Here is a 72,089-nt window from a genome sequence, read left to right as displayed (position 1 = left end):
GTGTCGTTTCCTCTATAACTTGTGTAACGTGATGTATGAAAAAGTGATAAATTATCAAAATAATACCTTATAACAACCTTATAACAATGTGATTAGAGTCTCCATTGTCTCCTCAATGTCTACGACTATCTCTACTACGACTTTGTCTAATAAGCTTATGCCGGTGACAGTGTTGGGGGTATATACCCTTTCTAACACTCCCACAATCCGCTGTGAATGACCTTTCCGTATTTCCTAAGTAAAGATTTCTGTCAGTCCCATTTGACCTAATATTTTATACAATGACTCTCACAGCTCGATGACTATAGAGATCAGTTCTTTTCCTATTTCAAGATATTTTTTCGCAGTATACTTGAGGCAAATGTTAATTTACTGGGGGGGGGGGTTATAATAAGTTATTAGAGAAGGAGAATTAATGGTGACTTATTGGAGAGCGATGGGGCGTAATAAGTCATTGGAGGCTAAGGGGCAACTATGGTGAGTTATTGGAGGACATGGGGGGGGGGGCTTTATGATAAGTTATTGGAGAGAAGGAGACTCCATGGTGAATTATTGGAGAGCAGGGGGCTTCATGATAAGTTATTGGAGAGCGGGGGGGGTTCACTATGATAAGTTATTAAAGGCTAAGGGACCGCTATGGTGAGTTCCTGGAGAGCTCAGGGGGGGCGTTATGGTAAGTTATCGGGGGCTCTATCATGAGTTCCTGGAGAGCGCAGGGGGAGGGGGGTGATAAGTTGGAGGCTAAGAGGCCGCTATGGTGAGTTAATGGAGAGTGTAGGGGGGCTTTAGGATGTTATTGTAGGCTAAGGGGGCTCTATGGTAAGTTGTTGGAGTCTAAAGGGGCCGCTGTGGTGAGTTACTGGAGAGTATCAGAATTAAATGATACGTTTTCAAAGGAAAAATGTTTCATGGGGGTTAGAAAAAAGGGGCCTAATATAATTTAGAGAGCAAGTGGCCCCTACTGTATATTGTTCTATCGCTTTGCTCTCTGCACCCTACATGTGATGGATGGATGTTTTTAGTCCTTTCTTTAATATTCCTAAATTTATCTTCCCCAACATGACCCTTTCATCTTACTTGTAGTTGATTCAAGAAGTAAAAAAGTTTTCCCAAAATTTTACCACCACAAATCCATGAGTATCTGAGCAGAAAGGAAGTAACAAATAAGGGTATGTTCACATCTCGTTTTTTGTCCTCACATCGGGCTACACGTCATGAACCAGTGAAAAAAGGATGCTGACGACCACATTGACTTAAATGAGCAGGACGGGTCATAATGTGACTATGTTCTGCTCATCTGCCGGACGTACACGGCTTTTGTGCAGGATCTGGTCGGCCACGCTTTTGAGTCCTGCACAACAGCCGTGTACGTCCGGCAAATGAGCAGAATGTAGTCACATAATGACTCCGTCCTGCTCATTTAAGTCAATGTGGCCGTCGGCCGCACGCCGGGCTGCTCGTCAGCATCCTTTTTTCACTGATTCATGACTTGTAGCCCGATGTGCGGCCAAAATCGAGATGTGAACATACCCTAAGAAATATAAGATATAATAACTGTGCATTGCTGCCATACTGTACTGCTGTAATAAATAACACAGACAGAGCCTACATGTGTATAGGACGTGTATACCGTACAGTATCTGCAACCTGCTACAGGGTTACTTACGGTCTTCTTCAGGAAATAAAAGGACGTCTTGTTTCGGCACCTGTTCTGTGTGCGACATTTAGCATTTTACATAGAATTAAAATCTCAGCCCTGTAAAGACATTGATTATTCAGCCTGCTTTCCGCAGAGTACAGTACATTACATGGCTCAGGTAATACCTGCCAAGAACATTACGGCTCCTGAGGAAACGCTTAATGTCCCACTAATCAAAATGATTGAGTCTTAGAGCCGAAATTACACATCACCTTAAAAACCGGCAGCCGTCCAACGTGAGTTCATCCTGACTAGCAACCAGGGAATATTGACGTGTAGTTAACAAAATGTAAAAATGCATTTCCTGTCTGTATCGGCGATGGCGTCGATATCAAATTAGGCGGCTGTCAATACCGCTTATTGTCACCTTGACTAAAAGCATTTTTTACATGTTGGGTAAAGAAAAGCAGTTCATGTTAAGAAAAAAAAAAAATTGACGTTTCCACTGTCAGAACGATAAACTATTTTAAAATTATTTAAAAAAAAAATTCAAAAACAGAATTAGAAGTTGGGATTTTGAGACCTTCTTTTGTAATGAGTGAAGAAATATCCCGGCACTCACCAAAGTTCATTTGTGCTTGTTTATTTAGTGTCACATCAAGCAGGTACATAGAGAAAGGACACAGTTCAGCCTCCATCACCTCTGCCGATGAACGCTATGGGCCGAAACATGGTCTTTTTCTATGTACCTTCTTAATGTCACAATAAATAAAGAAGCACAAATAAACTTTGGTGAGTGCCGGGATACTTCTTTACTAATTGCTGGAATTTCATGCATGAGCAGCCCCACCGTACAGAGTGCCGTCCTGCTCCTACATCACAGTGATGAAGCCGACTGTAATAAGAAGGAGCATGAACCCTTTACCAATACAGTCTACAGTAGGTGTCCATCATAGTTTTCATTTCCGAATGCACAGCTAAACTATTTTACTGAAAGGGCCCAAACTATGGGATCATTTTTTTTATTATTTATTTATTTTAGTATTATTTTTTCATGTTTTTTGCTTCTCAAAAGAGGAAATTAAATCAGCATCAAGTTTTTTTCTGTAGATTTGAGAGGGAAGCCACAACATCACAACCTTTACTCCCTACATTCACTGTGCTGGGTAATGTTCTCCCGCTCCAGCTGCTGAGTGTAATGTAGATGGGCAGTGTGCTCCCGGTCCTGTCACTGGGTGTAATGTAGAGGGGCAGTGTGCTCCCGCTCCTGTCACTGGGTGTAATGTAGATGGGCAGTGTGCTCCCGCTCCTGTCACTGGGTGTAATGTAGAGGGGCAGTGTGCTCCCGGTCCTGTCACTGAGTGTAATGTAGAGGGGCAGTGTGCTCCCGCTCCTGTCACTGGGTGTAATGTAGAGGGGCAGTGTGCTCCCGCTCCTGTCACTGGGTGTAATGTAGAGGGGCAGTGTGCTCCCGGTCCTGTCACTGGGTGTAATGTAGAGGGGCAGTGTGCTCCCGGTCCTGTCACTGGGTGTAATGTAGAGGGGCAGTGTGCTCCCGGTCCTGTCACTGGGTGTAATGTAGAGGGGCAGTGTGCTCCCGGTCCTGTCACTGGGTGTAATGTAGAGGGGCAGTGTGCTCCCGGTCCTGTCACTGGGTGTAATGTAGAGGGGCAGTGTGCTCCCGGTCCTGTCACTGGGTGTAATGTAGAGGGGCAGTGTGCTCCCGGTCCTGTCACTGGGTGTAATGTAGAGGGGCAGTGTGCTCCCGGTCCTGTCACTGGGTGTAATGTAGAGGGGCAGTGTGCTCCCGGTCCTGTCACTGGGTGTAATGTAGAGGGGCAGTGTGCTCCCAGTCCTGTCATTGAGTGTAATGTAGATGGGCAGTGTGCTCCCGGTCCTGTCACTGGGTGTAATGTAGATGGGCAGTGTGCTCCCGGTCCTGTCACTGGGTGTAATGTAGAGGGGCAGTGTGCTCCCGGTCCTGTCACTGGGTGTAATGTAGAGGGGCAGTGTGCTCCTGTTCCTGTCACTGGGTGTAATGTAGAGGGGCATATGAAAAGACTTTATGGGAGAAGGTCTTTAGACTATGGTCAAATATAGAAGTTTTGTGAAAAATATCATGGGGAGAATTTATCATCATGTCTTCACCAGATTTCAGGTATAAAGCACAGCATGCAGCACTATTATTTCAGGTAAAACAAATGGCAACACAACAGACCCAAAGAGGCTCCATTATATGTGAGTGTGGTCTGTCAGGTGCCGGTGGTCGTGTGACTCATCTGTCACAGCTTCAATTCCATTGTTCTGCTCATAGATAAATGTAATTCCCCAGGCAGATGTGAACAAAGTCATAGAATATTTCAGTATTATACTAAATGCCATAGACCAGGTCCTCCACCTATGGGCACAGTACCAGCAGCCGGTCCATGGCAGTGCTCTTCTGCTTTATCACAGGAACATAGGGTTGGTCTAAATCCCTATCAATATGCCAGGGCCGGCGTTCAGCTGGGATGGATGTGGATGGACGTCTGGATGCACTGGATGATAGGACGCACGTCGCCACTGCTATAATCCATCCATATAGGACTGGTGTTCGCCCTCCCTCTCGGATACAAGCTCACACAGAACCATAGATCATTGGAACGATTCGCTCTTGCCACCATTGTCTTCTCATATGGGTTTTCGTTTGGAATCACTTCTTTTTTAATCTTCTCACTTAACTTTTATTATGTCTTTTTGGAGTGTTCTCATTTGTGATCAATGAAGGAAACAGCTGTTGGTTTGTAGTGGAAGCCGCCTGCCAAAGAGGTAATTGGACTCTGCCGCTCCTCACTAGATGGATGTCTAAATGCCGAAACTTCCCAGAATGAATAAAAAGTTTACTTGAAATCTTAAGTGGCTTTTTTTTTTTTCTTAAAAGCTTACATTGCATTCTAGGGCCATGTTCACATGTTCCGGAACGGCCAGTGTCAGAGAAAATCAATACCGGCCGTATGATCTTTATTCCTGATTAATTGAGATGCGGGCCCAATTCACCGCTGCACAGAATGGAGAGTTACAATGGAGAATGCACGCTCCGTTATGTGCACTGACATGTCTCCTGCGGCCCCAAGTCAATGAATAGTGGCCCCAGAAAACTGACATGTCCGTTTTTGTGCCGCCACTAGGGATCCCAGACGGAGTGTATACCTAAGTTCCGTAGTGAATTGGCAACAACGGCCGTGATTATTCTGAAACGTAAGCAGTGGGAACATGGCCTAGATCTGTAGATCTGCACCACAAACAAGAAACAATAATGTGTCTGGAACCTAAGTGCCAAGTCGGGAGAGACCACAACATTCTCAGAATCCCACTGATCCCCCAGTGATGGGAGAACCTAGCAAAAGGCTATCTTTGCCATTGGGGTGAACACCCTCTAATAATAGAGAATTCAATGGCAATGCAAGGAATCATGATTAGAGATGAGCGAACCTCGAGCAGCTGGAGTCCATCCGAACCCGAATGTTCGGCATGTGATTAGTAGTGGCTGCAGAACTTGGATAAAGCTCTAAGGTTGTCTGGAAAACATGGATACAGCCAACGACTATATCCATGTTTTCCACATAGCCTTAGGGCTTTATCCAAGTTCAGCAGCCACCGCTAATCACATGCCGAACGATCGGGTTCGGATGGACTCCAGCTGCTCCAGGTTCGCTCATCTCTAGTCATGAGCTCCCAACCTTGTTGTCACCATCCAGAGGAGGCTTTTTCCTATTTTGGCCTACAAAAGTCCCGTAATGTCCCTAGAGATATTGTTTCCTTTGTAGCTATATTTACACCCAACTTGTTGGAGGTATATCCATATTATATCCATGTACTTCCATCTTACATCTCTAATTTGGCCAGTTTACAACTATTATGTTAAAAAAAAAAATCTGTTTTGTTTTTTTGTTTTGTTTTTGCATAAACACTTCAAAGCTGGGAGGTTTTATGCAAATCAGGTTTTAGCTTCCAAGCAAAAACCTGATTTGCATAAAACCTCCCAGAACCACGAAAAAAATGCACTAAAAACACTCCATAAAACAAAAACATGCATAGAGAAAATGTGCTTACAAATCGAGGCCCCTTTTGCTCAGTACTTGGCGCACAGTGCTTGTTTGGGGCCATTTTTGTGCCTTTTTCCCCACTTTTTTGTTGCTTTTAAGTGTTTTAAGTGGGAAAAAACCACATAAAACATGCATAAAAACACTCTAAAAAGATGCTTAAAAATGAGATGGATAGTAGATACCATCTACTAAGCCATAATGAGCTTGTGAATAGGTTTTCTATACCACCAACTGTTTGAGAGCCCCAAACGTTGGACTGAGATGCCGCTATAGGGATATGATGCTCTGATCACCTATTTTAGACATTAGAAATTGCTCAGTGGAAGTATCACAGCCAAGATGAGTGGATAAAACATTGCACGTAATATATAACTAAGTGGTTAAACAGGAGGCTCTATATATATCAGTAGAAGATTTCATGGGAACTAGTGAGAAGAGCTGGTGAGTTATGCAATGCATGTAATCTGCCTTTCTATTTATTGAGCACATCCTGTTTGTCTGGGGTCACTGTGACCGACTAGTACTGAGTAAATCACTTATCCGTCTTTCCATTTACCCAAATACTGGAGCTGAAGACAAAGATGTCTGTAACACAATAGTAGGACAATGCCCGGACTGCTTAATGCTGTTTAATGCCTTTAAGGCCATGTTCCCAAGTCTTTTTTCTATCATTTTATGGCCGTCTTCTTGGACGATTGTCGTTATTGCACAAAAACGTGTCCGTCTAATGCAGGTTATGTTCATAGTTCCCATAAAACGGCAGTGTTTACAACACTCCAAATGGTGGGTACACCATCACTTAGAGCCGGGTTACACATCTCCATTGCTCCACTGTAGTCTCATGTGGTGAGTTTTGCTCCATTTTCACTATAACCTTATCCAAAGATAAGATCTATTCACATTCAAAAGTATCCATGTGCCATGTGGTCGTCCATGCAACCTATGTACAGGAGCAGGGAGTGGACTCATCTGAGACTAAAGGCCCTATTCCACGGAACGATTATCGTCCGTATTCGGCCGATATGGGCCGCTATGGACGATAATCATCCCGTGGAATAGAATGCAACGATCAACCAACATCGTTCATGCTAAAAAGCGACTGATCTGCTGCCGTCCCTCCGTTGAATAGGAGCGTCGGCAGCAGAAGCTGCTGTATCCTATGGGCTGCCCGGACGATCAGCGATCACCCGGGCAGCCCCCCCCCCGCAGCTCCCCGCCGCCCCTCCCGCACTCACCCGCTCGCTGCAGCCGCGTTGAACAGTGGCGGCACCGAGCCGGGAACAACGAGCAAACGAGCGCTGAGAGCTCCTCTTAATGACCCGTGGAATAGGGGCTTAAGTATAAGAAGTTTGGATCCTACTTATTACCGTTTGTTTGTATATTGGTGACTAATTGATTTTCTTATCTCACGTCCAAGACTAACTTTGCGTCTAATGACCTGGACTAAAAATAATAGGGGGATCTATGATACGGCTAATTGGGGTCATACATTATAATTGGGCCAGGACTTGAGACCATCACATAGTCTCAGAAATGAGCCCATATTATGCTGATGGGAAGTTATCACATAATCCAGAACTGCTGGATAAATGGAACATAACGTGCCGTTCTGCTGAACATTAACCCTCTTTGTATTCTGATGTCTCAGCATGTTGGACGTGAGTAGGAGCAGGCTCAGGGGCCTATCCTCCACCATATGCAGCAGCTGTAGATTAGAGCTGGCACTCACCGCCAGCTTCTAGAATCACAGGTAGTTTGTCCCTCTACAGACATCGTAGTGGTACTGTGACGTCACACTCTATCTGAAACTTACAGAGCAAGTGGTGTGCCCACTACCGGCCGGAGCGTTCCCCTAGCAGAATAGGGAACACCCCCATCATCTAACTTAGGCCATCTGAACGTTTCCATCAACCACCTTGAGAAAGGAGAACGACGGCACGAACATTGCTTTATTCTGATCCAGGCAGTTTAGCCCACTAGATGCCACAGCTAATAGTGACCATGGCATCTAGGTGGTTAGATACTGGTTAAAGGGCATGTCTGGGCTCTGATCACCCGCACCTTCCTGAGAAGCAATTGAAGAATTCTCAGTGTTCTGAAAGCTTCTGTAGCTGTCTTGTTAGGATCTCAATAAATATGGGTACTGCTGTGTACCAAACAATCCCTCGATCAATCTCTTGTAGAGATCCCTTAGAACCGGGTTTCTCAAATATTTTTTACTGGTGCCTCTTACAACAGAATAAATAATCAGGAGTAAAAGGGACTCCATAAATCTTCAGCATCATCGCAGAAGATCAATTAGTCAAACTCATTGTAGAGTTGTCCCTGCAAATCAGCCCAGCTCCACCAGGTTACTGCAAGATGCAGACCCTTCAATACAGAGCAAGAGGATGCAGAGCCTCACGATACAGAGCAAGAGGAAGCAGAGCCTCACAATACAGACCAAGAGGAAGAAGAGCCTCACGATACAGACCAAGAGGATGCAGAGCCTCACGATACAGAACAAGAGGATGCAGAGCCCCACCAGACAGACCAAGAGGATGCAGAGCCTCATGATACAGACCAAGAGGATGCAGAGCCTCACGATACAGAACAAGAGGATGCAGAGCCCCACCAGACAGACCAAGAGGATGCAGAGCCTCACGATACAGAACAAGAGGATGCAGAGCCTCATGATACAGACCAAGAGGATGCAGAGCCCCACCAGACAGACCAAGAGGATGCAGAGCCTCAAGATACAGAACAAGAGGATGCAGAGCCCCACCAGACAGACCAAGAGGATGCAGAGCCCCACCAGACAGACCAAGAGGATGCAGAGCCTCACGATACAGACCAAGAGGATGCAGAGCCTTCAATACAGAGCAAGAGGAAGCAGAGCCTCACGATACAGACCAAGAGGATGCAGAGCCTCACGATACAGACCAAGAGGATGCAGAGCCTCACGATATAGACCAAGAGGATGCAGAGCCTCACGATACAGACCAAGAGGATGCAGAGCCTCACGATACAGACCAAGAGGATGCAGAGCCTCACAATACAGACCAAAAGGATGCCAGAGCCTCACGATACAGACCAAAAGGATGCCAGAGCCTCACGATACAGACCAAAAGGATGCAGAGCTTCATGATACAGACCAAGAGGATGCCAGAGCCTAAACAGACAGACCAAAAGTATACAGTGCATTCACCAGACTGATCAAGAGGATGCTGGGGCCTGACCATTTGTGGTGGAAATCCATGCAGAATAGGAACTATTGCTCAGTCTATATTTCATCTGTTTCCTAATCTTAGTATAACATAAAATAATTACAAAATGAGTCGATAATTTTCCTAAACCAGAGATTGTTGCAGCTAGAGAAAGGATTGTGCAGCTTATAGACACTTTTGTAAAACCACATATGTGCCTCACCAGCAAAAAACAAGCTCTAGTATGGCTGTCAGTGGAGAAAAGGAGAGTTACAGCTCTTGGAGGGGGGAGTAAACAGAAGATAAAATATTAGAATAGTTGTTAAGTAATTAAAGGAGAAGTGAATATTTTTATTAAAGTATTGTATTGCCCCCCAAAAGTTATACAAATCCCCAATATACACTTATTACGGGAAATGCTTATAAAGGGCTTTTTCCCTGCACTTACTACTGCATCAAGGCTTCACTTCCTGGATACATGGTGATGTCACTTCCTGGATAACATGGCGATGTCACTTCCTGGATAACATGGTGATGTCACTTCCTGGATAACATGGTGATGTCACTTCCTGGATAACATGGTGATGTCACTTCCTGGATAACATGGTGATGTCACTTCCTGGATAACATGGTGATGTCACTTCCTGAATAACATGGTGATGTCACTTCCTGAATAACATGGTGATGTCACTTTCTGAATAACATGGTGATGTCATTTCCTGGATAATATGGTGATGTCACTTCCTGGATAACATGGTGATGTCACTTCCTGGATAATATGGTGATGTCACTTCCTGGATAACATGGTGATGTCACTTCCTGGATAACATGGTGATGTCACTTCCTGGATAACATGGTGATGTCACTTCCTGGATAACATGGTGATGTCACTACCTGGATAACATGGTGATGTCACTTCCTGGATAATATGGTGATGTCACTTCCTGGATAACATGGTGATGTCACTACCTGGATAACATGGTGATGTCACTTCCTGGATAATATGGTGATGTCACTTCCTGGATAACATGGTGATGTCACTTCCTGGATAACATGGTGATGTCACTTCCTGAATAACATGGTGATGTCACTTCCTGAATAACATGGTGATGTCACTTTCTGAATAACATGGTGATGTCATTTCCTGGATAATATGGTGATGTCACTTCCTGGATAACATGGTGATGTCACTTCCTGGATAATATGGTGATGTCACTTCCTGGATAACATGGTCATGTCACTTCCTGGATAACATGGTCATGTCACTTCCTGGATAACATGGTGATGTCACTTCCTGGATAACATGGTGATGTCACTTCCTGAATAACATGGTGATGTCACTTCCTGAATAACATGGTGATGTCACTTTCTGAATAACATGGTGATGTCATTTCCTGGATAATAAGGTGATGTCACTTCCTGGATAACATGGTGATGTCACTTCCTGGATAACATGGTGATGTCACTTCCTGAATAACATGGTGATGTCACTTCCTGGATAACATGGTGATGTCACTTCCTGAATAACATGGCGATGTCATTTCCTGGATAATATGGTGATTTCACTTCCTGGATAACATGGTGATGTTACTTCCTGGATAACATAATGTTGTCACGACTTGACTCCAAGATTTGTGCGGGCTGTGGCTGCTAGAAAGGATGATGGCAGGGGGACACTGAGGGACACTGAGCATTCCTCTGCCATCATCCTCTCCAGCAGCCACAGCCCGCACAGCTCTGGGAGTCGGGTCATGACAACACCATGTTATCCAGGAAGTGACATCACCATGTTATCTAGGAAGTGACATCACCATGTTATCTAGGAAGTGACATCACCATGTTATCCAGGAAGTGACATCACCATGTTATCCAGGAAGTGACATCACCATGTTATCCAGGAAGTGACATCGCCATTTTATCCTGGAAGTGAAGCCTTGATGCAGTAGGCTGGACTTCTCCTTTAATGGATGTTAATAAAGAAAGCTGGACCTTGATTTCCCGATACCTACGTTTCTTCCTGATCAGTTCTAGAGAAACAATTTACAGTTGCTGTTGGCAGTAATTTCTCAGAATCCTGAGAATTTTATTTGGTTGCAGAGTTTATTGTATAGAAAGAAGAGAGTAATATTAGTACCTAAGCACCCGGAATATTCTCTGTGTGTTCCGCAATTATCAGATTACACCAATCCTGATGCAATTCCTAGTTAAGGTTTCTATACGGAAGGAAATTGCTATCAGCGGGAAGAGCCCAATCCCTATAGGTTAGGCGCTGTATGGCTTTCTTTAACGTGTTATATTCCATGTCCAGAGGTATATAGTTATAGCAATTTACTGCTAGGATTTACAGCCCATATGGAGAAACATTACACCGTTACCTTTATATTAGGCACTGAATGTGGAGATGCAAATGGAAATGCTGGATATAAAATTAGAATCAACGACTTTCTGATTATTGTTTCACACAAATACTTTACCCCTTAAGGGGCGACCCGTTTGGCCTTTAGGATGTTTTTTCATTCTTACCTTCATAGTTTTACAGTTGACATGACAGCTTGTTTTTTGCGGGATGGGTTGTATTTCTGAATGGCATCTTTTTAGTTATGACATATAGTGTATTGAAAAAATGCATCTTTTATATGAAATAGTTAAAAGAAAAAAAATTCTATTTAAGATGTTGGATTTTTGGGTCATGTTTTTCCAGCATTCACTATGCAGTATGCCGTAAATCACATGTCAACATTTTTTTTTGCTGGTCAACACAAACATGAAAATAATTGTTTTAATGTTTTTGTTTTACGTTTTACTACTTTACAAAATAAACCAAATTAAAAATAAAGATGATTTGTTTTTCCATCGCCATATCTGAGAGCCGTTACATTTTCACTTATCTTTTGATGTTGATGAAGCTGTGTGAGGGACTGTTTTTTTACAGGATGAATTGATATTTTTATCAATGCTTGTAAATAGTATTATTATTATTATTATTATTGTTATTATTATTATTATTATTATTATTGTTGTTATTTTCATTTTACTTGTAATTTTCGCTCACTGTACTCAGCATAGATACCTTAGTGACACTGTCCAACAATAAAAGGGTGAGAGCTTCTCCTTGTCATACTGAGCAGACCTATTCTTGGAGTGGAGATCTATCAATTAAGCAGGGTGGGGAAAGCCACGAGGACAGCCCCACTGACCTGAAACCTTGTTCTCAGGCTGTTCCCAAACTAACAACACTTAATGAACAGTGAACATTGCAGCTTTACTTTATGTTGTATGGGTGCCTATCCTGGGTAATGCTCCCTGGGATTCGGGCAGCATAAGTTCTCTTTAATGCTGGGTAAAATGTTGGCATTTTGTTGCAGTTTTTTATGATTTTTTTGCAAAGGTTGCAGTAAGATATTGTACTGGTTCTATAAAAGAAATGTACTTGAATGATAATAATCAAGACATCTTGATGTAACCACACATGAGGAGTGCCAAAAGGAAAGCATCCTCTCAAAGGCCATGTTCACATGGCGTGAGACACCGGCCGTTCCATGACCTGGCCGGGTCAGAGAAGATCATCCTGGCCGGTACTGCATTGTAGCTGAATCTTCACTGTAGCTGAATTTGGATGCGGTTGGATCTGTGCGTGCCTGAATCCAAATTCCCCACTGCACACAATGAAGAGTACGTCCAGAGCCGCTCGCTCCATAGTGTGCACTGACAGGTTCTCTGCGGCCACTATTCACTGATGTGTACTATGTGTATACACTCCGGCCGGGATTCCTTAGAAAGCAGCACTACGTAAGTTCTGTAGTAATCAAGGCCGTTGTTACAACGGCCTTGATTATTACAAAACTTATGTAGTGTGAACATAGCCAAAATCTGTAAACTCCACATGTGCAGGTCTGATGTCTGGATACAGATCCAGCTGTATACCTTCCTAAGGCTAATGGTTGCTGCCGCATGTCCTCAATGTGCTCCCTTAAAGGGGTACTCTGATTTATTTAGATTTGTAATTTACTTCTATTTTCAAATCTCCAGTCTTCCAGTACTTATCAGCTGCTGTGTCTCCTGCAGGAAGTGGTGTATTCTTTCCAGTGTGACACAGTGCTCTCTGCTGCCACCTCTGTCCATGTCAGGAACTGTCCAGAGCAGCAGAGGTTTTCTATGGGGAGTTGCTGCTGCTCTGGACAGTTCCTGACACGGACAGAGGTGGCGGCAGAGAGCACTGTGTCAGACTGGAGAGTACACCACTTCCTGCAGGACATACAGCAGCTGTTAAGTACTGGAAGACTGTAGTTTTGAAAACGGAAATAAATTAGAAATGTATATAACTTTCTGACATCAGTTGCCTGGAAAGAGTTTTTTGCCGGAGTACCCCTTTAAATGTTTTCTATAGAACTTGTGGAGAACACATTCCTCTTCCTACATCCATAACACAGACCTGTAAACCATAACAGGCCATGTCCTTTCAGTAGTTTCCGCGTTATGCAGGGACGTTTAGGCTCTGAAGCTCCTTGTAGAATTTTACAGCGTTGTACATTTCTATGCCAGCATCCATTGCGGGGCTGCGGCTGCGGAGTGCCGGGGAGGGGGAGGCCTATTGTGGCTTTAATGCTTTCCCAGCAGGAAATTTTCTCTGCCTTTGTCTGGCGAGGAGCAAAAATCACAACGGGAATCAACGGTAAATGTTCTCTTCTGCCAAAACAGCAAACAGTGCTGCAATGTCTTGTTTCTTTATTAATAGCGGCGTCTTCCTGATGGCGCCGGGCAGAGAGATGTTCCTCCGCACGCCATGACATGTGACAGCTATACTGCTCCATGATACATAGGCGTCCGACCACAGAAAAGCTGCTAATAACCACACGACAAGGCGGGAAAAGACAATAAAGCGGGTAATGCGGAGGTGCCGCCACCCTCACAGGCGGGGGAGTTGGCCCATCGGGGACAGCTCTTTATAGACTCTCAGGGAGGACGCTGAGGAGATTTCTTTGTCTGGCGTTTTAAGTCTCTTTTATGGAAAAGTCTTGTATCGCTGGTTAATACAACCGGAGCTCAGAAAAACAAGGTAATAATCAAAGGATGAGACCACGTCCAGTCCACGTCTAGCCAAGGTCCCATCATCGTAAAGAGATTGTATAGAATAATCTGCAATAAACAGAACATATATCCCTATGTGATTGGAGGTTGCCCCCCCCGGACCCCATAAGGACATGATTATATACTGTACTGTCCATGTCAGGAACCGTCTAGAGCAGGAGAGGTTTTCTATGGGGATTTGTCACTGATTGATTGGCCGTTGGCCATCCAGGCATGATGGAGAGCCGGAAGGTTCCCCGTCCCTGGTTTATACATACCGGCTGTGGTGCTCCGGTCTGTGCAACGGTTTGCAAGATGGGCTACATGGTTTGTAAACCTAAGAGTGGTAGGCTAATATGTCTGATATACAGTCCCACAACTATAGTAATGGAGAAGAATCCTTGGCCAATGCTACACTCACATAAGAGGACGAGAAAACCCCATTACCATGACCAGTGGGGCTCCCAACCTGCGGACCCCACACGATCAGACACTTAATGACTATCCTGTGGATGTATATATACTTCAGCACCAGTTACATCCTCCACCATCAGACTGTGGTACTTTGGGTGCACAAGAAAGAGGGATTCTGCCATCCTCCATCTAAAAAACAGCAGTGGCCAACCATTACCTTTACGATAAAATTAATGGCTTACAGTACTTTACTTTAAAATGCTGCTCCACAATTTTGAGGCACTTTTTGGAGCACCTAGTCGCACACAAGCCAAGTGTGATACTTTGACACCCACGCCCCTTTCCACTAAGCCACACCCATTAGACACCAATGTGCAAGCCAATTTTTTATTTTATTTTTATTTTTTTTGCAAGTTTGCCTGATGTTGAGAATTCTGTTCAGATTTCCTAAATGATCCTTATAGTGGTGGGAGCAATGTTTTATGATTCACAGTGCGCCTAAAGGTACTATAGGTAACAATAGACAGGAGCCGTCCCATGTAGATGAATAACAAAGATTTCTAGGCATGCTCCATGACCTTTATAGAGAAATGGGAGGGAAATGTGAGCAACAGCTGTTGTGTAGACCTCTGCTATCTAGGTGCTGGTGTCATCTGTGCTGATAAGGAGGACACTGCTGGGAAAAGATGGGTCCAGAACAGGAAGTTTTAACTCAGTTTTATGCCTACTGACCAGATTAGAATTTTAGATAGATTTATAATGAATATTGAAAAAAAAATTCCTGTTGTTTCCTTTCTCTATTTTTTAAGCCCCATAGTGAAGACAATGGGAGAAATGGCAGAAGAGGCCACCAAACGCAGAGCGTGCGTCATCTGTAACACCACAAGCCAAAATGCATCGAATGTTGTGCATTTTATATTATACTACAAAAAGTTATTAAAACAGCACAGTGTAAAACCAGCCTAAAATAAGAATAAAAGGTACAAAAATCTTATTTCTTCTCAGACTGAGAACTTCCAGAAGGTGCCGCGAAGGTGTGGCTTCTATTTGTCAGGTCAATTAGATAATCTACACCACAAACACACAGTCCTGACTCACGTTCCATCTTCTTCTGACCTCCAAATCCTCTGCAATCCAGAACAATCTCTCTGTCAGGATCTCAGCGCAAATGTTACTGGAGAATACGGGATCCGCTGTGCCTGGCAGAGTCTGCTACTCGGTCACATCCAGGGGTAGACAGAGGAATTATCTGAGCACCTGGGCAATATGTCATTGAAAACTTAAAGGGGAACTATCTTACCTGCTGATATGTCCCTATTGCACAGGAGATGCTGAGGATGCAGGTATGTCTCTTATAGTATGTCTCTTATGTCTCTTACCTTCCTCCTCGGCGCGGTTCCAATGCAGTTACTTGTGTTCCCCATGGTCCGGTGAGACCGTTAGGAGCATCCCCCATAGTGCCGGTCTGGCCCAGGGCAGATCGGTGCTTTGGAGGTGGGCAGTGCTCCTAATGGTCTCACCGGACCGTAGAGAACACAACTAACTGCACCGGATTGGCACCAAGGTGGAAGGTAAAAGACATACTATAAGAGACATACCTACTATAAGAGACATACATGCAGCGGTGGGGTGAGGAAGGTAAAGCCCCCCTGGTGTTCTCTATCTCCAGATTTTTGTAACATCACAGCCCAACAGGAATTGCCCCCTCAGCCAATTAGAGACTGAGGGAAAACTGCAGCCATTGGCAGCTCTATGGGGCCATGGGCAGAGTGGGCAGTTCCTATGGGGCCGTGAAGTTATCCGGGAGACAGATTGAACTTTACAAATACAAAGATAATAATGTTCTAAAACTCCTGGTTGGAGTGAAACTCTGACTTGAAGGGACATTGGTTTTCCTAAGAGGTGCAAGAGCTATTTTGCATATCCTTTCTTCCCAGAATTCCCAGTGGATCAGGAATGGCCTTTTAGTCTCCACACATCTTTAGGGCGGACTCTTCTTATAGAGAACTAGTATTTCCCTGAGCCACATCAATAGTACTCTTACTAGCCAGCCAACACCCTGCTCTGCACTGATGAAGGGGCAATAACCTGAAACAGCTGTCTGCAGATGGGAAGTCATTGCTTTTGGTTGGAGAGATGATTGGCTTGGCATATATCCCCAGTCATTGTTCTAAGACTTCTATATGACTTGAAGAGTCAATACCTAAGGGGCGGGAGAGCTATTTTACGTAGACTTTCTTCAGTATATACATGTATTTGTTTATTCAAATGTGTTTTTTTGTGTGTGGAGACAAGGATAAAGAAAACCGTCTCACTCTTGTTTTCATGCACTGACTGGGCTGGCAGTAAACTGCCCAGCCATATAAAGAGAAAGGTCCAGCATCATGGAATGAAAATATATACAGTCTTTATTCATTGCATTAAAAACTCAGCAGGGAAAAAAGACATAAAAACTCCCAGACGTTTCGGACTGTGACTGTGAGCCATTCCTCGTGGTATAGATATGCTATTTGTATGGAGTTTTTAACTCAATGAATAAAGACTGAATATTTTTTCATTCCATGACACTGGACCCCTTTCTGATTTTTTTAAATTCAATTTTGTGATTCAAAAGTGAAACATATCTCCTGTGCAACCAGGCGTACCAGCTAAAGTGTAAAAATATTAAGTAATGTTCTCCCCTGGGGAGCCTACATGGCATCATTACAGCCTACAGATATTGTAACATTGTTACTGCAGAGGGAGATGTTGTCCTGGTCCAAGCCCCAGACAGGAACAGGGAGCAAGTATTTTCATTCTAGCCTGTAAGTATAGGAGCAGGGTCTCCTATCCAAATGACAAGAGTCCATGTTTCTCTACAGTAACCAGCAATCTTTCCTTACTGTACTAAAGCAAGGAGGCAAGTGATGATGCTATGCGTCACTACTTAACGCCTTGTACTTGCTGTTGGTTCTGCTCCCAGCCCAGTATTCAAATACAAGAAGGCATTAAGCATAGTTTCCAAGGTTTATTTCGTATGTACAGTATTTATACTCAATTTGAAACTGCTAAATATGTATGCAGCAGGCTCCCCCTAACAGCAACTAAAGGCAACCAGAGGTGTATATTTTAGCTTTAAAAATAGAACTGTCACCCCCTATTGAGTTTTGCTATGGCTCACCTAATGCAATGAGCACCATAGCAGTGCCCTATCTATAGGCATACCCTTACAAAGAGTAGAGCTCTACTATGTAGCATCACATTTCCTTTATCTCAGGTAACATTTTATAAATACAAAAGGTTTTTCGGAGTTGTTCAGCACACAAGCTTTTTAGTAATGAGCTCGGGCTGCCGTCATGATGGAGCCCGTCCCCTGCTAAGCAGCGCTTCCTGTTTTTGTGGCCTTTGTCGGCCAGTGATGGGCACTTCCTACATGTAAATGAAAGGAGGGTGTGCTCTTCAGGTGGGACCAGGCATTGTCGAGATGGCAACAGCAGGGAATCAGGTAGGTAAGAATGGAATTTGGAATTGCCAACAGAAAACACAGCATATTTATTTCGACCTCTTAAAGGTTATATTTAAATTATTCCCCCTTTAAGTCATACCATATATGGGGCCCAGCATTCCCTAAAAATGAACAATTTGCATATGCCAAAAACTTTTGGCTATTCTAATGGAAAAACCTAGAACTAAAAAGTTTTATTCTCTAAAAGGCACAAAAGTTATCCTGAGGCAGAAGATAAAAGGTTCAATTTTGTGTTATAACATGCCACGATAACTCCATTGTCAGGGATCACAAAGTCTTCCAAATGTATCATTTTAGAGGGACTGAAAATACAAAGGAATCTGAACTGTAGATGGAGACTCACACGACCTTTGAGAAAAATTTACTCCTCTGCTTTTGGAACAGCAAGATTAGCCGAGAAAGTGCCCGGTGATGGAGGAGAGTGGCATAGCGTAAGGAAAACAACTGAAGGTAATCATCTATGTAATAGAAGTTGCTGAAGCATTTGTTAGACTTTCGAAAGAGATTCCAGAAGAATAGAATCCAAGCAAATGTAGGTGAGACAAATAGGAATTAACCTTATCACTGCCGAGCCAATCAACTTTTTCTTGGCTCCAAATTGCAAGGGTGGCTTACTAAGCCTTATAGAAATCCATCCGAATATTTACCGGTTAGAATCCAACCCTCCTCGGCACTCATAAGCTTTGCTATAGCAGTCATAAATCTGCTAATTGCACAATCACCGAGCCGGGATTGTACCTGCTTAGCATCAGAATGAGCCGTTATCAGGCAGGTACACAGGAATAACTCAGGGCTTGGAAGCCATAGTGATATTATCCTGCGGGAAGTTAGGACATGGAAGGAGATCTACTGTTTGGTAGAAATCTCCTTAATTATTTTCCCTACAAGTCTAAAAAATTTTAGTCTTTTTAATAAATGTTACTTAAAGGGATATTCCAGAACTTATATGGTGGGGGAAAAAAAAATACCTGACCCATCTGGATGTAATAACTACAGATAGAGATAAGTGAATAAACCAAACCAAGATTCTTTACAAACTTTGCAAAAAGTTCAGATCGCAACTGAACCAAATGTTCTGAAAAGTTACTAATGAGTTTGTAAAGATGGCGGCCGTACACGTCACAGTACAGTACAGTGAAAGGGCAAGAGCAAGGGATTAACCATAACCGGCCAAACCCTTTACATCCTCAGTCTTTAAATAAAACCGTGTCTGGCAGCATATTAACCGTGATTGTACATCAATGATCCAACGCTGGCAGTTTCATTGAACCCTGTGAATCACCTGTCAGGTTACATCTTTAGTCCTTTATTAAAACTGTGTCTTCTGGCATAATAACCATGACTGTACGTCAGCGATCCACCGCTGCCAGTTTAATTTGACAATTCCCGTTCAGGTTACATCCTCAGTCCTTTAGTAAAAATGTTTGAAAATGACTTGGAAAAGTTGAAATGTTACTGCATTGTCTTGTGGAGGAATAAAGATACAAGTTTTTCTACATTGGACGCTATCATCCATTGCTTTTCTATTAGTAAAAATGTGTCTGGCAGCATAATAACTGTCATTATACGTCAGTGATCCATCGACTTCCTACGGCTTCCACCAACAACTTTCTGTCCTAGGCCTTGTGGGGTCACTTACACTGTGGCTAATGCGGCCGAACAGGGCAAGTAAAGACTAGAGAAATCTTACACCTGTCTGTTTTCGGCCTGTGAGGTCACTGAGACGCTGTTATCACTATTACTGCTCCCATATTAATACTCTGTAGGGGTTTGTTCATGTTAAAAAACATGCTTTTTGGTGCGCTTTTTGATGCATTTAGGCTGTGTAAATAGTCCCACTATTGTGGCTGCAATCGTTCAGCTGTTTTAGTGCAGTTCATTTCAGGTTCACACGTCCCCAAACTTTTCATCAAAGTTTAACAAACCTGCTGGACCGAACTTTTCATACATTTACTCATCTCTAACTACAGACATAAAATGTAACGGAATATGAACTGACAGACGTCTTTCCACTGAATTCAATACAATTCGATAGTAAAAAAGAAAAAGCATTCTGCATTCGCTATTCGCTCTTGTGTATGGGGCTATAAAATTATAGGAATATACTGTATATGTTATACTTATTTCATTACACAACGTTGTAATTACACAACATTACACAACTACATTAAAAATACAGTAAATCATTTGCCTCCAAAGTCAGAGAAATGTCCCCACTTAAAGGGAAACTGACAGCACAGATATACATATAGGGTATACTGTACATAGAGGGTATACTGTACATAGAAGGTATACTGTACATAGAGGGTATACTGTAGATATAGGATACACATATAGGATAAACTGTACATATAGGATATACATATAGGATATACTGTACATATAGGATACACATATAGGATATACTGTACATATAGGATATGCATATAGGATATACTGTACATATAGGATATACATATAGGATATACTGTACATATAGGATATGCATATAGGATATACTGTACATATAGGATATACATATAGGATATACTGTACATAGAGGGTATACTGTACATAGAGGAGATACATATAGGATATACTGTACATAGAGGGTATACTGTACATAGAGGGTATACTGTACATATAGGATACACATATAGGATATACTGTACATATAGGATATACATATAGGATATACTGTACATATAGGATATACATATAGGATATACTGTACATATAGGAGATACATATAGGATATACTGTACATAGAGGGTATACATATAGGATATACTGTACATATAGGGTATACTGTACATAGAGCATATACATATAGGATATACTGTACATATAGGATATACATATAGGATATACTGTACATATAGGGTATACATATAGGGTATACTGTACATAGAGCATATACATATAGGATATACTGTACATAGAGGAGATACATATAGGATATACTGTACATAGAGGATGTGTATATAGGATATACTGTACATAGAGGATATACATATAGGATATACTGCACATAGAGGATATACATAGAGGATATACTGTACATAGAGGATATACATATAGGATATACTGTACATAGAGGAGATACATATAGGATATACTGTACATAGAGGATGTGTATATAGGATATACTGTACATAGAGGATATACATATAGGATATACTGTACATATAGGATACACATATAGGATATACTGTACATATAGGAGATACATATACGATATACTGTACATAGAGGATATACATATAGGATATACTGTACATATAGGAGATACATATAGGATATACTTTACATATAGGATATACTGTACATAGAGGATGTGTATATAGGATATACTGTACATAGAGGATGTGTATATAGGATATACTGTACATAGAGGATATACATATAGGATATATTGTAAATATAGGAGATACATATAGGATATACTGTACATATAGGAGATACATATAGGATATACTGTACATATACGATATACTGTACATAGAGGATATACATATAGGGTATACTGTACATATAGGATATACTGTACATAGAGATGATGTATATAGGATATACTGTACATATAGGATACACATATAGGATATACTGTACATATAGGAGACACATATAGGATATACTGTACATATAGGATAAACTATACATATAGGATATACTGTACATATAGGATGTGTATATAGGGTATACTGTACATATAGGATACACATATAGGGTATACTGTACATAGAGGATATACATATAGGGTATACTGTACATATAGGATATACTGTACATAGAGATGATGTATATAGGATATACTGTACATATAGGATACACATATAGGATATACTGTACATATAGGAGACACATATAGGATATACTGTACATATAGGATAAACTATACATATAGGATATACTGTACATATAGGATGTGTATATAGGGTATACTGTACATATAGGATACACATATAGGGTATACTGTACATATAGGATATACATATAGGATATACTGTACATATAGGATATACATATAGGATATACTGTACATATAAGAGATGTATATAGGATATACTGTACATAGAGGATATATAGGATATACTGTACATATAGGATATACATATAGGATATACTGTACATATAGGATATACTGTACATAGAGGATATACATATAGGATATACTGTACATATAGGATATACATATAGGATATACTGTACATAGAGGATATACATATAGGATATACTGTACATATAGGATATACATGTAGGGTATACTGTACATATAGGATATACATATAGGATATAATGTACATATAGGATACACATATAGGATATACTGTACATCTAGGAGATGTATATAGGATATACTGTACATAGAGGATATATAGGATATACTGTACATATAGGATATACATATAGGATATACTGTACATATAGGATACACATATAGGGTATACTGTACATAGAGGACATATAGGATATACTGTACATATAGGATACACATATAGGATATACTATACATATAGGAAGTGTATATATAGGATAAATGTGCAAAATAAAGAGAATATTTGCCTTTGTCTAAGCTTCCTGCCATCACATATGGAATGACTATACCAGTCTTCTCCTGTTCCCGTATTCCATCGGCATCCTTGGAAGCTACAGTAATCTACACAGCGACTACAGCTACAACTATAAAACATCTCAGCACTTGCATCATGAACAATTAAAGTGAATTGCAGTATGGAAACTCCCATGACCATCCTCCATCCGTGATGGTTCGGTTCTCCTCCAGCTGTTGGATCTCGGTGATTTGGTCACATGACCCTGTTCCCCCAGCTGTGATGGCGCTGCCAGCTTTGGCTGTGGGAGTTGTGTCGCTATGTCCTCTAGTCTTATTTCTAAAATTCTGATCGTAGCTTTAAAATGATTATTGCAAACCATACAACTGACTGATTCAGTAAAATATTGTTACTTTTTTCTATATCATTTTTTAACAAGCACCATTAAAGGTTCAGTTATTGTTTGTCCGGTTATAGACTCTGTTTCCTGAGATTCCAACCAAGTTATCTGGGTCATTAAGTATCGGGAGGTGGAGAACAATCCCAACCATGTGTGAGAAAGACGTTGGAGAGATCAGTCATCTGTTCACCGTTGTTTTCCTATTTTCTCTCTTGTTGCGCTGATATTTCCTGGGATACAGGATCTTTGCTTTTAAAACGAATGTGTCATCAGATATATCGCTTTGGGTTTGTTACCTTAAAGGGGTTATCGAGAGCTACAGAAACATGGCCACTTTTGCACCACTCTTATCTCCAGATTGGGTTGGGTTTGAAACTCAGTTCCATTGAAGTAATTGGAGCTTACTTGCAAACCGCACCTGACCTGGAGACAAGAGAGGGGTAAAGTGGTTGTGTTTTTGTAGCACTGGATAAGCCCTTTAAAGGATCTGCACTGGAGATGCAGCTGGCCCCCAGTGCGACAAAACCCCCTCCCTTCTGTGACTGATTCTAATGTAGTCGCGTCACAGAGGGGAGGGGGTTTTGTCATGCTGGGGCTGGTGGTCCTGTCCCCAGTGCTCTGTGCCGACCCAGTACTCGGGAATAGAACAGCACCGTGTGGGGGAACCAGGCAGAGGAGCGGAAAAAGGACCGCACCACCGGCATCCCCGCGCCTGCGCAGATTTGTTAAGGTAAAACAAACCAAAGTGATGTACCTGATGACACATTCGCTTTAAGCAGTACTTACATTTAGCTAAACCTTTGACATGTCATCCCAACAAAAGTTCCCAATTAGAGATGAGGAAACCTCAGGCACGGTTGGGACCATTCAAACCCAAGTGTGCGGCATTGGAACATCGGTGTCTGAAGAAGTTAGATGCAGCCCTGGTGGATACAGCCATAGGCCATAGACTGTATCCATGTTTTCCAGGATTCCTTAGGGCGGCATCCAACTTCTTAAGGCACCAGTATTCAAATGTCCATTCCCGAGCTTGCTCAAAGTTCCCTCATCTCTGCTCACAATGGGTCTCAGCACTGAGACCATAGACTAGAATGGAGTGAAGGAGTCAGATCTTGCAGCCGTCAGTCTGGGAAGTGGATAAGCTTATAAGTTAGGGCTACAACCTGCTTCTGAGCAGCAATCCCAGCGGGACTTGGGACTGAGACCCAGTGCATGTCAAAAGTTTAGATGCAGGACAGTACCAGTATAAATCAAGCACAGACATCTTTACGGCAAGGGTCCCCAAGCTTTGTTAGTTATTTACTGTAGATTATATATATCTAATTCTTACTGATAGCCAAGATTTTAGTGACCCCCCCCCTTATATAAAACCCATATAAAATAGCACAAAAAAATCCTGACCACAAAAGAACATTTCAGATATTTATAACAAAAAAAGCACAAAAACAGAGCGTTCATGCTGAAACTTTGGGGATGGAGAAGGCGCTCGGCGGCGAGTGGAAACCTTGTAAGCGTCTTTGATTCATTAGTGCGCTGTTTTGCATTTATTACGCTCGTACTTTATAATAGTCCACTTCAAAATCACATAAAGCAGTTTACAAAGGTTTTGATTACTGCTAGTGGAGGAAAACAGGATTAGCATAATCATTTCCGAATATTCGTGCTGATAATTAATGCATGTGTCAGAGCGTTACGTTTGTATTATTATTATTTTTTACGAGCGCGCAATAAACTCAAAATGATTCAATATAGAATTTAATGGAGTAATCCGAAAACACCAGCTTCAGATGGAACAACGCTGTCAGAAAGACAAAGCTGTCCTCATGGTCAGGGATGTCCCCGCCACGTCAGTCCTTGTGTCAGGCTCCTCTGATAGGAAACCATCCGACATAGTGTAACATTGTACGTAACAAGAAACCGAGGCCGACTGCAGGCTACAGCAACCAAAGAGACAGCAATGAGGCCGAGAGACCCCATACACAATAGGAAATAACTATTTCAATGAGACTGGGGACTATCTGATGTGTATGGGGGGCTCCTGACTCCCCCAACATGTTGCACAGAGAAAGAAAATGTTGCCATAAGTTGCCACCTCAGGTAACTGGCAGCGGCTTTCTCCATTCTTTATATTTAGAACACACGAATACTTTGCTGAGCCAAGGAATCAGGATATCAATGTGTATAGCTGCCTTATCCCTGGGATGGGAGCCCTCCGGCTATTGGAAAACTCCAGTTCCCATCATGCCTGAAGAGCCCCATTGTGGGTGTTGTAGCTTTGCATCATTGTATTATTCCTTGAGAAGGGCCAAATGAGGACTTGTTTTGTGCAGAACCAAATGGAGTTTGCATGGACACCTTTCAATTTTCCTATAAAATAGTATATGCTTGCTATAGTATACATAACATGCAGCAAATTCCCCAAAAAGTATTTGTGGTGTAAAAGGGGAAAAAAAACACTTTTTACACAGAGCACTTTACAAAGAAACTAACATGGTATATAAGGGGACCCGACTCCTCCTGTCACCTCCTCGGGTCCTCCGCTCAACACTCTGACTGCTATTCTGGCAGTGACAGCCCACTAAGCCAATCACTGACTAAAGTAAGACAGTAAGTGGGCTGCAGAGATGAGTCTGTTTTGGAAATAGCAGAGGGGAACCCCGGGATACCACAGGAGGACCTGCAGGAGAATGGTTAGACATAGATTGTGTATATTTTATTTTCTGTGCAGCCCCAGCACTATAGTAAAAATATGAAATAGTTAGTGTACCCCTTTAACCTATCGGCTGTGACAGCCTGCAATATATTGTGTGAGGAACATCGCAGCTGTGGGACATTGGATATGATACCAGCTCACAGCATACTCAGCCATTTGTCTTGTTATTTGTGGTTTCGTAATAGTGTAAATGGTGGGAGATGATTTTTTTTTTTACTTTTGTGAGCCATCCTGTGTTTGTTCTGGGTCTCTGTGTTACTAGAGACAGAAATACCCTGGTAACAGGCAGGTGATGGCAGTTTGAAGAGAAGGGAGACACCTCGTGGTCAGGAGCTGTTTTTCTAGGTTAATGTGGGTTCACGCTACAGAATCCGCGCGGATAAGTTCTTGTGGATTCCATCGCTCATATCGGTTTACGGCGGCGCGCATATCCGCCCATGCCATAGACACCATTCTATGGCAGGGCCGATTCTGCGTTCCGCCGAAGGAATAGACATGTCAGTTCTTTCGGCAGAATGTAGAATCTGCCCAGCCATAGAATGGTGTCTACGGCACAGGCATAGAGGCGTGCAGCCGCGAGCGGTTACTAGCGACAGAATCCGCCAGAATTTATCCACACGGTTTCTGTAGTCTGAACCTACCCTTTAAGGCGTCAAGGATGCTAGGAATTTACAAAGCTGAAATGTCTTCAGAACCATTTCCACTAAGAAGTCTGATTGTCTCGGTTATGGGAGAGAGCACAGGTCTCGTGTTAGGCCATTCAGAGTTGTAGACATTTTCTCGACTATCGTTAGTCTTGTAAATATCAGGAGAAAATAGTAACATTTCACCAATGAATGATACTGAACATTTACTGACATACGAAGCCAGAATCTTTGTGGGTATGTGAAGAACGGCCATCAGGGGCCTTCAGAAATCACCTCTAGCAGCTGTCCTCTCTGTTAGGGACACTTCTCCTCATTTCCCTATTTGTATAGATATTATATACAACGTTCACTCCTGGAACCTCCAGTTCTCAGAAATATAAGAAACGGGATGGGCCCCCACCAACCTGAGCTCAGTCCCACTTCCATATCATTACTTTCTTACTTTCTTACATATTTTTATTCTCTCTCCTGTCTTTCTAGACTTAGAGAATAAAAAACTAAAGTAGTTAATTTACAATCAGTCAAGGCTGGATTAACACTGCCGGAGCCTCCTTTATGCAGCAAATTAGTTCCGCCTCAGGTCCCGGCTCATCCGCTATGACCAACTGTCTGTGGCAATTCTGAAACTTTTCCTCTTGTTTTAAAGAACAGATAATACTTGGGTTAACACTTAGGTAAATCTGTTCTCACTCGTTCCTGGCAGCGGCACAAGTCTTGGAGATGAGAGAATCGGTGATAGTTAGGGATTCATGTTTCATTGAGATGATATGTAATGGCCTAAAGTTCCACTCAGATCTCCCCACTGGAGACCAGAGAATCTAAGCGAACTAATGTGGAATTTGTACGTGTCCAATTCCTGGTGTCCAAAATCACTTTAGAGCTGCGTTCACACTACGTATATTTCAGTCAGTATATGTATATTTCAGTCAGTATATTTCAGTCAGTATTGTGGTCCTCATATTGCAACCAAAACCAGGAGTGGATTAAAAACACAGAAAGGCTCTGTTCACACAATGTTGAAATTGAGTGGATGGCCGCCATATAACAGTAAATAACGGACATTATTTCAATATAACAGCCGTTGTTCTAAAATAACAGCAAATATTTGCCATTAAATGGCGGCCATCCACTCAATTTCAACATTATGTGAACAAAGCCTTTCTGTGTTTTTAATCCACTCCTGGTTTTGGTTGCAACACTGACTGAAATATACTGACTTAAATATATATATACTGACTGAAATATACGTAGTGTGAACGCAGCCTCATAATTCAAGTGTAGTGAGGGTCTACTCACTCGAAGCGCTTAGGGCTTTAGTTTCCCTGTAATCACAGCCCTGGGAATAAGGTGAAATTTTCACCTGTTCGTGGTCCCCCGGAGTCTCCTGGTGGCTCTCCATTCCCATTGATGCCTCTTCTGTGGTGAAGGCCCGCTCAACCAATCACAGGCCATGGTGCTGTCCTGTCCCAGACAGACTGTGATTGGCTGAGCGGCCTTTACTGTCGAAGATTCCGGGACCGTAGAAGAAGGACCCCGAGGGAGTACGGACAGGTAAGTATAAGGAGCAGACTTTAGAAACCGCATTAAAACAGCTAAAAAACTGCAGGCGTTTGTTAAAGTTCGGTTTGGCATGAACCCGAACTTTACATTGAAGTTCAGCGAACCTGCCAAACGGAACTTTTGGACAGTTCGCTCATCTCTAATTAGGAGTATTAGGAGTCATTAAAGCATTGTAAGATGCAAAGCCCGCCAAGTGTCCCTGGAAACCGATGGAAAACGCTAGTAACCACGATACTAAGTTACAGCCTGCACTAAGGTTAATACCTGCCCCGCGCAGCACTGGGTGATAATGGAACAAGAAATACAAAGCAATTAACCACAATTTCTACCCAATTAGCTGGAAGAAGTATCTGGAAATACAGCGGCACATTGCGATGTATACGCTCCCGGATTCTGGAGGCCGCCTCTAATTGCTGGAGCCACTAATTCAACCAGACAAACCCAATCAATGGCTTATAATGAATAGGCTGTTCTATTGTATAACGCACGGAACGGCAAGCCGGTTATCATCGTTTACATACATAAGATAATTCCTGCCGGTCGCACAATAATTCATTAATGTCAATTACGTCTGTTATTAACAAACACAAAGCAGAACCCCTTCCCTCGCCGCACAGCCGAGCAAAACGATCGCCAACTCATTATCCAAGAAATATACAATAACTTTCCATCTGGATTTGGGCGTTAATGGGCTTTACGTTTATTTATGTATCAATAACTCTGAGCGACAAAGGCTTCAATTGTGATGGCTAGACGGATGGGTCAATGTAATGCAACATGTACAGAGAGAGATGGGTGGGTGTCATGTGGGAGATCAGATGAATAATGAAATATACTGGGGGGGGGGCAGCATAATTACACATTCTATAAACTTCCCATTATGTAGAGAACTTGAAAAACAGCATTGATGCAAGGGGGGGGGGGTTAAAGGGGGGGGGGGGGAGGGTATGGCCTGTATGGTTTATCCCACAGAACGACTGCTGCAGCACAGATTGCTTAAAAATGTCATGCTGGCTATGATAAGAATGTGCACACAGGGCATTGCTGCATAAGGAGCCGCACAGCCACAGACCAGAGGACGTATGCTGACCCCTGAGTGATTGGCTGAGTGGGCTGTTACTCTCCAGACAAGCCTGTTAGCCTGCTAAGCCTGATGCCATCTCAGTCACTGACTGGCTAAGCGGGGTGTCACTCCGGAGACAGCACCATGGCCAGTGATTGACTGAGCAAGCTGTCACTCTTATTTGGATACGGCACTGATCACTGATCTCAGGGAGACCAGCCAAGGAAGACACTGTCAGCTGCGGGTTAAAGCGCTTAATACAGTGGAAACCTAGGCTCATTGCCCCCTGGGAAACATCAATGTTCAAAAAGGTCCATGGAGCCTTAGGTAAGAGTCTCCAAACATGGGACCAGACAGATATTCCTCCAGGGAAGGACCTTGCAAAAGGGATGGCTCCTGTAGACCACCAAAACCACCATATTAAGTGACCCCTTCACTCAATGTCCAACTCAATTACAAGTCTAAGGGACAAGGGAAAAACCATGGGCAGGTATCCATCCACAGACAGCTGTTTCGGGGTGTTGCCCCTCATCAGTGTGGAGCAGGATTCTGGCTAGGTGGGAGCAATGCCTAGTAAAGCCATAAGAGAATCAGATCACTGATCTCAGGGAGACCAGCCAAAGATACACAGCAGGCTGCCGGTTAAAGCACTCAATAGAGTAAAATCCTAGGTGCATTGCCCCCTGGGAAACATGAATATGCAAAAAAGTCCACAGTGTCTCAGACCCCTTTGCTATGTCCTCCCCTGGAGGAATATATGGCTAGTCCGTAGTGCCCTAGGGGCTTAAAATCCACCGTGCCCCATATGTTCGGCCACATCTGTGCCATAGGCCCGCCCCCTCTGTGATTATATTGGCGTCTAGGCCCCACCTCCTAGGCCTCTAGGTCGGCCCATACCAATGGCTGTGGAGGGGGCAGGACCTAGATGCCAATGATGTTACAGAGGGGGTGGGGCCTACGGCACTGATGTGGGTGGAGATATGAGGCACCACAGCCGTTAAGCACCACCCCTACGGCACTGTCCATGAACAATAACGTGCATTTTCTGAGAGGAGAGATCAAGAGATACTTTATATGGTAAGATATCAAATGTCCAGAATATAAGTTAATATATATGTTAAATATCACTTTAATGGTTCTACAAGGATTATTTATTGGTTTTAGCAATGACTTCCCCATACTCTGCACTCATGGCGGTTGGACCCCCAGCGATCAGCCGGTTATCCCCTCCTATCCTATGGAAAGAAGGTAGCAAGCTGAGATGGGAATATCCCTTTGAAGTTGTACATATATTTCTATGAAGAATAACAGAGAGCGACAAGATCCGGGATTTTTTCTCGTGGAATACAAGTAATTACCAGAAGAGACCCATCAGGAGGGCTGTCAGACTGTCTGTAACTTACAGATCCTCCACAAGTGACATATTATCCGCCCTCCGCAGGATTATACTGCATTGAAGTGAATTACCTGCTAAGTCAACTCTCACACGGAGCATTGTGGCTTCTCACGTTAAACCACTTAATTGCTTTACTTGCAAACATTTCCGTTCGGTTTTGTAGACAGAAGAAAATTATTCTCCAAAATCCAGTGGAAATTAATCAAATTATCCAAAGGTCTTTGCTGAGTTCTGTTTGCGATGATATTCTCTCCGGGTAAACACTCACTTATTAAGACGTCTCATATTGCACCAATTTGTTGCTGAGTTTTGGGGGAAATTTTCCTTATATTCTTTTAGTGATCTGATCAGGAATTTTTTATGGACACGAATATCTATTTGAAGAGAAAAGTGTATTCATAAAGTTGTATACCTTTGTAATATAACATTGTTAAACAAAATGTATATAGGTTGGATAGTTTAATATTCATCATAATTATAATATTGTATAATATTGACTTCATCCTGTTTGTTAAAGGTCCATAAAAACCTGCAGATAGGTACATGTAGCCAGTGTGGTGCACTGGGGCGTTCCTCTGGGTAGGACAGTGCAATACATGGCCAAGAAACGCCCCAGTAAACCAAACAGGATAATTAGCATATAACCTTTAGCTATAATTATTCAAAATTACTAATCACTCAAAGACAGCATACAGTGCTGGAAACAATGGCGGGATACAGTGCCGAGACCAATGGCGGGATACAGTGCCGAGACCAATGGCGGGATACAGTGCCAGGACCAATGGCGGGATACAGTGCCGAGACCAATGGCGGGATACAGTGCCCAGACCCATGGTGGGATACAGTGCCAGGACCAATGGCGGGATACAGTGCCAGGACCAATGGCGGGATACAGTGCCAAGACCAATGGCGGGATACAGTGCCGAGACCAATGGCGGGATACAGTGCCGAGACCAATGGCGGGATACAGTGCCAGGACCAATGGCGGGATACAGTGCCAGGACCAATGGCGGGATACAGTGCCAAGACCAATGGCGGGATACAGTGCCGAGACCAATGGCGGGATACAGTGCCGAGACCAATGGCGGGATACAGTGCCGAGACCAATGGCGGGATACAGTGCCCAGACCCATGGTGGGATACAGTGCCCAGACCCATGGCGGGATACAGTGCCCAGACCAATGGCGGGATACAGTGCCAGGACCAATGGCGGGATACAGTGCCAAGACCAATGGCGGGATACAGTGCCAGGACCAATGGCGGGATACAGTGCCGAGACCAATGGCGGGATACAGTGCCCAGACCCATGGCGGGATACAGTGCCGAGACCAATGGTGGAATACAGTGCCAGGACCAATGGCGGGATACAGTGCCGAGACCAATGGCGGGATACAGTGCCCAGACCCATGGCGGGATACAGTGCCGAGACCAATGGCGGGATACAGTGCCGAGACCAATGGTGGAATACAGTGCCAGGACCAATGGCGGGATACAGTGCCAGGACCAATGGCGGGATACAGCGCCAGGATCAATGGCGGGATACAGCTCCAGGATCAATGGTGGGATATAGCGCCAGGATCAATGGTGGGATACAGCGCCAGGATCAATGGTGGGATACAGCGCCAGGATCAATGGCAGGATACAGCTCCAGGACCAACGGCGGGATACAGTGCCAGGACCAATGGCGAGATACAGTGCCGAGACCAATGGCGGGATATAGTGCCCAGACCCATGGCGGGATACTGTGCCGAGACCAATGGCGGGATACAGTGCCAGGACCAATGGCGGGATACAGTGCAGAGACCAATGGCGGGATACAGTGCCAGGACCAATGGCGGGATACAGTGCCGAGACCAATGGCGGGATACAGTGCCGAGACCAATGGCGGGATACAGTGCCCAGACCCATGGCGGGATACAGTGCCGAGACCAATGGCGGGATACAGTGCCCAGACCCATGGCGGGATACAGTGCCGAGACCATTGGTGGGATACAGTGTCAGGACCAATGGCGGGATACAGTGCCGAGACCAATGGCGGGATACAGTGCCCAGACCCATGGCGGGATACAGTGCCGAGACCAATGGCGGGATACTGTGCCAGGACCAATGGTGGGATACAGTGCTGAGACCAATGGCGGGATACAGTGCCCAGACCCATGGCGGGATACAGTGCCGAGACCAATGGCGGGATACAGTAACAGGACCAATGGCGGGATACAGTGCCGAGACCAATGGCGGGATACAGTGCCAAGACCCATGGCGGGATACAGTGCCGAGACCAATGGCGGGATACAGTGCCAGGACCAATGGCGGGATACAGTGCCGAGACCAATGGCGGGATACAGTGCCAGGACCAATGGCGGGATACAGTGCCGAGACCAATGGCGGGATACAGTGCCAGGACCAATGGCGGGATACAGTGCCGAGACCAATGGCGGGATACAGTGCCCAGACCCATGGCGGGATACAGTGCCGAGACCAATGGTGGGATACAGTGCCAGGACCAATGGCGGGATACAGTGCCAGGACCAATGGGGGATACAGTGCCAGGATCAATGGCAGGATACAGCGCCAGGATCAATGGCGGGATACAGCGCCAGGATCAATGGCGGGATACAGCGCCAGGATCAATGGCGGGATACAGCGCCAGGATCAATGGCGGGATACAGCACCAGGATCAATGGTGGGATACAGCGCCAGGATCAATGGTGGGATACAGCGCCAGGATCAATGGCGGGATACAGCTCCAGGACCAACAGCGGGATACAGCTCCAGGACCAATGGCGGGATACAGTGCCGGAACCAATGGCGGGATACAGTGCCGAAACCAATGGTGGGATATAATGCCCAGACCAATGGCGGGATACAGTGCCGGAACCAATGGCAGGATACAGTGCTGGAACCAATGGCGGGATACAGTGCCGAGACCAATGGTGGGATACAGTGCCAGGACCAATGGTGGGATACAGCGCCAGGACCAATGGCGGGATACAGCGCCAGGACCAATGGCGGAATATAGCGCCAGGATCAATGGCGGGATACAGCGCCAGGACCAATGGTGGGATACAGTGCCAGAATCAATGGTGGGATACAGTGCCGGAACCAATGGCGGGATACAGTGCTGAAACCAATGGTGGGATAGAGTACCCAGACCAATGGCGGGATACAGTGCCAGAGCCAGTGGTGGCATACACTGCCGGGACCAATGTGGGGATAAAGTGCCGGGACCAATGGCGGGATAGTGCCGGGACCAATGACTACCAGCAAGACTACAAGAAATTAGGCAAAACAAGGATGGAGCAGGAAAGACTTGCTTCTTATTTGGTCTATGATTTGTGAGCAGTGATGCTACCAATTTCTACCTATTACAGAGGTCTTCAGGATGCTTCGGGAGGATGATGGGATGCCAGTGAGTGATGCCAGGTGACTGTGTGAACCAAGGCCGACCATCCATAGAGAGGATCTGCTGCACTATGTGAACCAAGGCCGACCATCCATAGAGAGGATCTGCTGCACTGTGTGAGCCAAGGCCGACCATCCATAGAGAGGATCTGCTGCACTGTGTGAGCCAAGGCCGACCACCCATAGAGAGGATCTGCTGCACTGTGTGAGCCAAGGCCGACCACCCATAGAGAGGATCTGCTGCACTGTGTGAGCCAAGGCCGACCACCCATAGAGAGGATCTGCTGCACTGTGTGAGCCAAGGCCGACCATCCATAGAGAGGATCTGCTGCACTGTGTGAGCCAAGGCCGACCACCCATAGAGAGGATCTGCTGCACTGTGTGAGCCAAGGCCGACCACCCATAGAGAGGATCTGCTGCACTGTGTGAACCATGATTGACCACCCATAGAGAGGATCTGCTGCACTGTGTGAACCAAGGCCGACCACCCATAGAGAGGATCTGCTGCACTGTGTGAGCCAAGGCCGACCACCCATAGAGAGGATCTGCTGCAATGTGTGAACCATGATTGACCAACCATAGAGAGGATCTGCTGCACTGTGTGAACCATGATTGACCACCCATAGAGAGGATCTGCTGCACTGTGTGAACCAAGGCCGACCACCCATAGAGAGGATCTGCTGCACTGTGTGAACCATGATTGACCACCCATAGAGAGGATCTTCTGCACTGTGTGAACCAAGGCCGACCACCCATAGAGAGGATCTGCTGCAATGTGTGAACCATGATTGACCACCCATAGAGAGGATCTGCTGCACTGTGTGAGCCAAGGCCGACCACCCATAGAGAGGATCTGCTGCACTGTGTGAGCCAAGGCCGACCACCCATAGAGAGGATCTGCTGCACTGTGTGAACCATGATTGACCACCCATAGAGAGGATCTGCTGCACTGTGTGAACCATGATTGACCACCCATAGATAGGATCTGCTGCACTGTGTGAGCCAAGGCCGACCACCCATAGAGAGGATCTGCTGCACTGTGTGAACAATGGCCGACCACCTATAGCGTTTCTCCACTTATTACAATGATGACCTTTATTTTATACCAGAGGTTTTTTGCATTGTTATTTTTTTCCGCTTTATAATCCATCCTAATCCTAGCTTTCCCTTTATATGTTATATTGAGCCCCCGTCATCCCTCCTTTGGGGGGTCCGATATCTATTAGATACAGTATATACTTTCGGAACGGCATCGCTTTATTCCCCTTGATGACATTTTTGCTGACAAATTCTCTCAGATCCGGAACACAGAATCGGATAAATAAATAAATGGTCGGATGAGTGATGGCCGCCTATCCATCTCCTTTTACTATAGATAGCCCGTACCTGAGATTATTGATGGCAGACAGCTTTGTCAAAGTCTATTGCGATGTCACACAAGGATTGGATTTACGCCCCCCTGGGATTCATCGGGCCTCTCCGCACTGACAGCATTCTAATCCCCCCTATTTTATTAAGGTCATTCATAATGATAGAGTTTGGTGGCGCCTATTATCTTCTAGACAATTCATCTTATCTCCAGAACTGGAAATAAGTGAAATAAACCCGCAATATAGTGCACTGTACTGATAGGATGGATACTCCCAGGCCCAGGATGTTATCTGCTGATTTTCTGCTCTTCCAGGTCACTTTGTGTTTAGATCATGTGCTACAGATCTCGGTATCACGCGGGGCCGACGGGTCCGGCTCCTGTTTTACGCATCGTCAACAATATGAATTATTTAAAGCGGAGATGGGACAACTTGTATAGAAGGATTAGGGATTGTCTCTATGGTTGAGCACTTGTTGGATATTGCTGCAGGTTATAGCACAGTAGGATCCGGCTTCTCGGCAGATGTTATGCTGCTTCTTGTGCGGAACTGAAAGTTTATATTAGGAGGAGGTCAGTATCTTTATATTCTGTAATATTCTGCTTTTGCCAAGGATATGCACACCCCTGACTGCGCTAATTCCTGGATGCACAGTCCCCTATTACAATACCCTTATGCATGACTCTTATTGTACACCCAACGTGTTTCTTTCACAGAATAAGTAATCATCAGGGGCTAGTAACAGAGGAGTGTCCTTGCATCATGCCTTTATGCTACCACTCCATCCAGCATATATGTTACTGCTGTAAAATTACAGGGACTATGAGGAGTCTGATACTGTATGCAGAATGATGTAGCACAATGGATGCATGATGCCGGGATGCTCCAGGTGAAGAACCCCTGATGATTATTTTCCCTTTGGAAGAAACATGTTGGTTGTATAATAAGCATCATGTGCACCAGGGCCGAGTTGAAGTGTTAGGGATTGTAAATTAAAGACGAGATGGAGCTAATTGGATGTGTATATGCACTAAGTAATATATGTAATGTAATCTAATAGTAATAATAATATAATAATAGTAAAACTGATAAGCAAATGTGGGAAGTTTCCTTAAATCTACACATGATTGATTCTACTAGGGGGCCCTACACATGATTCTACTAGGGGGCCCTACACATGATTCTACTAGGGGGCCCTACACATGATTCTACTAGGGGGCCTACACATGATTGATTCTACTAGGGGGCCCTACACATGATTGATTCTACTAGGGGGCCCTACACATGATTGATTCTACTAGGGGGCCCTACACATGATTCTACTAGGGGGCCCTACACATGATTGATTCTACTAGGGGGCCCTACACATGATTCTACTAGGGGGCCCTACACATGATTGATTCTACTAGGGGGTAGGGATGAGCGAACCGGCTGAGGTTCGGGTTCGTATGAACCTGAACTATCGGCTTGTGATTCCCGCTGTCTGCCCGCTCCGTGGAGAGGATGGATACAGCCGGAGGACCGCCTAGAAAACTGGGATACAGCCATAGCCATAGGCTGAATCCACCTGCCTCCGTGTCAAACAGCGTGTCTATGGGAGGGCTTGCGCACCTCCGCTCTCTCTTGGGATTCTTTGAGCGGAGAGCGGAGGCGCACAATCCCTCCCATAAGACATGCTGTTTGACACTGAGGCAGGCTAATTACGCGGTGGAGAGTTCCATGGCGGAATCCCAACGGTTTTGCTCAGTGTGAACATACCCTTAGTTATGGAGCCAGGATTGCAGTTTTCCAGTAAGTGAGACACCTAGTGGCCGAATATATCGCTGCGTATTTCATATAGATTCATAAAAAGTAAATTGCAAAGATGAAGCGTATCACCTTCCCTACTGATTTAACAATTGTTAGTGATAATGGCAGCACCCATTTAAAGTGGAACTCTCCTTAAACAAAACTTTTGAAATGTCCCAGAGATGTGTTAAAAGTTTTGACTTGGGTTTTTAGAAGTATCAGGGAAATAGAGACTTCACTGGATGCAAATTATCTACCTGAAGCCTCCACTGAGGAGAAGAGCCCCAGGACCAGACTTATCCCATGGACAAAGGGGGGGTTGTGTATCCAGAAGAAGAATACGTCTGAGGGGCCCCCTGATTGGTGGTAGAATAAAATGGTCCTGACCTCGCTTAGAGGATACAAAGCAGAACACTTTCTCCTCCCATAGGGATTAGGTGCTATTCTACTTGTTATTTCCAATCCAGCGTCTATATAACAATCAGGTCACAGGACGGCACGATGTTCTGATCAACGAGATCTGCGGTTGTTGTCTATGCCGCTCATCTGCAGCACTTGGATGATCCATTCAGGTTTCAGTCTTATAATTTCTGTAATTAGTGAAATATTATATAAAAACCAATATACGGCACATGATGTTCCCATGGCAATCGTCTCTGAGGCAGACCAGTGCGGCTTAAGACGCCTGCAGAAAATGGGAAGATACATGTAAAACACGTCGAGCCTCAAAGCTAAGTCTCATAGAGCCTTAATAGAGAAAGTAAGAGGCCAGACTTCTGAAAAGAAAGTCTACGTAGAGATGTAGTGGTGGGAAAATATCCATAATGCTAAATTAGAAAAGCTTTAAAGGGGCACTCCGATGAAAATATTTTTCTTTCAAATCAGCTGGTGTCATAAAGTTATATAGATTTGTAATTTACTTCTATTTAAAAATCTCCAGTCTTCCAGTACTTATCAGCTGTTTTATGTCCTGCAGGGAGTTGTGTATTCTTTCCAGTGTGACACAGCGCTCTTTGCTGACATACATACATACACTATGTACCTCACCATACATACACTATGTACCTCACCATACATACACTATATGCCTCACCGTCCAGACATACACTATATGCCTCACTGTAAAGACATACACTATATGCCTCACCATACAGACATACACTATATGCCTCACCGTACAGACATACACTATATGCAGACAATCATACATACATACACTATATGCCTCACCATACATACACTATATGCCTCACAATACATACATACACTATATGCCTCACCATACAGACATACACTAAATGCCTCTAAATACAGACATACACTATATGCCTCACCGTACAGACATACACTATATGCCTCACTGTACAGACATACACTATATACCTCACCGTACAGACATACACTATATGCCTCACTGTAAAGACATACACTATATGCCTCACCATACAGACATACACTATATGCCTCACCGTACAGACATACACTATATGCCTCTCTGTACAGACATACCCTATATGCCATACCATACAGACATACACTATATGTCTCACCATACAGAAATACACTATATGCCTCACCATACAGACATACACTATATGCCTCACCATACAGACATACACTATATGCCTCACCATACAGACATACACTATATGCCTCACCATACAGACATACACTATATGCCTCACCATACAGACATACACTATATGCCTCACCATACAGACATACACTATATGCCTCACCATACAGACATACACTATATGCCTCACCATACAGACATACACTATATGCCTCACCATACATACACTATATGCCTCTCTGTACAGACATACACTATATGCCTCACGGTACAGACATACACTATATGCCTCACCATACAGACATACACTATATGCCTCACCATACAGACATACACTATATGCCTCTCTGTACAGACATACACTATATGCCTCACCATACAGACATACACTATATGCCTCACCATACAGACATACACTATATGCCTCACCATACAGACATACACTATATGCCTCACCATACAGACATACACTATATGCCTCACCTTACATACTGTACATACACTATATACCTCACTGTACAGACATACACTATATGCCTTACCGTACAGACATACACTATATGCCTCACCGTACAGACATACACTATATGCCTCACCATACAGACATACACTATATGCCTCACCATACAGACATACACTATATGCCTCACCATACAGACATACACTATATGCCTCACCTTACATACTGTACATACACTATATACCTCACTGTACAGACATACACTATATGCCTCACCATACAGACATACACTATATGCCTCACCATACAGACATACACTATATGCCTCACCATACAGACATACACTATATGCCTCACCATACAGACATACACTATATGCCTCACCATACAGACATACACTATATGCCTCACCATACAGACATACACTATATGCCTCACCTTACATACTGTACATACACTATATACCTCACTGTACAGACATACACTATATGCCTCACCATACAGACATACACTATATGCCTCACCATACAGACATACACTATATGCCTCACCATACAGACATACACTATATGCCTCACCATACAGACATACACTATATGCCTCACCTTACATACTGTACATACACTATATACCTCACTGTACAGACATACACTATATGCCTCACCATACAGACATACACTATATGCCTCACCATACAGACATACACTATATGCCTCACCATACAGACATACACTATATGCCTCACCATACAGACATACACTATATGCCTCACCATACATACACTATATGCCTCTCTGTACAGACATACACTATATGCCTCTCTGTACAGACATACACTATATGCCTCACCATACATACACTATATGCCTCTCTGTACAGACATACACTATATGCCTCACCATACAGACATACACTATATGCCTCTCTGTACAGACATACACTATATGCCTCACCATACAGACATACACTATATGCCTCACCATACAGACATACACTATATGCCTCACCTTACATACTGTACATACACTATATGCCTCTCCATACAGACATACACTATATGCCTCACCATACAGACATACACTATATACCTCCCTGTACAGAGATACACTATGGGGGCATACTCATACGCTGGTCTTAAATTAGGCCCTGCAGATTAACAGCGAATCCATTCAAAATGAGAAGGTTGAATCTTACTTTCAGGGACACATACAGCTACATTACCAACTAGGATATAAAAGGTATAAAGATTTTAGTGTCACTCCAGCCGATCAATGATTAGATTGATGTATTAGAAACTCCTGTCTTACAGTTTGGGATCTTGTGGTCGGACACGTGTGAATGGGAGTGCCCTGAGGACAGGTACCATACAGTCTAGTATAGCCGTGTGGGTGGACGTCCTGCAGATTAACAATCCATTCCAATCTGCTAACGTCTCCATGAAGAATACAAATTGTTGTAATTATCCAGATAACAACTTGTTCAAGAGAGAAAAAATCTGAATAAAGCAAATGATGGTGATCAGTGATGCCCCCCCCCCCCCCCCCCCCCCCACGTATATATCCTGTATATTGCAGACTGCGGCCGGGGTCCGCCCATACTGTACATGGCGGCGGCTTCTATCTGATCCCCGGAGAGATTAATTGTTGCAAATAATATTTCCTCAGCCTCTCACTGATCAAAAGGAACCGCGGAAACTCCCAGAAGACATCTGGTCCACACGGCTTCATTTGTTTATTGCCATTTATGTATCTGGAAGATAATGACTGTAAATAAGGAGAAGCTCATGCATTTTAATGGACCGATCCTCATGTTAATCTGTTGGTCTGATACCGGCGCTTCCTGCACGATGCCCCCCCCCCCTATGTCCCTCATTATTCTGATATCTCTCATTGGACTTCTGCTTCAGACGGCGACAACTTTATCACTTTATTAGAACAAAGTTCATTATCCGAGTCAAATCTGATAAAACTGTGAACATATATATGTATCTGGATAACCCCTATAACATGGGATATTCTGCCTTCTCATGTATTATGTAGGATGTAGTGTTCGTGGTGTGCCTTGGTATGCCGCTTTATGGCACTTTTTGTATGTACATTTATTTGTGTTATAATCTTTGTATATTGTGTCTCCTGACATCCCCTCTCCACGCTCTGATCTCCCCCCCTGGCTATCCTCATGCTGCTTTCACCTCGAATGCAGATTCTGTTCTGGCTCATAGAAGCCGCCCATGTCTTCTGACCCCAAGTTATAGCACCGAGTGAAGCAACACTTGTATATATTAGCCTCGTACTGATTGCCTAATGCTGCGTTTACACAGAGTGATAATTCGCCCAATCGATTGTTTAACGATTTTGAAGCAACAATTTGGTTTTTATAACGATCAGCGCTTAGACGAATAAATCGTTAGAAAAATCATTAGAAAATTTGTAAGAAAAATCGTTAGTGCAATCATTTTTAAGAACGCTTAAAGCGTAACTGTCATTTCAGGGCCATTTTTCTGAAAACATTAAATATCAACAGTACAAGCGATTTTAAGAAACTCTGTAATAGGTTTTATGTACTAAAAGAGTTTCCTTCTGTAGTGAAAAAGCAATCTCCCAGCCTCCCCCCTCACATCAGAAGAAGCAGGATTTCTGTCTCCATTATGTGGCTATGGAGAGGGGAGGGGCTGTTAGGAGTGAGTGAGCACGGAGCAGTCCTGCACAGCACAACACCCTGCAATCTTCTCTCAGTAAGTTCATAGATAAGCACTGACCTTTCTGACACCTGAATTTAGCGTTTTAGGTGCCCAGAGAGTCTACAAACAGCTGACCTTCATGTCACCTCTTCCTGCTCCCTCATCTCCCTCAGCCCCTCCCCCCTCCATAGGCTTACAATAGAGAGAGCAGAACCCGTCTTCACTGGCTTCTCTGTAATGAAGACGTGTTTGCCTGATAATGCACAGATAAGAAGTCAGGGGGGGAGGCTGGGAGATTGCTTCTTGAGTACAGAAGGAGGCTTTTTTGGCTGATGAAACCTATTACAGAGTTTCTTAAAATCGCTTATACTACTGATTTCTGCAATTAAAAAAAACATGACAGTTACGCTTTAAGCCCATCTTTTACATAGGATAAATCTTTGAAAGACTGTTTACACGAAGCGATCTGTGAATTTTTAGAGAATGACGGATGACGATTTGAGAACACGTTAAAAGATCAAAATGAACGATTTTCCGCTCGTCGCTTGATCGTTTGCTGTGTTTACATGGAACGATTATCGCTCAAATGCGATCGTTATTGCGAAAATTCGAATGATTATCGCTCCGTGTAAACGCACCATAATTGAGGCAACAACTGAATGTATTAGCCACACACTGATGGCCCAACACTTGTATATATTATGGTGCCAGATCTTTGAAGCCAAAGCCAGGAACAGACTATAAACAGGGATCAGGTCATAAAGGAAAGACTGGGATCTATCCTCTTTTCAAATCCATTCCTGGCTTTGGCTTCCAAAATCTGTCAGATAGATCTTTCTGTGTAAACGCACCCTTATGCTGGGTTTACATGGAGCGATAATTCGCCCGATCGTACGATTAACGATTTTGAAGTAACGATTTTTTTTTGTATAACGATCAGCGTTTAGACTGTACGATATATCGTGCAGAAAATTAGTTTTGCAATCGTTTTGCGAACGCTAAAGCCCATCTCACACATAGGGAAAATCAGTGAATGACTTTATACACGGAACGATCGGCAAATTTTTTGCGAACGACAATTTAAGAACCTGTTAAAAGATCAAAATGAACGATTTTTCGATCGTTCGCCGCGTTTACACGTACGATTATCGTTCTAATTTGATCGTTATTGCGAAAATTCGCCCGATAATCGCTCCGTGTAAACCCAGCATTAGGGTCCATTTACACACACAGATTATCTGGCAGATTTTTGCAACCAAAACCAGGAATGGATTTGAAAAGAAGGGAAATCTTAGTCTTTCCCTTACAACCTGTTAGTCTGTTCCTGGCCTTGGTTGCAAAAATCTGCCAGATATCTGTCAGATAATCTGTTTGTGTGAATGGACCCCAATGCTAAGTTTACACGGAGTCGATAATTGGCCAGATCGCACGATTAACGATTTCGAAGTAACGATTTTTTTTTATAATGATCAGCGTTTAGATGGTACGATATATCGTAAGGAAAAATCGTTTTGCGATCATTTCGCGATGTCGCGCCCGCAGCCCGGGCCGCCCGCAGCCTGCCCCCCCACTCGCAGCCCGGCCCTCTGCTCATCCGCAGCCCGGGCCCACGGTCAACCGCAGCCCCTGCGCCGCCCCGATCGCCACCACGGCCGCTCCGATCGCCACCCCCGCTCCGATCGCCCCCCGCCGCCGCTGCTCCGATCACTCCCTGCCACCGCCGCTCCGATCGCCCCCCGCCACCGCCACTCCAATCGCCCCCCGCCGCCGCCACTCCGATCGCCCCTGCCCCGGCCACGAGCATACGTTACCTGCTCTGCGTCGCAGGTCTTCGACATCCCCGACTCCGCTCTTCAGTGCACTGATTGGCTGAAGAGGAGCCCTTTGAAATTCCCGACTCCCCTCTTTAGCCAATCAGTGCTGCCTTGCATTGATTGGCTGAAGAAGGGACGGACTATCGCGCGACGACTGTTTACATGGAACGATCGGCAATTTTTTAGCGAACGACGATTTATGAACATGTTAAAAGATCAAAATGAATGATTTTTCGATCGTTTGCAGCGTTTACACGTACGATTATCGTTCAAATTCGTTATGGCGAAAATTCGCCCGATAATAGTTTTGTGTAAACGTAGCATTAGCGAGATCAGTAAAGGCCCTATTCCATGGAATGATTATCAGTCGCATTGGGCGGATATCGGCCATTACGGACAATAATCGTTTCGTGAAATAGAAGGCAACGATCAGCAGACATCGTTCATGTTGGCTGATCGTTGCAGTTATTTGTCTTTCAACCATGTTGTAAAACAAGTGACTGTGATGGCAGCGATCTGCTGGCGTCGCTCCGTGGAATAGGAGGCAGCAGACCGCCACCATCCTCTATGGGCTGCCTGGACGATCTACCAATCACCTGGGCAGCCCCCCCGCAGCTCCCTGTGGCCCCTCCCACACTCACCTGCGTTTAATAGCGGCGGCAGAGAGCGGGAAACAAGAAGTAAATGAGCGCTGACAGCCCTCGTCTGCTCCTCACAGTCGTCCCATGCAATAGGGGCTTTAGTGCCTAACTCCCAGACGTACTGACCACGCGGCTCCTAACTCACGGATTCACTGGCCCCACAGCTGACAACACTGAGATGTACCAGCCCAGTCTGTCCCCGCCTACAAGCACAACCCCCTGAATGGCGACGGGGCACTTTTACTGCCAGCAGCTTTTCAACCAGCTTTATTGTTTGCAGTAATTCCGGACTGGACGGAGAATTTTTTGTGCCGAAATCTGCGATCGGGGTCCGTGTACCCAAACACGTGGATTTGGGCACAGACCCAGAGTTTACAGTGTGATTCCGCTCACCAGTAATTATATGTGTGTAGTAGGTCGGACAGTCCCGCCCGGATAAAACGTTCCTCCTATAAATACAACCCTTATTGTGAGACGACTCCTTGTTGTTAGGGAGGAATCCTTTATGGCTGCGATTACAACCGTTGTGTCATCAAATACGAGAAAAAAGACACAAAAACAAGGAAACAAAAGCGAAGTCCTGATTAATGTACATAGCGAATAGACGGGGACGCATCGTAAATTACTAAATGATCCGACACAACATATTAGTATTTTCTGTTACTTTCTTTTACGCATTTAATGTCATTGATCACCTCCAGCGAGAGAAATTAATCACCATACCACATAATGATCCCCGGCCATTATTGACAGATTAGGAGAGATCCATCAATGTCTCCTCACTTCTGTTACAATCTAGAAATGAATAGGAATCAGGGATGCCGGGGGATCATGTACACATGGCTGGAAAAGCAAACATGCCAGGAGAGATATTATTATAATATATTTATTCAGAACAGGGTAGACGTGACCCCGGAGAGCCTAGGACCATGGGATCCCTGCCTTGGTTCAGAGTGCTAAAGGGGTACTCCGCTCAGACATAACTTCTGATATGTTGCTGCTCCTGGTGAGACTAACAATTCCTTCCATACTTGTTATTATCTATTCCGTCTCCTTCCCCCAGTTCTCAGCTGCTGCTTTCTGCTGAAGACAAAAAAATCTGTGTGTGAGCTGAATAGATAATAACAAGTATGGAAGGAATAGTTAGTCTCACCATGGCCAAGTGGAATATCTCTTTAAAATATGTTGATGTTTAAGGTTCACTTGTTTAGTAAATTCTACTTAGCCTTGGAGTTTTGGGGGGGGGGGGGGCTGCAGAAATACTCTGCTCTCTTGATTTGAGCAGTTCCTGACATGGACAGAGGTAGCAGCAGAGAGCACAGTGTCAGACTGGAAAGAATACACCACTTCCTGCAGGACATACAGCAGCTGATAAGTACTGGAAGACTAGAGATTTGTTAATAGAAGTAATTTACAAATATGTAAAACTTTCTAGCACTAGTTGATTTGAAAGCAATTATTTTTCTCTGGAGTACCCCTTTAAGTGAGAGGTGAGCTACAATAACCAGATCAGGCCACTACACAGTGTCCCCATTCATTGTATGGTGCAAATGCTGATCGCTAGGGCTGCTGGGTATTAGCACCTGCAGATGAGTAACCCATGACCTGTCCTATGGATGGCTCGTCTAGGTTGTCTATTTTGACCCTTTTAGGCTATGTGCAGACCACGTAAGAGATCGGCCGTTCCGTGACATCTGTGCGCGCCCGCATCACAACTCCTCACTGCTCACTATGGAGTGTGCGGCCAGAGCCGCTCGCTCCATTGTGTGCGCTGACAGGATCTTTTGCGGTCGCTATTCAATGAATAGCGGCTGCAGAAAACAGACATGTCAGTTTGTTTATGGCGCCGCTAGGGATCCCAGCCGGAGAGTATACATGTATATGTGAATACGCTCCAGCTAGGATCCCATAGACAGCAAGGTAACGTATATTTCCGTTATAAATTATACAAAGGCCGTGGTTTTACAAAAATATACATTGTGTGAACATAGCCTAAAACTGTGACAAAAAGCAGATTGCTACTCTATTATTATAAAATTAATACAGTATTTTCCTGCGTATAAGACTACGTTTTGACCCAGGACTTCTCAAAAGTCAGGGGTCGTCTTATACACCGGCAGAGTGGCGCTGTGCCCAGAAAACACCCCTCTATTACCCATCCGGGGTAGGGAAGCCCAGAAAACCCCCCTCTATTACCCATCCGGGGTATGGAAGCCCAGAAAACCCCCCTCTATTACCCGTCTGGCCGCCCTTGTATCCTATCAGTATTACTGCACCTCCTTCTCTGCCTCTCACATCTCGCTGCTGTCTGATGTTTTTATGTTTTTTATTAATTTTTATTTGGTGTACACTGGAAGAGTATACGGCGAGTATATCCCAAACTCTGTATTTTAGCTGGAAAAGTTGGGGGTCGTCTTATTCACCAGAAAATATGGTAATCATTATTTCTTATTATCATCATCATCATCATCAATAATAATAATAATAAACATAATATAATACAACAAAATGTATAAAACAATTCTGTTGAGTTTCTCCGGCTGCCTCTCACCTGTATAATCCGCCCAGGATCCTGGTTCTCAGGTCGATTCTTGACTTAATATTTTTTAGAATGGAATGATTTCCTCTCTTGCTAAATTAGTAGCGAGTTGCTTAACATGTCCTCAGCGTTTTCTAGACTGGCTAATAATAATGTCCCATCAGATTACTTCTGCATCCATTAATGTACAATGTGTCCTTGAGATCTGCGTTGTCTCCGTAGATTAGGTGCAGGACTTGTCCCAGCAGACAGGACGGGTTGCTGATTTTCAATTATCCCGGAGAGATATGGATATGTATTTTTTAGTTTGGAGAGAATCAAAGATGATTTGTTAATCGTATAAGTTAGGAAGAAAACGACTTTCTGGCTTTTTGTGCTGTTCTCCTCACTTATCTGTATGTTATTCAGATGTTTTATAACTGCATTGTTTACATTCATTCCTTGTTGTATTCATTACATGTATTCTTGTTGTGCTGCCATCTGCTGGCCAAGAGTTTAGACTCCCCTCCATTTTCACATTTTTTGGTTCGTCCCTTAGTGGGTGTGTCTTATAGCCCAGTCTCCAAGTCACTTCCTGTAGCAGGCATTCTCCATCCTGCTTCTGACTGGAGAAGTAGTGCTTGCTTGGGCTTATCAGAGTCATAATCTTCTGACCAGAAATTACAAGTGTCAGCAAGGTATCTTCTAGGAAAGCAGCAACAGCCCAATATAACTACTATACTGCATCTGTGACTAAGCTGTATGTGACGTTATTAAACTACGTTCTGCTCAATTTCCTACTCTACCTGACGCTTATTCTGGTTCCTGTCTGCCTCATATGCTGGAATACAAGGTAGGAAATCTCCAGTCAGGCCCACTAGTCAGATAAACCTTCACTCGCCGCATGTGGGGACAGAACAGTCAGAAGATTCACTTAAAAAGCCCAAAATCACAGCTAGAAATTGCCTGTAACCCAGACCAGTCAGAGGTCTCCATAGCAACAAGCACATGGTCAGCTAATCTGAGACAGCACGTCTGGTCAGGCCTCAGGACAAGCACAGTGTGTGTCTGCTGTATTCTACACCTGCATAGAAGTCTTCCACAAAGCATCCCAAGCTGTTTCTCATATCTTACATGAACCTTTCATCACTCAGTAGAAGGACAGTTTTGTGTGTGAAGCTCCCTCAGACCATACCCCTCCTAAGAGACTTGCTGCATACTACCTCCCGTTGGTCTGGCCACCCAGACTTGAAAACCCCACAAATCACTCAAATAACGCTGGGAATCATATCGGGGTGTCCTAAAGAAGCTGTGCTGCGATTTTCAGACCCCAATTCCAAAGTTAATTTTCTTAAAGAGACAGTACACTTAAAATCAAAATGGCCGAAAAGCATCCCGAGCAACTCCCCAGTGATAAAACACAGCAAGGACAAGTTGATAGTGATGATTTGGAACAGCAGGAAGCAGAACTCACACTTCCAACAGACCAAGTTGTCCGACCAAGACGCTCTCTCAAACCGACACTAAAGGTAATTGAAAATTATCATACTGCTAAAAATGAGCTCTGTGATGACCTGGAGGAGAGATGGAAACGAGTTACCTCCCTCGTGGCAAGTCTTCAATCCTTCAAGGGTGACGCCGAGAGTCAACAAGATGCTGTTGCACGGCTGAATACAGAGCATGAAAGATATAAGAGACTGTTTGCAAAGTATATCACCTTCTTAAAAGCCTCTAATATCGATGAAGCCTTAACAGAGCTGATCAAGGCAGAATCATCAGAAATAGAAAGAGACACCATGGTGCAGAATGCTAAAGATAAAGCGGAGCTCCGTATCTCTCATCTACAAGAGACTAGATCGCACAGATCAAATTCATCTAAACGTTCATCACGGTCATACAGATCCTTGTGCTCAAGAAGCTCAGTCCTGAGTGACAGAATACTAGAGGCCCGCATAGATGCAGAGCAATCCAAAATAAGACGTGCCTTCAGAGAAAAGGAAGTAATGGCAGAGGCTCAGATAAAGATCCTTCAAACAGAGATGGAAGAGGAAATTGCATTGGCCAAAGTAAAAGTACTCGAGCAAGCAATGAGCCAAAGTCTCGATCCAGTTTGCTTGCCACAAGAAACAGACAATCCTGTCGATCGCACCAATGACTATGTGCTGAATCAGTTACCTGCAGGCCCCCCTATTTCTAGCGCCATTCAAGCTGACAACACTGAAATCTCCAAGTCAGCTCTACCTGCAGCTACGGTGCCACCTATAGCACCCGCACAAACTGATGATCGTCACCCAGATGTGCCTTCTCAAGGACAACTATCACAGGAAGATGGTTACCGAGTGTTTTCTGGCCTAGTCGCACAACACAAGCAGCGGTCGTCAGAACTTATAGAGGCTAAACCACAGCTCAACCCTGCAGCGACATCATTCTACCCTGGAACATCTCACCCTTTCACGCCAACCAACCCATACGCCCAAGGGGTACAACGAGTTGACACGGCAACAAGAAGTGAGAAAACAGATATATCTGAGTTCGCAAGGTACATGGTTAGCAGGGAGCTGATCAACACCAGTCTCTCCAAATTTGACGACCGCGCAGAGAGCTACAGAGCCTGGAAAGCGACCTTCAAAGCTGCCATCGCCAACCTCAACCTTACCGCAGAGCAGGAGCTTGATCTCATGGTCAAATGGCTGGGCCCTGGCTCTACAAATCGCATCAAGAGCTTAAGGACTGTCTATGTGGGACAAGCTGAAGCAGGTCTTGCCGCTGCCTGGCAGAGACTTGAACGTACCTTTGGCAGTGCCGAAGCAATAGAGAAAGCCCTATTCAAGAGACTGCAGAACATCCCAAAGATTAATCTGAAGGAAGTCCACAAGCTTCAGGACTTAAGCGATCTGCTCATGGAACTGGAACTTGCTAAAAGAGATCCTCGTCTATCTGGACTATGCTATCTGGATACCGCCCATGGGGTAAACCCAATCGTCACAAAGCTGCCATACAGTTTGCAGGAGAAGTGGGCAACATCAGTCTCAAGATATAAGAGAGCACATGATGTCACCTTTCCACCATTCATCCACTTCTGCAGGTTCATCGACGAACAGGCCCAGATGAGGAATGACCCCAGTCTTGACTTCCTGGAGCTCAACACTCCAGCTGCATCATCATCAAGGTATGAAGGTGCCACACAGAAACACAGAGACTTTAAGAGCTGTGCGAGTGTTAGAAAGACTAACCTGCCACCACCTGCAGCATCCACGGGTAAACACCAAACTAACTCATCAAGAGACAAGTCCTTTAATCGTGAATGTCCCATTCATAAAAAACCTCACTCACTAAATAAATGCAGAGGCTTCAGGTCCAAACCCATACAGGAACGCAAGAAAATCCTCACTGAGCTAGGAGTATGTTTCAGATGCTGCGCCTCATTGGAGCATATGGCTAAGGACTGTAAATCTGCCATTAAGTGTGAGGAGTGTCACAGCGACAGACATGTCACGGTTATGCACCTAACCCCACCCACCAGCGATTCATCGGCTGCAATTACCAGTATTCCCACTACAAGCCATGGCGGGGAGCCTCAGAATCGTGCTAACTCTACCACTGATGTTTCCTGTTCATGCTCGGAGGTATGTGGGGAGAACCAAAGGGACAAATGTTGTGCCAGAATATGTCTGATCAAGGTTTACCCAGAAGGACAACCAAAAAAGGCTCTAAAAATGTATGCAATCATTGATGACCAGAGCAACCGGTCCCTAGCCGGACCTAAATTCTTTGAAGCCTTTGGGATCGAGGGACCCACAAAACCCTATACGTTAAACACCTGCTCAGGCAGCATAGAGACTTGTGGCAGAAGAGCACAGGGATTCATCGCTTCTCCCATCAATGGAGACACAGAGATACCCTTACCTACACTGATTGAATGCGACCAAATACCTGATCACAGGGATGAGATTCCTACCCCAGAAGCTGCATTTCACCAACCACACCTAAGGCACCTGACCAGTGTTATCCCACCCTTGGATATGGACGCTGAAATTCTACTCCTGCTTGGCAGAGACAATCTAAGGGTACACAAAGTGCGTCAGCAGTGTAACGGTCCTGACTATGCCCCATACGCCCAGAGACTGGACTTGGGATGGGTAATCATTGGGAATGTATGCTTGGATCAATCAGGAATTGACTCCTTTAAGACTTACGTGCACAGGGACGGACGCACATCTTGCATCAAGCCGTGCCCTCATCACTATAAAGTCAAGGAGAAACCTCCAGACCTCATACAGCTGCCTGACGTCATTCCCTCCCCCTATGCTGACAACTTGGGGAGATCAGTGTTCCTCACAACGAAGGATGACGATAAAGTAGCCTTGTCAGTAGAGGACAGAGACTTTGTCAAGATTATGGACAGTGAATTCTCTAAGGAGGAAACCAATCAATGGGTTTCCCCACTACCGTTCAGAGCTTCCAGGGTAAGACTCCCAAACAACCGGGAACAAGCTTTGCAAAGATTTAACTCTCTTCAGCGTTCCCTAAACAGCAAGCCTGAAATGAGAGAACACGTTGTCACGTTTATGGAAAGAATATTCCGGAACAACCATGCAGAACCAGCTCCATCCTTGAAGAAGAACGAGGAGTGCTGGTACTTACCTTCATTCGGAGTATACCATCCCAGAAAACCTAATCAAATTAGGGTTGTATTTGACTCAAGCGACAAACATCAAGGTGTGTCTCTTAATGACGTCCTTCTCACAGGTCCCAATCTGACAAATAACCTTGTCGGAGTCTTGATGAGGTTCAGAAAAGAGCCTGTTGCCATCACCGCTGATATTGAACAGATGTTCCACTGCTTCATAGTCAGAGAGGACCACAGGAACTTCCTCAGATTTCTGTGGTACAAGGACAACGACACCACCGAGGAGATGATGGAGTACCGCATGAGAGTACATGTATTTGGGAACAGCCCTTCACCTGCTGTAGCGACTTATGGCCTTCGCAGAACCGCCAAAGAGGGAGAGTCCCAGTATGGAAAGGATGCCAGAGACTTTGTAGAAAAGGACTTCTATGTAGATGATGGACTCAAATCATTACCTACTGAAGAAGAGGCAATTGATTTACTTAAAAGGACTCAAAACATGCTGTACCAAGCCAAACTACGGCTACACAAAATCGCTTCAAACAGCCTGGCTGTCATGAGAGCCTTCGAGTCAGATGATCATGCTCCTGGATTCAAAGACATAAACCTGGGACAAGACGATCCACCAGTGCAAAGAAGCTTAGGCCTGAGGTGGGATCTGTCCGCCGACTCCTTTGGCTTTCAAGTAAGTCGTGCAGACAAACCCTTTACAAAACGTGGTGTCCTGTCAGTTGTGAACAGCCTATACGATCCACTGGGATTTGTAGCGCCCATCACCATACAAGGTAAATCCCTACTGAGACAGCTTTCTGAAACCATCAAGGATTGGGATGCCCCCCTTCCTTCTGATAAGGAGCAAAAGTGGGAAGCCTGGAAGCAATCTTTGTATGCCTTGGATCAGATCAACATCCCAAGATGCTATGTCAAAGCCTCACTTACTGCCAGCAAGGGGAAAGAACTGAATATTGGCACCAAGCCCATCCAAGATCAGCTGGCAGAGAAGGGTTGCACCTGGATTTTCAATCCTCCTCATAGTTCCCACATGGGAGGCGCCTGGGAAAGGATGATCGGGATCTCACGCAGCATCTTGAACTCTATGCTTATGGATGTGAATTCTTCAAGACTCACACATGAGACTCTGGTTACTCTTCTCGCTGAGGTTTCCGCCATCATTAACTCAAGACCCCTTGTTCCAGTATCAATGGATCCTGAAGCACCAGCTATACTGACTCCAGCTACTCTTCTCACCCAGAAAACTGGGAATCAACTGACGCCAAGTAGAGAGTACACTCATGGAAACATCTACCAAAAACAGTGGAAACGTGTACAACACTTAGCGGATTACTTCTGGAACAGATGGCGAAAGGAGTATCTTGTGATTCTTCAAGGAAGAAGAAAATGGCAACACCAGAAACCAAACTTGAAAAAAGGAGACCTCGTATTGATGAAGGAACAACAAACCGAAAGGATGGACTGGCCTATGGGACTAGTTACAAAAGTTCTTCCCAGCAAGGATGGCAAGATCCGGAAGGTGGAGTTGAAGATCTCCAGGAAGGGTGAGACCAAAACGTTTGCAAGGCCTATCAACGAACTGATCCTGATATTGCCTGTTGAGGATGTTCCTGGCGGATGAACAGGACTGAACTTTCCTTTAAAGAACTTTATCCCTCAGTTATGAAACAGGATTATCTCACTGTTTATATTGCATATTAACATGTTTTGTTTCAGGTTCTGCACTATATTTCATAGAAATTAGTTTATAGTGAAATCCCCCTAAGGGAATTTCAGACGGGGAGTGTGCTGTTCTCCTCACTTATCTGTATGTTATTCAGATGTTTTATAACTGCATTGTTTACATTCATTCCTTGTTGTATTCATTACATGTATTCTTGTTGTGCTGCCATCTGCTGGCCAAGAGTTTAGACTCCCCTCCATTTTCACATTTTTTGGTTTGTCCCTTAGTGGGTGTGTCTTATAGCCCAGTCTCCACGTCACTTCCTGTAGCAGGCATTCTCCATCCTGCTTCTGACTGGAGAAGTAGTGCTTGCTTGGGCTTATCAGAGTCATAATCTTCTGAGCAGAAATTACAAGTGTCAGCAAGGTATCTTCTAGGAAAGCAGCAACAGCACAATATAACTACTATACCGCATCTGTGACTAAGCTGTATGTGAAGTTATTAAACTACGTTCTGCTCAATTTCCTACTCTACCTGACGCTTATTCTGGTTCCTGTCTGCCTCATATGCTGGAATACAAGGTAGGAAATCTCCAGTCAGGCCCACTAGTCAGATAAACCTTCACTCGCCGCATGTGGGGACAGAACACTTTTCCCCGCCGCTTTCATTCCGCTCATTTCTTTCATCTGGCTTTTTGTGGAATACATTAATTACATTTCCCCGCTAATTAAATCACATTCGTTACCGCATTGTACATTTTTATTTTCTATTCGTGAAAAATCATTAGAACTTTTTTTGGAGGAATAAATATTCAGAGAATAAAAGACTCAGCGTTTAGGAACGTTCTTGTAGTTGTAGCTTTCCCATGGACGGGCACTAGATATAATGATATAATGGGGGGGAGCAGGGGTAGGGGGCCACAGGGAGCAGCGGGAAAGGGGGGAGAGGGTAGGGGGCTACGGGGAGCAGCGGTAGGAGCGGGGGGGCTACGGGGAGCAGTGGGGGGGATGGAGGGTTAGGGCGTAACAGGAAGCAGCAGGAGGAGCGGGGAGAGGGTAGGGGGCCACGGGGAGCAGTGGGGGGATGGAGGGTTAGGGCGTAACAGGAAGCAGCAGGAGGAGCGGGGAGAGGGTAGGGGGCTACGGGGAGCAGTGGGGGGATGGAGGGTTAGGGCGTAACAGGAAGCAGCAGGAGGAGCAGGGGGGAGAGTAGGGGGCCACGGGGAGCAGCGAGAGGAGCAGGGGGGAGAGTAGGGGGCCACAGGCAGCAGCAGGAGAAGCGGGGGGAGGGTAGGGGGCCACGGGGAGCAGCAGGTGGAGCAGGGGGGAGCAGTGTTGGACTGGGGTATTTGGGACCCACCAGAGAAAATGATCCCGGGGGCCCACCAGTGAAGAACCAGTGAGAAACATCATGTCACTCAGTGTTTGTGCAGGTTCTAAAGCTGGGGGCCCACTGAAGGATCCTCTGGTACTCTGGTGGGCCAGTCCGACACTGGAGGGGAGGGTTAGGGGGCCACAGGGAGCAGCAGGAGGAGATGCAATGGAAAAATTGGAAGTCCACAGCTCCATGCAGTAAAAATATTTGGTATCTTTATTTCATGTTTTCTTAAAAGTCAGGTACAAAATATTAAAATAGCTCCGACGCGTTTCGGAAAACAATATTCCTTAATCATGGCAATTATACAGTACAAAGTTACAAGCTTATATATGTTAGAGAATGCAGCACAATGAACATGGATACACCCCAAGGGGGAGGAGTGAGGCCGGGGAGATCAGCTGATTATCCAAGGCCGTCTGGAACATTAACCCCTTAGGGAGAGGAGTGCATGTGACCAAAATACATTAATGGAGAAAGAGAATATACCTAAATATCATATTATGCATATTAGCCAGATCTTTTATATATATATATGTAGGTATATATATAGTGGATGCCGGCTGCCGTTGCTCCAATTGCACGGAACAACGGCCAGCAGAGCATCACTATGGTTGTCGGAATTACAGAACATGCTGAAAGACAAAGACATGGTGCATGTCGGCTGATTGTTGCTTTTCAGCATGAGCTATTCCATAATATAATGGCCGGTAATTGTCCAAGTACGGCCGATAATTGCTCAGTGTGATAGGACCCTAACACTTAAAGGGGTTGTTGGAGTTATTTTTCTTTACTATCCACAGGAGATCCAGGGACGAGTAAAAGAGAATGAATGGAGCGGTGGGTAACGCTCGGACCAAAGGCCACACTCAAAACATCGCAGATCCCGGGGGGAGGGGGGGGACCCCTGGGATCTTATACCTCTATCCTGTGGACAAGTATAAATGACTCCAACAATCCCTTTAACACGCAGATTATCTGGGTTGAAGTGTTCATCAGAACTAGAGATGAGCGAATTGAATCTGACAAATTCCGATTCGCAGCGTTTCGAGCGTTTAATTCACCTCATTGCGATTTGCCTCATCGTCAGATTCGCTTCGCAAATTCGCTAAACACGGCGGCCGCAATAGGGAGGGGGAGGAGGGGGAGACAGAAAAGCTCACACACAGATTTTTGTGTCTTCAGCAGAAAGCAGCGGCTTAGAACTGGGGGAAGGAGATTGAATAGATAATAAGAAGTATGGAAGGAATTGTTAGTCTCACCATGGGCAGTGACATATCAGAAGTTATGTGTGAGTAGTTTTTTTTTTTTATAACATTACTTTCAGTAGTTGTGCGTGTGTTTTCTTTTGTTACTAGGGCAACAAAAAATGTATTTAGTTTTGACTAGTGTTTAGTTACTTTAAGATATCTGTTATAAATAGATTGCACATTCTGATGGGAGTCGTGTAGCTTTGGATGATGACAAACTGTGCGACGGCTTTTAACCTTTTTGAGCAATTTGCCTCATTTTCTGATTCTCTCCATTGTATTAGAGGAAAGGTTCGGCTCTCGCCCTCTGACATACGGAGCTCAGTTACATCTCCACTCTAAATGCTTTTGTTCTGTCTATGATAAGTGCGCGGCCTATTCATCTGTAACTTGCACCATTAGGACAATGAGGGGTCCTGTCATCTGCTACAATGCGCTGTACAGGGAGGTAGGAGAAGTGACATTATCCTCACCTCCTAATTGTCTCGGGGTCACAGTGTAATGGACACAATGCTTCTTGTTATATTTGCACATCCCCACACGTCCCACGTTTCCATCTTTGTCCTTGAGTGATTCTGTTCTCTTGTTAGTTTTTGTTTCTGTTGCTTCTACATACTATATGGTGCTGACATAAATGATAGTGCTGTACAGAGGCGTCTGCTGTCACCACTAGGGGGAGCCTCAGTATTTGCCGCACACAGATTTTTTTTTTTAATTTCATTGGAACTTTGCATACCCCTATGCTTTAACCCCTTCAGGACTGGGCTAATTTTGGCCTTAAAGTGTCATTGTCTTTTGAAATGTTTTTGCAGAAATCAGCAGTACAGGGGATTTTAAGAAACTTTGTAATTGGGTTTATTAGCCGAAAAATGCATTTTTATCATGAAAAAGCAGATTGAAGCTCTCCCCCCTGAATACCGGCTTTCACACAGCTCCACACTGTGTAATCCTTTGTTTTCTGCTGGCGACTAATCTCCCTCCTCCCCCCTCCCCTCTCCATAGAAAAGACAGGGCCCGACTGATGTAAAAGAGACGAGATTTTCTGATAATGAGCAGTGAATGAGAGAGAGAAGGGGGGGGGGAAAGTCTTTTGAATGCAGATAATGGCATATTTGCCTAATAAACTCAATTACAAAGTTACTTAAAATCACCTGGACTTTTGATTTCTGCAAAAAAAATATATTTACGCCCTGTTGTCGGTAAGGCGTTCAGAACGGGGCCGCGCGGCGACCCTGCTCTGAACCAGCTATTAGCGGGCACGGTCCTTTTGCCGTGCCAGCTAATAAGGTAATCAGATGCAGCTGTCAAACTTGACAGCTGCATCCGATTAACGTATGCAGCCGTTCCCTGGTGTCTAGTGGCGGAGATTGCCCCCCGAGACGTTGTCCCGGAGGAGAGATCTCCGTAACTGATGCCGTCCGGGGTCTCTGCCAAAGTGGCACTGATCCCGGCTCAGCGCTCGCTTGTTTTCGGCTGCGGCAGCCGAAAGCAAACGAATGCCGAGCTCATTGATCTATGCTGTATAACTATACAGCAAAGATCTCAATGAGAGATCAAAGTGTATATACTAGAAGTCCCCCAGGGGGAATAACCCTAATCCCAGGGGAATAACCCTAACCCCAGGGGGGAATAACCCTAACCCCAGGGGGGGGAATAACCCTAACCCCAGGGGGGGAGTAACCCTAACCCCAGGGGGAATACCCCTAACCCCAGGGGGGGGGGGGGAATAACCCTAACTCCACGGGGGGAATAACCCTAACCCCAGGGGGGGGAATAACCCTAACTCCAGGGGGGGAATAACCCTAACCCCAGGGGGGAATACCCCTAACTTCAGGGGGGGGAATAACCCTAACTCCACGGGGGGAATAACCCTAACCCCAGGGGGGCTTCTAGTATAAGTGTAAAAGTTTTTTTTTAAAAAGTGATGTTTTCAATCAAAAGCCCCCTCCCCTAATAAAAGTCAGAATCACCCCCCTTTTCCCATGTAATAAAAAAACGTAAACAAATAAATAAATAAACAAACATGTTTGGTATCGCCGCATCCATAATCGCCCAAACTATTAATTAATCACCTTCCTGATCTCGCACGGTAAACTGTGTAAGCGCAAAAAAATCCCAAAGTGCAAAATTTCGCATTTTTGGTCGCATCAAATCCAGAAAAATTGTAATAAAAAGCGATCAAAAAGTTGCATATGCGCAATCAAGGTACCGATAGAAAGAACACATCATGGCGCAAAAAATGACACCTGACACAGCCCCATAGACCAAAGAATAAAAGCGCTATAAGCATGGGAATAGGGCGATTTTAAGAAACGTATATTTGTTAACAATGGTTTGAATTTTTTACAGGCCATCAGATACAATATAAGTTATACATGTTATATATCATTGTAATCGTAACAACTTGAGGAACATATATAACAAGTCAGTTTTACCCCAGGGCAAATGGCGTAAAAACAAATACCCCCCAAATAAACAAAATGTGTTTTGTTTTTTTTTTCAATTTCACCATACGTTTATTTATTTTTTTCAGATTTTCCAGTGTACTTTATGCAAAAATTCAGCCTGTCATTGCAAAGTACAATTAGTGGCGCAAAAAAAAAAAAAGGGGCTCATGTGGGTTTCTAGGTGGAAAAATACAACTGCTATGGCCTTATATACACAAGGAGGGAAAAACGAAAACGCAATAATCGAAATTGGACGGGTCCTTAAGGGGTTAAGATGAGAGCCCAATTTTTAAATCTGACTTGTCTCGTGGTGCTTTTACTTCTTATTTTTAGTCTTATTAGTTTTACATCTTATTTTTCTGCCCTATTTGGGGACGTAACAATCAGTTTCTCTGATCAGATCTATAATACACTGCTGTGTAGACTCTCACTGTATATCATGCCTGTCAGTGTAACACCGACAGGTACAGCTGATCAGTCTCAGCCTTCATGGTTATGACATCAGAAGCCTCTGGGAGGCCTCCGCTTTTCATAGCTACCATCAGGACTCTGCAGTAAGATCCCCGATGCTGAACAGAGAAGAGCTGTGGTCTCACTGATCGCAGTATCTGTAGGGTAAACTGTTGGGATCAGTGTGCGATTCCAGTCCTGACAGCTGTGGTGGGTGACCGGCTTCGATGGACACCTGAGACCCGCCATGGATGGCATGGGCCCGGCTTTTTTGCCTGTTTCATCTATGGCCGTGCAGTACTAACTGCAGGCCTGATATTGGTCTTAGAAAGTTTGGGGTGCACGCTTACTGGGTCAGGGTTTCCTTTAGATAGCGATACGGTCACAGTTACTGAACAAGGGGCTCTTCTTCCCAAAGTTCTTTAGCAAAGATGGCGGAATTTCTCTTCATAACTGGATTTGATGCGGCTCTTTAGTGTCTCTGTGAATCTCTCCTCTCTTAACAGGATCCACAGACTAATATAGCGGCTTCCCACAGCACTTGGGGGGGCCCAGAAGAAGGATTCCTCACGTGGACAGCATCAGGTCTCTCAGTCTACATCTACTACAGCCAGCTTTCTCATCAAAATGGCCGCTCTAGACTTCCCTCAGGTCACATGGTCCAACTGCTCATCTTCCGTAACAACAACTCAGCGACATCTTGTGGCCAAATGAAGAATGTGAGTGTGAAGCCATAAATCATATATACTATAATACACCGTTATATTTCCCTGGTTAAAGACAATGCGGCTGTTTCACCATATCACAGAATAACACTTTTAACCCCCTTTGCTTTCAAAAATGGTCATGCCTTGTTCCTTCTAGCTTCATTCTCTTCTTCTTCTTTTTTTTTACATTCCTTTAAGACATACACAACAATAAATCCTTATTGCACAAACCTTTCCCCGATGTCTACCGAATGCAGATAGATCTATTATATTCAGTGGCATGCCCCTGCTCCTAGATGCCCCTGCTCCTCAATGACCTGGTTCCTCAATGCCCCTGCTCTTCAATGCCCTCACTCCTCAATGCTTCTCAATTTTCCTCAATTCCCCCGATCCTCTATGCCCCTGCTCCTCAATGCCCCTGCTCTGCTTCCCAATTCCCCCGATCCTCGATGCCCCTGCTCCTCAATGCCCCCACTCCTCGATGCCCCTGCTCCTTAATGCCTCAGCTCCTCAATGCACCTGCTCCTTGATTCCCTGCTCCTCAATGCTCCTTGATGCCCCTGTTCTTTGATGCTCCTCGATGCCCATGCTTCTCAATGCCCCTGCCCAGCTCCCCAATGCCCCTGCTCCCCTATGCCCCTGCTTCTTGATGCCCCTGCTCCTCAATGCCTTGGCTCCTCATTGCTCCCTAATGCCCCTGATTCTCAATGCCCCTGCTCCTCAATGCCACGGCTTTGCAATGCCCCTGATCCTCAATGCCACGGCTCCGCAATGCCCCTGCTCCTAAATGCCCTTGCTCTTCGATGTCCCTGCTCCTCCATTCCCCGGCTCTTCGATGCCCTTGCTCCTCAATGCTCCTCAATGCTCCTGCTCTCAATGCCCCTGCTCCTCAATGTCCCTGCTCCTCGATGTCCCTACTTTTCAATGTCCCTGCTCCTCGATGTCCCTGCTCCTCGATGCCCCTGCTCCTCGATGCCCCTGCTCCTCGATGTCCCTGCTCCTCGATGTCCCTGCTCCTCGATGTCCCTACCCTTCTATGTCCCTGCTCCTCAATGCTCCTGCTCTCAATGCCCCTGCTCCTTAATGTCCCTGCTCCTCGATGCCCCTGCTCCTCGATGCCCCTGCTCCTCGATGTCCCTGCTCCTCGATGTCCCTACCCTTCTATGTCCCTGCTCCTCAATGCTCCTGCTCTCAATGCCCCTGCTCCTTAATGTCCCTGCTCCTCGATGTCCCTACTCTTTGATTTCCCTGCTCCTCGATGTCCCTGCTCCTCGATTCCCCTGCTCCTCAATGTCCCTGCTCCTCGATGTCCCTGCTCTTCGATGCTCCTGCTCCTCGATGTCCCTGCTCCTCGATGCCCCTGCTCCTCGATGTCCCTGCTCCTCAATGTCCCTGCTCCTAGATGCCCCTGCTCCTCGATGCCCCTGCTCCTCGATTTCCCTGCTCCTCGATGTCCCTGCTCCTCTATATCCCTACCCTTCGATGTCCCTGCTCCTCAATGTTCCTGCTCTCAATGCCCCTGCTCCTTAATGTCCCTGCTCCTCGATGTCCCTGCTCCTCGATGCCCCTGCTCCTCGATGTCCCTGCTCCTCGATGCTCCTGCTCCTCGATGTCCCTGCTCCTCACTGCTTCTCAATGCCCCTGCTCCTCGATGTCCCTGCTCCTCGATGCTCCTGCTCCTCACTGCTTCTCAATGCCCCTGCTCCTCGATGTCCCTGCTCCTCGATGTCCCTGCTCCTCGATGCCCCTGCTCCTCGATGTCCCTGCTCCTCGATGCTCCTGCTCCTCGATGCTCCTGCTCCTCACTGCTTCTCAATGCCCCTGCTCCTTGATGTCCCTGCTCCTCGATGTCCCTGCTCCTCGATGCCCCTGCTCCTCGATGTCCCTGCTCCTCGATGCCCCTGCTCCTCGATGTCCCTGCTCCTCGATGTCCCTGCTCCTCGATGCCCTGGTTCCTCGATGCTCCTGCTCCTCGATGCTCCTGCTCCTCGATGTCCCTGCTCCTCAATTCCCGTGCTCCTTGATGTCCCTGCTCATCGATGTCCCTGCTCCTCGATGTCCCTGCTCCTCAATTCCCGTGCTCCTTGATGTCCCTGCTCATCGATGTCCCTGCTCCTCGATGTCCCTGCTCCTCAATTCCCGTGCTCCTTGATGTCCCTGCTCATCGATGTCCCTGCTCCTCGATGTCCCTGCTCCTCGATGTCCCTGCTCCTCGATGTTCCTGCTCCTCGATGCCCTGGTTCCTCAATGCTCCTCAATGGAAAACAGGTATCTGTAAAATAGAGCATTGTTGCAGAACTGTAGCTGGAAGTGCTGACCTAATTTACATGTGACAACTCCACTCTGATGTGTCATGTGACAAGAGGAAGAAGGAACCTAAAATATTCATCAACACAGAAAATATATTTAGATCAGTTTTTTAGCAAGAGACGAAAAGTCTTAAGCTCCATAGTAAATAATTAGTGATACTTCTAGACTAGACTGACATGAAGAAGATAAAAGGTTGTACAATGAAAATCAAGTCTGCCTGATGGAGAGGAGAAGAAAAGAATGAGAGAGGTACAATAGCACGAACCTCATGGGCCCTGATACTAAATGCCGTAACAACCCCCCCCCCCCATGTGGTGACCCAATCGCTGCCAGTTCTTGTTATGGGGGATGGGTGTTGCGGTCCCACTACAGCACTTGTCACTGGGCACAGATTGGTATATACCCTCCCTGGGTCCCAACACACGCCTGGTAAAGGTATAGTCCCTGGTGTCCCCTGGGGTGTATAGCTGCACCTGAGCAATCAGAGTCCAGGTTACTTAACCAGTTAATGACTCTTACTGGCAGACGTGTTAAAGGAACGGTACACAATAACTTTAGGAACAAGTTTAGACAAAGCAGTTTTGTGCATTGAGCATGATTGCCAATCCCTTGTAATACTGAAGATAGGATGTCCTTGAGATGCAAAGTTTAAGACTTGTATAGTAGATGGGGGGCTACGAGGGGGACCTGTCTAGGCAATACAGAACTCTTTTAGGGATTCTAGTGACTTCCTCAAGCTTTCCCATAGCGATCGGGCAATATCAGCGGGGTACTTCAGCTAGTAGCGATCTTAACCATCACACTGAGGATAGTCCTGGACAGCTGATGGACTTCCTGAAGAATATATGAATAACAAACAGTCACCCCAGACATGGGTTGTGGACCTCCTTAATGGTAGTTGCCCCTCTTAGGGTTTAGGGGGCCATAGTTGCTTGTGAGGAGCTTAATAAGAAATAGTCACTGGTACATCTGGGCACCTAGCCACAAGGGCCAGGCCCTGAGGAAACTTCTACCCTCTACTAAAGGGCTGAGACTGAGCTAATTCCCTATTGGTGGGAGAGATCTGATGCAACGCGATGTCCTATTGGTGGAAACTTTCTACAACTTGTCTGGGAAAGGCTCAGTGTGGGATACATCCGGCACATAGAAAATAATCAGTGGCGCCATCTTGTGGCAAAAAAGTAGAGGTGCAATTTAGAAAATACAATATAAGAATGCCATTATAAAATACCTCAGTGCCGACTGAACTAAAGAAAAACCCAGCAGTGGCAGATTTTTATATTATTATTATTATTATTTGTTTTCTCCTTTGGGACAAGAGTTGAACCCCTCACACCTGTACCGATCGGGAGAACAAGTGGAGAGAGAAACATCCTGCAGCCCGTCCTCTCGGCTCCATAGACCTCCATTATAAGTCCAACTCTATTTTTTATCTCAGGGAGCGGACGCGCAGCTGCCCAATCTTCTCCCGGCTTGTTCACTCGATCACTACGGATGTAAACACTCAAATCTGGACCGATCAAAACTTTTGACATGTCTCTATGATGTCTCTATGACATGTCTAAAGTTTTTTGTAATGACAGGGACACTTTAACCTCTACCTTGTGGCTGAGCAAAAAGAGAGAGAAGATTAGGAACCTAGAATCTATAAAGAAGACCTGAAGATGATCAATAATTTTATACATATAATCTCACCAGTAGGCAGATACAGAGCTCCAAACCTCATGCAAAGAAATAAAATAGAAATCGTAAAATTCTGTCCATCTACAATAACCAAATGGCTTATGACTAAGTTCAGTGTTGACGTGGTTTGCGGCGAGCTGCCCTTAGTGCTGGCCGTAGTCAGACTGAACCTTACTATGTAAGCTTATGCTATCTCTATGAGTTATAAAGAAGTTTTCTGAATAAACAATTCTATTATCTATTACATATCAATCAAAAAAAGAAAAGAAAAAAAAACATATTTTTTGTATATAACGTCATCTGTTTTCTTTTTATGTTACAAATAGTTTGCTGTATCTTTTTTATTATTATTATTTATTTCTACCAGAGAAAAAAAACCTGAAGCTGCTGGATGGATATAAGATGGACGCTTGTAATAGATGGTAATGTAAAGTGTTGCAATTTACTGGAAAAATCCAATCTCAATGGAAATGTCCTTTTCAATGTGTTTGAGCTGTAATCTATAGAAGATTGGGAACCTCTAGCTGTTTCCTTAAAATATGCAGCGACTTCTAAGGTTACAATTTCTCCACAATTTGTTACCGGCGAGCAATCATCAGGCAGTTTGGTTAAAAATAAATATCTTATTATTACCCGCTTTTTTGTCGGGGCAAATTGCAGCTATTTTTGAGGTTATAAATCAGTGTTGCGCATGTTCTGAAGCCGTCATGAAAGAAGGATAATAAGGAGGAAATTCATCCTGGTGAGCTGCGGTTAGTATTACCTACAGCGCGGCCCTAATAATGGGGTCACTCTAATAAGATAGGAGGCAGGAGAGGAAAGGGTTACACAGAAAAGATGGGAAAATAGGTTTTTATTTTTAATTAATAATAATAATGAGCAAGTATTTACCAATCCTGTATCTGCATCACAGTCTATGGAGAGTGCGGCTGATGTGAATTAGTAAACGGGATTGTTGGAATCTATACTCTCCTGATGGGTGAGGAGCTAAGAAGTGGGATCCGTACCTAGTGTATCATGTATGTATGGCATGTGCTGTAGAAGGGCAATTAAAGGGGTATTCCGCTCAAACATAACTTTTGATATGTTGCTGCCCCTGGTGAGAGTTACAATTCCTTCCATACTTGTTATTATCTATTCAGTCTCCTTCCCCCAGTTCTCAGCTGCTGCTTTCTGCTGAAGACATAAAAACTTGCATGTGAGCTTTTCTCTCTGGCTCCCCCTCCTCCCCCCTCCCTTTCGAGACGGCTGATATAAACAAGTCCCTGGCAGGCTGTATCTGTAACATTGTAGCAATGCTGGAAGGATTACATTATAACTGCACTGATCTCTCATCTATGCAGTACATATGACAGGGCCGGCTCCAGGTTTTTGGGTGACAGAACCTCAGCAGGCCCCACACCCATCCACTATGCACAATCACTTGAGACATCAATAACATACACACACACACACTTTACTGACTGACACACATACACATTACTGACACACACTGACAAAGACATTTAATGACACACACTTACTGGCTGACACACATTACTGACTGACACACACACACATTATTGACTGACAAACACACATTACTGACTGACACACAAACACACACATTACTGACTGACACACATTACTGACTGACATACACACACATTACTGACTGACACACACACACATTACAGACTGACTGACACACATTACTGACTGACACACACACATTACTGACTGACACACAAATTACTGGCTGACACATACATTACTGACTGACTGACACACAAACACACACACACACACACATTACTGACTGACACACACATTACTGACTGACACACACATTACAGACTGACTGACACACATTATTGACTGACACACACACATTACTGACTGACACACACATTACTGACTGACACACATACATTACTGACTGACACACACAGCACTTACAGCTCTGTCTTCTCCCTCTTCCCCTCTGCCTGACTGATCTCCACACTGTAGTTTTGAGGACCTGCAGGTCATGTGATCAGGTCCTTCACCCTCCATCTCTGCAAGACGCTCTCAGGTCCTTTTCTTTCTCTGTTTTCTGATGTTCAGCGCTCACCCTGTACTACAGTAAACATTACCATACTGGGCCCTCCCCCCTCTGGGCCCCAAGAGGCTCTGTGGGCCCCGTACTTGCCCGGGTAAGCCCTGTACTGACTGTGGCCCTGACATATGTGCTGCATAGATCAATGAGATCATTGCTCCATTGCTCTGGTCTGCTGGAGCCCAAAGGAATAGAGGACTGAGCCCAGGGCCGTATTTACCACTAGGCACCAGTGGTCTAGTGCCTAGGGCAGCACATTGCTGGGGGCAGAACCAGGGAGCGGGGGGGGAAACAACTTTTTTTGTTTCAGTTTTTTAGTCTCCCACCTCCTGTTCAGACTTGCCAGTAAATCTGGTGTCTTTATGAGGGGGGGTTTGATCAGGTCTGGTGCGGCGGTGTTGTTCAGGTTTGGTGCGGATGTTAAGCCTGAAGCTATTACCTACCAATCTACCAGTCCTGTGCTGAGAATTCCTTCAAACAATATACAGACGGCTCTAATAATTGATTCAATGTGAAAATATATGCTTAAAACAGTTAAAAACCATGAAAACGCGATTCAGACAATGTTTCTAGATGTAGAGAAATGCATGTGGCCGAAACCACACTCCCCCACACTCCCCACTATGGGGGGTCTTCAGGCTTAGTGCCTAGGGCAGCAGCAGCTGTTAATACGGCCCTGACTGAGCCTGGATCAGCATCACTGCGATTCTAAGGCCCGGGCACAAAAACGGATTGCCCCTCCCTAATCACATCTCAATTAGCTGATGCAGCGGGATTACTATGGGAGCAGGCTCGGACTGGCACACAGGGGAACAGGGGAATCCCCCGGTGGGCCCTACCCCTTGGTGGGCCTCCCTGTCTGACTCTTTCTAGCAGAAAATAAAAACTATTTCTATGCTATAGAAGCACAGAGGAATATATTTAAGGTACCATGTGTCTTCTTGACCTAACAGCATCTAACAGTGTCAGCAGTTTGGAACAGGAATTACAGCTGACAGAAGTCTCATAACAAATGACAGGCAGGGGGTGGAAGTGCAGGAAGATAATAAAGAAACTACACTCACCAGTCCCCGTGCCCCTGGATCGCTCTCTCTCCCACAGCTGCTGGAAGTCATTTTCGACCAGGTTCTGTGTATGTCACGGCCCCAGCTCAATGTCACATACTCAGTAAATGTTGCCATTGGCAGAATACCTATATTTACCCAATAGTTAAAACGTAACTTTTATTAGAAGTAACAAGATAAATCACCAGTGTGTAACATATATTTACAGTGCTCAAATTAAAATAGGTGTGCAGCTGCTATCTTCCTCAAGAGTATCGCTAATGCTAATAGAACTAAACTATTGTACTTGCAATGATGATCCTAATATGATTCTGGGGTTGACTTCACCTCCAGTACTACACTTTATATTGTGATATATAGTGTGTTGTAAATCAGTTTGCATGTACTAATATCTACTAGGGTTGCAAGTTACTTTTAGTTGGTGTATTTATTGCTTGCGGTAACTCCGCTACAGCGATTGTTTGTAATACACCACGCAGCTCTCACATTGATTGTCCCACATTCCGTCCGGTATGTCTTAAAATGTGGGTGAACGGTCTTAACCTGTGTGTGGGGTCACTGCGGTATCTCCGCAGCTGTGAGACTTGTGTCACACTTGTATATACCAGTCAGTAAAAAAAGAAGTTCATGGTGGCACTACTAATCCCAGCCCAAAACATGCAAAGTGTGGAGCAGCAGCAATAACGGTGGTGCCAGTTCAAAACAAGCTAGATAATGAAATATAATGCAAAAAAGAAGGAAAAAGAACTGCATACACCGTTAAAATGTCTTTATCTTTATTTAAAATCCATCTTCAAAAACACAGGACAAAGTGCTGGACAAACTGCAGATAGTGCGGCAGCAGACGCCACGGAGGTAAGGTGACAGGCTGTTTCACGCCTCTTTTCCGGCGCTTCTACGGACCACCCCTAGAAGCGCCGGAAAAGAGGCGTGAAACAGCCTGTCACCTTACCTCCGTGGCGTCTGCTGCCGCACTATCTGCACTTTGTCCAGCACTTTGTCCTGTGTTTTTGAAGATGGATTATAAATAAAGATAAAGACATTTTAACGGTGTATGCAGTTCTTTTTCCTTCTTTTTTGCATTATACACTTGTATATACCGTTCGTGCGTACAGTGAGTAGTCCCAGGTAGGCTAGTACCAGATAGGGGTACGATCGTAATGTGCGCTATGAGCACTGGTGTCGGACAACTGTCCTGATCACTGTGATCGATCGCCCCTTGGTGATTAGCCTTGGTCTCTATCTGCGTACTGCCATGAGTTCAGTCTATCAGATATTCATATCAATAAAGTTTGTGAGCGTGCATCACCTAATCTAAAAATGCCATGCCGTTCCTCCTGACTAGTTTCGTCAGATCCCTGACGTTATCAAAGTACATTGGCAATGGCGGGCGGCCGGACAGTAGGTCTTTTTAAACCTTCCTCTCACAGCGTCACCCGTGGTCAAATGACGGACAGCCAATAACCTGGTGTGAATAGGTTTTGTTACATGATTGATGCGATGGCCAGCGTTGTCATTGGTTGGTTGTGGATGTTGTTAAAATATGAAAGTGGCGGGTATCTTTCTTTTGGTACCGCCTATAGTCCGTTAGTGTCAATGCGCATGTGTTTTTTCGGGAGTTGTTGGTTCTGCGCATGATTCTCTACTCAGGTTCTGCGGTGGCGCTCGGAGTTAGCGTGCCGGTGCTGGGACACATTGCGCATGTATTAGAACTTAGTTTCTATTGGGATCGTCGGTACTGCGCATGATTGTACCCTTAGATTCTGTCATAGAAGTTGGATTTAGTGCGCTGGTGCCAGGACTTAGTCTCCAGGCTTGTCAATAGTAGTGCGCATAACCCCAATGTCACATACTCGGCTGATGGATCGCCTGCTCAGCCATTCAGTGACTGCAGCGGTGTCCATCCTCAGCCAGTGATTGGCTGAGCTGGCGATCCATCAGCAGATTATGCAGCTGGAGGAGCTGGAGGAGGTCGGTGGATATTGAATATCATTAAGGAAGAGCTTCGGGGGCACAGAGATGGGTAAGTATACTTTCTTTATTATTTCCCCCTCCCCCCGCCGCCTACCTGAGGTTTGTTAGTTTCATAGGAATTCTCCTTTCAAGAAACCTAAGTGGCACGTTATGCTGTTTGCATAGAGTGACTGACAAGTCATAGTCATTGCATAGTGTGACCAATGTACCCCAGTCTGACACTAAAATCCACAGGATAGGGAATGTCAAGCTAAAAAAAATTCAAATCAACTGGTGTTAGGAAGTTATATAGATTTATAATTTACTTCTACTAAAAATCCTCTAGTCTTCCAGTACTTATCAGCTGCTTTATGTCCTGCAGGAAGTGGTGTATTCTTTCCAGTCTGACACAGTGCTCTCTGCTGCCACCTCTGTCCATGTCAAGAACTTACTCTGGACAGTTCCTGACATGGACAGAGGTGGCAGCAGAGATCACTGTGTCAGACTGAAGAGAATACACCACTTCCTGCAGGACATACAGCAGCTAATAAGTACTGGAAGACTGGAGATATTTTGATAGAAGTAAATTACAAAGTTCTGGCTCTAGTTTATTTGAAAGAATTTTTTTCTGGACTATTTTACTTTTAAGCAACTAGACAACCCCTTTTGTACAGTGAATGCAGTTTGTCCATTGATTAACTAATGGGGTGATCCCCGATTTCCTATCACAGCCTGGATAATGTAGTCTTACCTGCCCCCCATACTGTCTTTACTCCAGGTTGGGATCCCCTCCTTCTCTATTCATTTCAGCAGCTTTATCTATAATATTCTTCGGCTGCCCCTCTCCACATACAATTACATCAGATTGTCAGCCGTCTCCTTCATGTTAACAAACCGTATACCGTATACCGTATACCAGTGGATTCTAAACTGAGTGACCGGAAATGCTGGGAGTTGTAGTGTATAGAAATGGGAGATATGGAAGAAGGGCTGATTGCAAAGCATTATGGGGAAACTTGATGTCGTGTTTTCAGTCATCATCATCATCATTATAAGCTTTACAGCAATAGAACAGCTTTACCAACCTGCCAGAGACAAAACGCGGTCTGATTCGCCCATAGCAACCAATCACAGCTCACCTTTCAACTTAACAAGCTCTTATAAAATTAAAACTGAGATTTGATTGGTTGCTATGGGCTGCTATAGACTAAGTTGCGCATGGCAACCAATCACGGTTCAGCTTTTATTTTACCAGAGTAATATGAGAAATGAAAGCTGAGCTGTGATTGGTTGCTATGGGCCACATCAAACCATATTATTTCGTGTCCTTAGTGCGGCCTAACCATAGGCTGTTTGCTTGGTCACAAGTGTGTTTAGTGACCTCTGCAGTAAAGCGCATCGCCAGTCATTAATGGGTTAATGCTTCAGATGTGTTTACCTGCAGTAACCATGGCAACCATGCACTGTGATGACAAGCGCTTATGTCATAAGGTAGATTCCATAAAGCAATGCACCGCGCCCTGGTCAGTGCCATCTTGGATGCGCCAGAGGACCTTGAGCTTACTACTTTACTGCCCCCAACCCTTGATGAAATTTGGAGGTTCTAGCAGGGGAAAAGGGGTGGTCTGCTTTAGACTACCCCTTCATCAAGTCTCCACCTTCTTGAAAAGTGGACCTGGATCTGTGAGGAAGAAGAGATACATCCGGCTAACCATCAATAAGGTGACAGATATTGCAGCCAGATCTCTCTCAGATCCACTATATTATATTTATAGTATGGTATTATCCTCTAAGCCCAGGGGAGGGGCAACTCTCCAGCCATGGCTCCCTCGAGGTTTCCCCCACAGGGGGTTTTTCCTCGCCTGAGTGCTGGACGGTGACTCTTCGTGAGTTGGAGGTCTGCCATTTTCAGTGTCATGTCATTTTAAATAAAATTGGGCCCCTTTGACACCTGATTACAATGTGTTGTGCTTTATTTTGCGTTCCTTGGCTTAACTTATGTTTGGGAGTTGGGGGTCCATTGCATATTAAAGAGTCATAAAGCCGGACATCTGCCTGTACACGGATCCATCACCTGCACAATGAGCGCAAGTAGGATGGAGCCGTGGATAGTAAAACTCCTGCATGTATGTGCATAGCCCTGGATTAAAGGGACACTCAAATCTTAAAGAAAAAACATTGCAAGGTTTATAGCTACATCTGCAAGGCTTGTCAAAAGGTTTTTTTAATTGACAAGATCACAGCAATCATAGCATATCATGGCAACATGGACAACAGCATAAATATACATCATATATACACAACCCAGTGGCTCTTGTATGTGTGTGGGCAGCATGAGGGGCAAGACAAAGTATTGCACCCCCACATCCATACACATACCTCCCAACTTTTGCAAAGAGCAAAGAGGGACATGTGAACCCTGGTCCCCATAGCCACGCCCCCATAGCGACCCTCCATAGCCACGCCCCCATAGCAACCCTCCATAGCCACGTCCCCATAGCAACCCTCCATAGCCACTCCCCTATAGTCACCACATGCTGTTGACTGAATAGTGCCCGATATAGTATCCAATCCCCCCAAAAATGCCTGATATAGTATCCAATCCCCCTATATAGTGCCACACATAGTATCCAATCCCCCATATAGTGCCCCACATAGTATCCAATCCCCCACATAGTGCCCCACATAGTATCCAATCCCCCTATATAGTGCCCCACATAGTATCCAATCCCCCATATAGTGCCCCACATAGTATCCAATCCCCCACATAGTGCCCCACATAGTATCCAATCCCCCTATATAGTTCCACACATAGTATCCAATCCCCCATATAGTGCCCCACATAGTATCCAATCCCCCACATAGTGCCCCACATAGTATCCAATCCCCCACATAGTGCCCCACATAGTATCCAATCCCCCACATAGTGCCCCACATAGTATCCAATCCCCCCATATAGTGCCCCACATAGTATCCAATCCCCCATATAGTGCCCCACATAGTATCCAATCCCCCTATATAGTTCCACACATAGTATCCAATCCCCCATATAGTGCCCCACATAGTTTCCAATCCCCCACATAGTATCCAATCCCCCCATATAGTGCCCCACATAGTATCCAATCCCCTCATATAGTGCCCCACATAGTATTCAATCCCCCCATATAGTGCCCCACATAATAGCCAATCCCCCATATAGTGCCCCACATAGTAGCCAATGCCCCCATAAAGTGCCCCACATAGTAGCCGATGCCCCCATATAGTGCCCCACATAGTAGCCAATGCCCCCATATAGTGCCCAACATAGTAGCCAATGCCCCCATATAGTGCCCCACATAGTAGCTAATCCCCATATAGTGCCCTACATAGTAGCCAATCCACATATAGTGCCCCATATAGTAGCCAATCCCCATATAGTGACCCATATAGTAGCCAATCCCCCATATAGTGCCCCACATAGTAGCCAATCCACATATAGTGCCCCACATAGTAGCCAATCCCCATATAGTGACCCATATAGTAGCCAATCCCCCATATAGTGCCCACATAGTAGCCAATCCCCCATATAGTGCCCCACATAGTAGCCAATCCCCCATATAGTGCCCACATAGTAGCCAATCCCCCATATAGTGCCCACATAGTAGCCAATCCCCCATATAGTGCCCCACATAGTAGCCAATCCCCCATATAGTGCCCACATAGTAGACAATCCCCCATATAGTGCCCCACATAGTAGCCAATCCCCCATATAGTGCCCACATAGTAGCCAATCCCCCATATAGCGCCCCACATTGTAGCCAATCCCCCATATAGCGCCCCATATAGTAGCCAATCCCCCTATATAGTAGCCAATCCCCCATATAGCGCCCCACATAGTAGCCAATCCTCCCCTTTGTGTGGCCCGACCAGAAAAACAATAAACCAGTAACTCACCTGTCCTCCGGTCCCAGCAGCTCCTCTCCCGGCAGAGCGCACACTCCCGTCATCCTCCGGGGCGGGCAGCGGGGTACAGAG

General features: G+C 44.9%; 1 long non-coding RNA gene across 1 annotated transcript; it reads right to left on the bottom strand.

The window, feature by feature from the left end:
- Positions 1-29,908: 29,908 nt before the first annotated feature.
- On the bottom strand, positions 29,909-69,223 carry LOC138774212 (uncharacterized). The gene is made up of 3 exons (XR_011360266.1): positions 69,161-69,223; positions 66,123-66,250; positions 29,909-30,580 (listed from the first exon to the last, which is right to left on the bottom strand). It is a non-coding gene; the product is annotated as an uncharacterized lncRNA (long non-coding RNA).
- Positions 69,224-72,089: the final 2,866 nt, after the last annotated feature.

The sequence above is a fragment of the Dendropsophus ebraccatus genome, chromosome 15 (genome assembly GCF_027789765.1).
Source record: "Dendropsophus ebraccatus isolate aDenEbr1 chromosome 15, aDenEbr1.pat, whole genome shotgun sequence".
NCBI classification, from domain to species: domain Eukaryota; kingdom Metazoa; phylum Chordata; class Amphibia; order Anura; family Hylidae; genus Dendropsophus; species Dendropsophus ebraccatus.
The sequence above is the reverse complement of the archived record's forward strand: the minus strand, read 5'-3'. Positions and strand labels throughout refer to the sequence as shown.